The following is a 71,623-nucleotide window of genomic DNA, read 5'->3' on the forward strand; positions in this document are numbered from 1 at the left end:
GGGGCAGAGAAAAAAATGCAGAACTCAGCTTCATGTGGGGTGCTTCTCTTCCCTCCTCCCAGCACTGCACTACTGGAGGAGAATTCTTCCCAGAGGCCAATCCCTTGCAGTGTGGGGATTTTGGCTATAACAATTGTGCTGCTATGAACATAGGTATAGACAGATCTTCTTGGATGGGTGTGTTGGGTTCCTTAGGATATATCCCCAGGAGACGAATTGCAGCTTCATAGGACAGGTCCATTTCTAGCCTTCTGAGAGTTCTCCAGACTTTGTATCTGTATTTTTTCTTTTTCTTTGTTTTTTAAATATTTATTTATTATCTATCTACCTATTTATTTATTTATTTATTTATTTACTCATTCCCTTTTGTTGCCCTTGTTGTTTTATTGTTGTAGTTATTGTTGTTATTGATGTCATCGTTGTTGGATAGGACAGAGAGAAATGGAGAGAGGAGGGGAAGACAGAGGGGGGAGAGAAAGATAGATACCTGCAGACCTGCTTTACCACTTGCGAAGTGACTCCCCTGCAGGTGGGGAGCCAGGGGCTCGAACAGGGATCCTTATGCTGGTCTTTGCGCTTGGCACCATGTGCGCTTAACCCACTGCACTACCGCCCAACTCCCAACACCTGTATTTCTTACTGTGAATCACATCATGAAACTCCTTCAACTTGGAAGTGTTTAGCTTCTTCACTTCACTTGTGCAAAAGAAAATGTTTACAGTGAGTCTCTGTGTCTCATTTGTGAATTTGTTCTAGAATTATCTACAAGTAAGTTTATGTCTGGTTGGCTATGTGTCTGCCTACATGCCTGTCTTGTTTGTTTGACTAAACTTGGTCTTTTTGTGGTAATGTGTCCTTTGGGACAAAATATATGGAACTAGAGGTGGTTAAACTTTGAGGAAGAAATAAGAAAGTGAAAGACAATTACCAGACAGCTTTGCTCATTTGTGGAATATGGGGGACTGAAACACACAGTTTCACAAAAGGAGTGATCAAACTGTCTCTAAGATTTTGTGAGAACTGTGTTGATTACCACGAAGTGGGGAGGGGCCTGGTACAGGAGTCACAGAACTTGGGTAGATGGCAGGTGTGTGGAACTGTGGAACAATCACCCTGTAATCTTATAATGTTGTAAACTCTCATTAAATCATTAATAAAATATTACTGATACAAAATATTCATTTTGGTCATTTGGTTTTATAACTTGATGAAAATATTTTGAGGAATATAATATTTGACCTAAATGTGATTAAGACACCCACCCCCCTTCTCCCATCCCTGCTTCCTTGATCGTCTAAACAAAGGATGATCTAATCAGGGTTGGGCTTATTGATAGATAGATATTTGTGAATAGTATATGTTAATGAAAGAGAGATACAGGAGCACCATTTTTTCATTTCTGTGGTGTGAGGGATAGATCTAAGGTCTTACACATTCCCAAACACTAAGCCCCTTAGCCAACCTCTCCATCAGTTTTTAAAAATTTCTTTATTGGGGAATTAATGGTTTACAGTCAACAGTAAAATACAATAGTTTGCACATGCATAACATTTCCATATAATAATACAACCCCCACTAGGTCCTCCTCTGCCATCATGTCTCAGGACCTAAACCCTCCCCTCCACCTTAGAGGCTTTTACTTTGGTGCAATACACCACCTCCAGTCCAAGCTCTGCTTTGTGTTTTCCCTTCTGTTCTTGTTTTTCAACTTCTGTCTGAGTGAAATCATCCCATATTCATCTTTTTGTTTCTGACTTATCTCGCTTAACATGATATCTTCGAGCTCCATCCAAGATGGGGTAAAGAAGGTGAGTTCACCATGAACCTGAGACTTCGGAGTCCCAGTAATAACAGTCTCTTTGCATAACTATTATGCCATTTACCCCTGTTCACATTTCTCAGTTTTCCACATAGCAATTCAGCCACCCTCTAGATCCTCCTCTGTCATCATGTTCTAGGACCTGAATCTCCCCCCCACCCCAGAGTCCTTCACTTGGGTGCAATACACCAGATCCAGTCCAAGTTATGCTTTGTGTTTATTGTTCAACTTTTTTTTGGTAACTGGATTCATTTCATTGAAGATGCCTTTAAAATTTAGAAGGAAGGGGGTCTGGTGGTAGTGCAGTGGTTTAAGCGCACTTGGCACAAAGGGCAAGGACCTGTGTAGGGATCCTGGTTTGAGGCTCCGGCTCCTCAACTGCAGGGGAGTTGCTTCACAGGTGGTGAAGCAGGTCTGCAGGTGTCTGTCTTTCTCTCCCTCACTGACTGCTCCTCAACTGCATACTTTATGATAGACCATGAATCTGGTAAGCAAAGTGCTCCCTTGAAATCAATGAGCCACTCTAGTAAGTTAATTGAAAACATGCAGGTGAGAATCAGGGCTCTCTGTCATCCTTTCTGTCTCTATATGGGAAAAAAGGGGGGCTGAGTGGTGACATACCTGGTTAAGTGTACATATTATAGTGCACAAGGACCCAGGTTCAACCCCCTGGCCATCACCTGCTGGAGGAAAGCTTCATAGTGGTGAAGCAATGCTACAGTGCTACAGATGTCTGTATTTACCCCTTCTCTCTATCCAAAATAAATAAAGATGGACTTAAATGACAACACACTCACTGGGTATCAAGGAACCAAATGGAGGAGTGTGCAGACTCAACTTTACTTGTACCAGACTCATTTTGTGGAGAATATCTTACTGTCACAGCCAAAGAAAGGGACAATATATATATAGGCTTCCAGTAGTCAATAACAGAAAGAGTTGTCATGAAATCCTATCCTATCCCCCATATCTAAATCAAGCATCTTCTAGAAAAGTGCATAATTATATTCTAGGATACCTAGAGTTGATACCAGGGATGACTAGGTAGAAATGACTACAACAATCATGGGTATTATAAAAATCTATTCTACCAGGTTCCAGCCAGTTTGTACAAGGAATTCAGAGAAATATAAGATCATGCACAGCTGTTGAGATTACTGTAATTCTTTCTTGTTGATATTCTGTGTGTCCATCTATCTCTGAAGATGGGGGTGAGGAGAGAGATCAATGCCCGGCTCAGAGCTCTCAGCGGTAGAACAGGAGCACAGCAGCCTCTGTGATTTCTTTACTGTTGCTGTATCCACTGTGTGTTCCGTATCCACTCCAATCAAAAGAAGCGAAATCCCCGCACTGCAAGGGACTACCCTCAGGGAAGAATCCTCCTCCACCGATGCAGTGCTGGGAGCAGGGAGGAGAAACACAGGGAAGATCAGCTGCCCACACAGGTAAGACCCTCCCTGATCCTGGCTCCTTTTCCTCATGAGACTGACCACTCCACCCATCTCCCCTCTCCCCCAGTGGGCTCTAGGGTCCTCTCTGTCCTCTCTCCCTTGCTTCCCACATCCCTCTCAGCCCTTTCTACCCCTCTTCCTCAGCCATCCCTTCAGTGCTGCCCCTCTGGGCTCAGTCAGCACCCTTTCTCTTCTGGGGCTCCTCTCCACAACGACTGTTGTTTTCTTTTTAAAGAAAAAAATGCTTATTTATCTATATTATTATTATCACTAATATTGTTATTATTGCCACCAGGGTTATTGCTGGGAGCTTAATGCCTGCACAAAGAACCTACCTCTCCTGTTGGCCTTTGCTTTTTCCTTTCTTTTATTTTTGATATGACAGAAATTTAGAGGAGAGACAGTAATAGAGAAGGAAAGAGAAAGATTGACACCTGCAACACTGCTTCACCACTCATGAAGCTTCCTTCCTACAGGTGGGGGCCAAAGGTTGGACTAGGGTCCTTGCAACTGGTAAAATGTGAGCTCTACTGGCCCCTCCTCCAGGATTTTAACATGCAGCCCAGCCTCCAGAATAATAAAAAGCTCCATGCCTGTCCATACACCCTGTGCTCACAGAAATGATGCTGAAGGTGTATGCCCTATGTTGAATGCACACTATTAGGCCCTGACATTGACTGCTATTGTCTGTTGGGAGCAGCGTTCAAGGTAAACCTCTCAGGCCCCCCAAGAAGGGGGATAGCCGGGAGGGGCGACAGGGGTACACCATGACCTTTGGCTGCGCTCTGCAAATTCCCCTATTATTGTTTATGCCTGGCTAGCTGATGTGGACTTGGTGGTATGTAGCTGCTCCCCCTTTCATGCTCTGCTGATTCTGGCAGGACTTATTAATCTTAAGAAACAATAGCCGGCTGCTTAATAATCACAGTATAGTATGTGAAAGTAAGCAAATCCAGTAACCACTCCCCTGTTTTACTGTTACGCTCAGTTGATCATATTCCTGGAACTAGGTACATACAGAACAATAGTAATGGGAACATAGCAACTATAGAAAAATAAGTTTGTAAGTAAATCATTAGAGGAGGAGAGCAAAACCCGGTAATCACTTGATCTTTACCATAACGGATTGATCTTTACTGTAATCGATTGATTTTTAACTAACTGTCAGTAAACCATGATACTTTGTGTAATCTTGTATTGTGTAGAACTATCTTGTGTGAAATTGTATTGTGTAGAACTGCTTGCTTTCTGTATAAATTTTGGAGACTCAGAAATAAAGTTGCTGTATCTTTGGCATGGCCCTCCCTACCTCATTAATCTCTCATTCCTTCTCTCAGGCTTATCATTGAACTTCACTCCATGCTGGACGCGGAGACAGCAATTGTCTGTGCATCCTGACTCAGCACTAGTATCACCCACTGTGCAGAATCTTCTCTGTTATCAGTACAGTTAGAAGACAACTATATGCCACAAAACTAGAGAACATGTAAGAAATGGGCAAGTTTCTAGATACATACAAAATTCCAAAATTAAATAAAGAGGAACTAGAGAATATGAACAGGCCAACCACAGCAAAGAAATTTAAACAGTTATCAAGGACCTTCCCAACAATAAAAGTACTGGGTCAAATTTTTTTACAAATGACTTCTACAAAACCTTTAAGGAAGAGTTAATGCCTCTACTTTTAAAGCTCTTCCAAATGATTGAAGACTCAGGAATACTCTGTTCCCTTCTATGATACCAAAAGCAGACAGGGAGCTAACAACAACAACAACAACAAAGAGAAAACTATAGACCTATATCTCTGATTAACATAGATGCTAAAATACTGAACAAAACTCTAGCCATCTGGATACAGTAATGTGTTTACGCTAATACAGTAATGAGTTTACGCTAGAGATGCAAGGCTGGTTCAGTTTGTGTAGATCAACCAATTTGATCGACCATATCAATAAAAGAAAACTAAAAAACTACATGGTTATATCAATAGATGCAGAGAAAGCCATTGATAAAATTCAACATCCTTTCATCATCAAAACATTACAAAAATGAGAATAGGTGAAAAATTCTTTAGTATAGTGGATTCCATATATAGCAAACCTACAATCAACATCATATTCAATGGTGAGAAGCATGAAGCATTCCCTCTCAGATCAGATACTAGACAGAGCTGCCCACTATCACCAATACTATTTAAGATAGTGTTGGAAGTCCTTGCCATAGAAATCAGGCAGGAACAAGGACTTAAAGGGATACAGATTGGAAGAGAAGAAGTCAAACAATGACATGCAGATAATATGGTAGTATATATAGAAAAACCTAAAGAACCCAGTAGGAAGCTCCTGGAAATTACCACACAATATGGTAAGGTGTCAGGTTACAAAATTAATGTACAAAAGTCAGTGGCATTCCTATATGCAAACACTAAGTAAGAAGAAGAAGAAATTCAGAAATCAGTCCCTTTTATTGTAGCAACAAAACCTATAAAACATTCAGGAATAATCCTAACAAAAGAAGTGAAAGACTTGTATTCAGAAAATTATGAGTCACTATTCAAGGCAATAGAAAAAGACACAAAGAAGGGGAAATAAATTCTATATTTATGCATTAGGATAATTAATACCATTAAAATGAATATACTATATAGAGCCATATACAAATTTAATGCAATCCCCAACAAGGTCCCACCCAATTTTTTTTTTAGGAGTATAGAACAAAAGCTACAAATATTTATTTGGAACCAGAAAATACCTAGAATTGCCAAAACAATCTTGAGAAAAAAAAAAAAAAAGAACAGAACTGGAGGCATCAGACTCCCAGATCTCAAATTGTATTATAGGGCCATTGTAATCAAAAGTGCCTGGTACTAGAACATAACTAGACACACTGACCAGTGGAATAGAATTGAGAGCCTAGAAATGAGCCCCCACACCCATGGACATCTAATCTTTGACAAAAGTGCCCAGAATATTAAATGGGGAGAGTCTCTTCAATAAATGGTGTTGGAAAAATGGTGTTGAGACCCGCAGAAGAATGAAATTGAACCATTACATTTCAACAGACCCCAAAAAAATTCCCAACGGATCAAGGACTTAGATGCTAGACCAGAAACTATCAACTACTTAGAGGAAAATATTGGCAGAACTCTTTTCATCTACATTTTATAGGCATCTTCAGTGTTACAAATCCAGTTGTAAGGAAGACTAAAACAAAAATAAAACAATGAGACTACATCAAAATAAAAAGCTTATTCATAGCAAAAGAACACTCGATCCCCCCCTCAAACAAATAGATTCCTTACAGTATGGGAGGTCTTTACATGCCATACAGCAGACAAGAGACTAATAATGAAAATATATAAAGAGCTCACCAAACTCAGAAAAAAAAATCCAAAAATGGGGAGAGGATAGGGACATATTATTCACCATAGAAGAGATCCAAAAGGCCAACAAACATGAAAAAAAAATGCTCCAAGTCATTGATTGTCAGAGAAATGCAAATAAAGACAACAATGAAATACCTGTGAGAATGAGATACCTGTGAGAATCAACAAAGCAGAGAACCAACAAAGATACAAGAGAATTGAATGAAGAGATTGACAGACTAGACCTCTTGGACATTTTCAGAGTCCTTCACCCCAAAAAACTGGAATACACCTTCTTTTCAAATCCACATAACACATACTCAAGGATAGACCACATGTTAGGCCACAAAGACAGCATCAATAAATTCAAGAACATTGAAATCATCCCAAGTATCTTCTCAGATCACAGTGGAGTAAAACTAACATTTAACAACAGACAATTATTAAGTCACAGAATTTGGAAACTAAACAACATACTCCTTAAGAACCACTGGGTCAGAGATTCACTCAAGCAGGAAATTCAGATGTTCCTGGAAACAAATGAAAATGAAGACACAACCTATCAAAATATTTGGGACACAGCTAAAGCAGTACTGAGAGGGAAACTTATAGCCATACAATCACATATTAAACAGCAAGAAGAAGCTCAAATGAACGACCTTACTGCACACCTCAAGGACTTAGAGGAAGAGGAACAAAGGAACCCTAAAGCATCCAGAAGGACAGAAATCACTAAAGTTAGAGCAGAAACAAACAACATAGAAAACAAAAGAACCATACAAAAGATCAATGAAGCCAAATGTTGGTTCTTTGAAAGATTAAACAAAATTGACAAGCCCCTAGCCAGACTCACCAAACAAAAAAGAGAGAAGACTCAAATCAACAGAATTGTAAACGATGGAGGAGATATCACAACTGACACCACAGAAATCCAGAGAATCCTGTGAAACTTCTATAAAGAACTATATGCCACCAAGCTAGAGAATCTGGAAGAAATGGAACAATTCCTAGAAGCATATGCCCTTCCAAAACTGAACCAAGAAGAACTACAAAATCTAAATGCACCAATCACAGACAAAGAAATTGAAACCGTTATTAAGAACCTCCCAACAACAAAAGTCCTGAACCAGATGGCTTCACAAACGAATTCTACAAAACTTTCAGGAAACAGTTAGTACCCATACTTTTTAAGCTTTTCCATAAGATTGAAGAAACAGGAATACTCCCTTCCACCTTTTATGAAGCCAACATCACCCTGATACCAAAAGCTGATAGGGACAGAACAAAAAAGAAAAACTACAGACCAATATCTCTGATGAATATAGATGCCAAAATATTAAACAAGATCTTGGCCAACCGGATACAGCAACATATCAAAAAGACTGTTCATCAAGACCAAGTGGGATTCATCCCAGGAATGCAAGGCTGGTTCAACATCCATAAGTCAATCAATGTCATTCACCACATCAATAAAAGCAAAGCCAAAAATCACATGATTATCTCAATAGATGCAGAGACAGCCTTTGACAAAATCCAACACCCATTCATGCTCAAAACTCTACAAAAAATGGGAATAGATGGGAAATTCCTCAAGATAATGGAGTCTATATATAGCAAACCTACAGCCAACATCATACTCAATGGACAGAAGCTGAAAGCATTCCCCCTCAGATCGGGGACTAGACAGGGCTGTCCATTGTCACCGTTACTCTTCAACATAGTATTGGAAGTTCTTGCCATAGCAATCAGGCAAGAGAAAGGAATCAAAGGAATACAGATTGGAAGGGAAGAAGTCAAGCTCTCACTATTTGCAGATGATATGATAGTATACATAGAAAAACCTAAAGAATCCAGCAGAAAAATACTGGAAGTTATTAGGCAATATAGCAAGGTATCAGGGTACAAAATCAATGTACAAAAATCAGTGGCATCTCTTTATGCAAACACTAAATCTGAAGAAGAAGACATCCAGAAATCACTCCCATTTACTGTTTCAGCAAAATAAATCAAATACCTAGGAATAAAGTTGACCAAAGAAGTGGAAGACTTAAATACTGAAAACTATGAGTCGCTACTCAAGGAAATAGAAACTAATACCAAGAAATGGAAAGATATCCCATGCTCATGGATTGGAAGAATAAATATCATCAAAATGAATATTCTCCCCAGAGCCATATACAAATTTAATGCAATACCCATCAAAGTTCCACCAAGAAGAATAGAACAAACACTACAATCATTTATCTGGAACCTGAAAACACCTAGAATTGCCAAAACCATCTTAAGGAAAAGAAACAGAAATGGAGGCATCACACTCCCAGACCTTAAACTATATTATAAAGCCATCATCATCAAAACAGCATGGTACTGGAACAAAAATAGGCACACAGACCAGTGGAACAGAATTGAAAGCCCAGAAATAAATCCCCACACCTATGGACATCTAATCTTTGATAAGGGGGCCCAAAGGATTAAATGGAAGAAGGAGGCTCTCTTCAATATATGGTGCTGGGAAAACTGGGTTGTAACATGCAGAAGAATGAAATTGAACCACTTTATCTCACCAGAAACAAAAATCAACTCCAAATGGATCAAAGACCTAGATGTCAGACCAGAAACAATCAAATACTTAAGAGGAAAACATTGGTAAAACAGTTTCCCACCTACACCTCAAGGACATCTTTGATGAATCAAACCCAATTGCAAGGAAGACTAAAGCAGAAACAAACCAATGGGACTACATCAAATTGAAAAGCTTCTGCACATCCAAAGAAACTATTAAACAAACAGAGAGACCCCTCACAGAATGGGAGAAGATCTTCACATGCCATACATCAGACAAGAAACTAATCACCAAAATATATAAAGAGCTCAGCAAACTTAGCACCAAAAAAGCAAATGACCCCATTCAAAAATGGGCAGAGGAAATGAACAAAACATTCACCACAGAGGAGATCCAAAAGGCTAACAAACATATGAAAAACTGCTCTAGGTCACTGATTGTCAGAGAAATGCAAATTAAGACAATACTAAGATATCACCTCACTCCTGTAAGAATGGCATACCTCAAAAAGGACAGCAGCAACAAATGCTGGAGAGGTTGTGGGGACAGAGGAACCCTTTTACATTGCTGGTGGGAATGTAAATTGGTACAGCCTCTGTGGAGAGCAGTCTGGAAAACTCTCAGAAGGCTAGACATGGACCTTCCATATGATCCAGTAATTCCTCTCCTGGGGTTATACCCCAAGGACTCCATAACACCCAACCAAAAAGAGGTGTGTACTCCTATGTTCATAGCAGCACAATTCATAATAGCTAAAACCTGGAAGCAACCCAGGTGCCCAACACCAGATGAGTGGCTGAGAAAGCTGTGGTATATATACACAATGGAATACTATGCAGCTATCAAGAACAATGAACCCACCTTCTCTGACCCATCTTGGACAGAGCTAGAAGGAATTATGTTAAGTGAACTAAGTCAGAAAGATAAAGATGAGTATGGGATGATCCCACTCATCAACAGAAGTTGAGTAAGAAGATCTGAAAGGGAAACTAAAAGCAGGACCAGACCAAATTGTAAGTAGGGCACCAAAGTAAAAACCCTGTGGTGAGGGGTAGACATGCAGCTTTCTGGGCCAGTTGGGGGTGGGAGTGGGTGGGAGGGATGGGTCACAGTCTTTTGGTGGTGGGAATGGTGTTTATGTACACTCCTAGTAAAATGTAGTCATATAAATCACTAGTTAATTAATACGAGAGGGGGAAAATTAATTGTATGTCTCGAAGTTTTTCAAAAAACAAACTGAATCTTTTCAATATATAGGCTGCGTATTTGATATGCAGACTCTCTCAAAAGCCTAGACCAAGTAGATCAGAAGCAACCAACAGCACAGCTATATACAAGATACTGGGTACTGTACAACAAACCCTAGCAAAAGGACTTTTCAAAGTTAACCCAATTACCAAATAATGTGATGATAACATTAACTATAGATCGTCTTTTTGAACCCTAAGACAGCAGGAACCTCACATCTCCACTATAGAGCCTGTACTTCCCCCATTCCTGGAACCCTTGGATAGGGCCCACTTACCCGTATGCGTCTCCCAATCCATATCAAATAATATTGCATCTGCCAATCACAACCTAACCAACACAACGATTGCCACCTCAGCATGCTTCACTTCAGACTGTGTCCAGAGACTTCACGTGTGGAATGACAACCCTTCAACTTTATTACTCGGGTGAGACCTTTCCTTTCATAGTATACTCTAATTCCATCTCAGGTGGTTCACTTTCTAACAAAGTCCCAAAACCTAGATATACACCAGTTTCTGTGAGAGAGAGCATATATTCACATGTATCCGTAAACTACTGCAAAATATATACCTGAAAGCAGAAGTACACTAGAGTTTGCCGTGAGTACCCTCCTAACACTTCCTCTCCACTATTCCAAGCTTTTGGTCCATGTTTGCTCAACAACTTGTTTGGCTTCGTATGTTAACTCTCTTTTCAGTCACCAGGTTCCAGATGCCATCAGGATGCCAGCCAGGCTTCCCTGGATTGAAGACCCCACCAATGTGTCCTGGAGCTCAGCTTCCCCAGAGACCCACCCTACTAGGGAAAGAGAGAGGCAGACTGGGAGTATGGACCGACCAGTCAACGCCCATGTTCAGCGGGGAAGCAATTACAGAAGCCAGACCTTCTACCTTCTGCAACCCACAATGACCCTGGGTCCATGCTCCCAGAGGGATAGAGAATGGGAAAGCTATCAGGGGAGGGGGTGGGATATGGAGATTGGGTGGTGGGAATTGTGTGGAATTGTACCCCTCCTACCCTATGATTTTGTTAATTATTCCTTTCTTAAAAAAAAAGAAAAGGTAGCAACAAAAAATGCTGAAGAGGTTGTGGGGACAAAGGAACTCTCTTGCACCTATGGTCAGAATGTAAATTGGTCCAATCCCTGTGGAGAGCAGTCTGGAGAACTCTTAGAAGGCTAAAAGTGGACCTACCCTATGACCCTGCAATTCCTCTCCTGGGATATACCCATTCAAAAAGATTTGTGTATACCTATGCTCATAGCAGCATAATTTGTAATAGTCAAAACCTTGTAGCAAACCAAGTGCCCAACAACAGATGAGTGGATGATTAAGATATGGTATAAGTGATTGACAAGCAACTGAGTACCACTCAGCTATTTAAAATGGTGCATTCATCTTCTTTCCTCATCTTGGATGAAGCTTGAACAAATCATGTTAAATGAGATCATCCAGGTAGAGAAGAGTGTATGTGGGACAGTCAGAGGTTGAAAACAAGAATAGAAGGGAAAAGACAAAGCAGAACTTGGACTGGGGTTGATGTATTGTACCAAAGTAAAGGACTCAGGCAGGGCTAGAGGGAGTGTTTAGGTTTTGGATCATGATGACAGAGGAAGACTTAGGTGGAGGGGGTTAGACTGTTATGTGGGAAACTGAGAAATGCCACATATGTGCCATCTACTGTATTTTACTGCAAGTATTAATTCTCCTAATAAAGGAAAAATAATAATGTATTTGGAAGTTACTGTGCTTTGTCCCAGAGCCATTGTCTGTGTTGCTGTTATTGTTCACTCCACAGGAGGGACAGCTCTGCATTTCATCTCTGTACCCCCTGAGTCTGGGTTCTGGGATGACTCTGTGGGGACAGGTGTGACCCTTGCAGGGGAAGGTGCTGTGTGAGTTGTGATTATGAAAATCTTGTGGTGCAGGGGGTGGGTTGGAAAAAGCTATGTACAGACCTATGCTTGTGACACTGAGGAGATACAGGCACAAGAGGCTACCATCATAGGCACACACATACAACCACACACATACAACCACACACATACAACCACACACACACACACACACACACACACACACACACACACACACACACACACACACACACTTTATTTCCTAAAAAACTCACGTGCTCTGTGTTGCAGCCAGTAACCTTCATCCCCGCACACAAGGAATTGGCAGTTTGTTCATTATTGAACACCCGGAATTGAACAAATCCAGCAACAAATTCCTCTACAGAGAAGAGATGAGAAGAGGATTTTGGGTTAAAAGAGAAAATAGAATCAGCTCCCTGTGCCCAGCAGAGATTCTGTGCCCAGCTGCACCCCAAATACACAGCTGTGGGGAAGCCAGCTCCTCTGTGGCCAGTGGCTGATCACCCTCTCCATTTGACAAAGGCAAGCCTGGGCTCACAGAGCACCCTGGTCTGCACAAGGTCCCAGGAAGAGCCAGACTCCCAGAAAGCCCATCAGGAATCCTGCAAAAGTCCAATAAGGAGAGCCATGTTCAGAGGTGACATCTGATTGTTTGACATCCCCTTCTCCTTCACCATAAGGTCCTTTCTACCTGACACCACCTACTTTCATGGATGAACCAAATGACATGTAAAAACTCTAATTTCATAGCACAAACTTCACTTAAAAAATGCTACCAGGGTTATCTCTGGGACTCAGTGCCAGCACTATGAATCCACTGCTCTTGGTAGTCATTTTGCCTTCATAAAATTTTTATTATTTTTAATTTTTATTCATATTTAGACAAAGAGAAATTGAAAGGGGAGGGGAAGATAGAGGAGAGAGAAAGAAAGAGACACCTGCATCCTGCTCCATGCTCATGAAGCTTCCACAGTGCAGGTGGAGAGTGAAGGCTCAAAACCAGGTCCTTGTGCATGGCAATTTGTGCACTCAACATGGTGTGCCATCACCTGCCACCCTGAACTTTTAAACTTTTTTTTTAAAAGATTCATTTATTTGTTAAAGAGAGAGAGGGAGAGAACAAGGACCAAAGTTTGCACATCCTGTCACATGGAATGCCAGGAATCAAACACTGGGTTTTGCTGCTGAGAGTTCAACCCCTTATCCACTAGACCTCCTCCTCCTGGGCTGCATGAACGTCACCACTATGGCTTTGTTAGGAGGGAAAATGTGTATTTTGAAGACAGACATATGGCTCACAGACATAAGAACAGATATTCAATCTCTCTTAGCAGGAAGAGGATAATCACAAACACAACAGAGGGGTAGGGAGGTAGCTTTCTAGGTGGAGCACCTGTCAGTGTCACCCAGGTTTGGGTCTCCAGCACAACACAGGCAAGTCCCTATGGCTTGGGGGGGGGAAGGTTTGGTGCTGTGATGTCTCTATCTCTTCTTGCCTATTTCTGTATCTCTCACATACTTTCTGAAAAAAGTCTGTCTTGAGCACTTTTATTGTGTATGCAGGAGGCCCTAGCAAAGTAAAAAAATAGAATATCAGCTTATGTCAGTGAGATTAGTATACATAAAAAAATTAGGGAACTGGTAGTGCAGTGGGTTAAGCACACATGGTGCAAAGCACCAAGACCAGCATAAAGACCAGCACAAGGATCCCGGTTCGAGCCCTTGGCTCCCCACCTGCAGGGGAGTCACTTCACAAGCGGTGAAGCAGGTCTGCAGGTGTCTATCTTTCTCTCCCCCTCTGCCTTCCCCTCTTTTCTTCATTTCTCTCTGTCCTATTCAACAATGATGACATCATCAACAACAACAATAATAACTACAACAATAAAACAAGAAGGGCAACAAAAAGGGAATAAATAAATATTAAATTTTTTTTAAAAAATAAGGGGATGAGGAGATAGCATAATAGTTATCAAGAAGCTTTCATGGCTGAGGCTCCAAGGTCCCATGGGGGCCAATCTCCTGCACCATCTGTCTCTCTGCTATTAAACTAAATGAATTAATATGTAATTAATAAAAACTAGAAATAGCAAGTGCTGGAGAGGTATGGAGAAAAAAGTCTTCTACCTGCTGGTGAGAATGAAAATTGGTGCCTCCTCTATGAAAAAATATAATGGGAAATACACTATGATCCTGCAATACTATTCCAACGTTATTTATCTGAAGGATACAGAGACACTGATTCAAGAGGATATATAGGGCCTGTCACAAGAGTGCCACTATTACACACACACACACACACACACACACACACACACACACACACACACACACACCTGAATTCATAGCTACGTCATTCATAACACACAAAATAGGGACCAAAATAAAAATCTCTGCAGATGACTGGATAAATATTTGTGACATACCTGCATATACTACACGGGCTCCTACTCTGCAGTTATAAAAATAAAAAACCCTGGGGGCTGGGTGGTAGCACAGCTGGTTAAGTTCACATGGCATGAAGTGCAAGGAATGGCATAAGAATCCTGGTTCAAGCCCCCAGCTCCCCACTTGCGGTGGGGGGGGGGTCGCTTCACAAGCGGTAAAGCTGGTCTGCAGATATCTATCCTCTCCCTATCTCTGTCTTCCCCTCCCATCTTGATTTCTTTCTGTCCTATCCAACAATGACAGTGACAACAAAGGGGAAAAGGTGGCCTCCAGGAACTGTGGATTCATAGTGCAGGCACTGAGCCCCAGCAATAACCCAGCAAGCAAAAATTAAAATAAAGTAAAAAGATTTGGGTGCTTATGTATAGAGAAAAAACTTGGGAAGTGGCCTTTAAGCCACTAGTAACCAGATGGTTTCACAGCATGTGAAGGACAAGTAACTAAAGCAAATGAACCTGCTAGAAAGGGAAAACAAACAAAAACTCAGCTAACACTAGTGCTGGAGAGACAGCATAATGGTTATGCAGGACTCTCATGCCTACGATATGACGGCTCAGGTTCAATTTCTGGCACTACCATAAGCCAAAATTGAGCAGTGCTCTGGCTAAAAAACAGGAAGGAAAAAAAGAAGCCCATAAACAAAAACAAACAACCCCCCCCCAACCATCTTGCTTTCTTTAGTTTTTTTAGAGATCACAACACTGAAGCTTCCCTCAGTGTAGTAGGGACTGGGCTTGAACCTGGGCCATACACATGGCAAAGCATCACACTAGCACCCAAATTATTTTGTTGAACCAAAAACCCAATTCTTTTAAAAAAATATTTATTTATTTCCTTTTGTTGCCCTTGTTGTTTTATTGTTGTAGATATTATTTTTGTTGTTATTGATGTCATCGTTGGATAAGACAGAGAGAAAAGGAGAGAGGAGGGGAAGACAGAGAGGGGGAGAGAAAGATAGACACCTGCAGACCTGCTTCACCACTTGTGAAGTGACTCCCCTGCAGGTGGGGAGCCAGGGGCTTGAACCGGGATCCTTACCGGTCCTTGCGCACCCCGCCACTTGCGCTTAACCCGCTGTGCTAACACCAGACTCCCCCCCTCAAAAAAAATTCTTAAATTCTGTGAAATGACAGTGGGTATCAGAGGAAGTGGAGGAGGAAGGGGAAGGTTTAGTGGGTCTTTTTGCTGTTATGGTACTGCACCTTTGGTGGCAGATGTGGTGAGGTTTATATAAAAATATAACATTTTTATAAATCAATGTCAAATCAACCAGTCATCTCTTTTAAATTTAAAGATTATTATTGGAGTGGAAAATAGCTCACTCAGACAGTGTATAGATTTTCCATGTGTATGACACAGGTTAGAACCTAGGCCACTACCATACTGGAGGAAGCTTTGGTGCTCTATTTTTCACTCTGTCTCTATTAAAAAGAAAAAGAAAAATCCATAGGGTGATGCTGAGGAAGCCTATGTTTGGTTTGGATCCTGTACAATGAAGGTAATAGGAATCTTAACTTCCTGTCTTTCCAATAACTAAACAACATGAAGCCTATAAACTTGCTAGAAAAAACTTGGCATATTCGAAATGTTCAGAAAAGATAGAGATGAAACAGGTATTCACACCACCTTCCTCAAATAAAAGCAACACTCACTCTGACCATGTGGTGAGTAGTAAGAGGCAGCTTTCTGGGCATCCCCGAGGTCATAGATGACAGGAATGGCTGGGCCATTGTCAGCTGAACACCTGCCTATTCCGTACTTGACTGGGTATTTCTGCAGGACCCAAGGAGAGGTGGTGAGGTCACAGTGGTTACAGGCTGTGTTGGGTGATGGGGGTTTACCCTCAGAGCTACCATTCAGAAATCAGTGTCCATGCAGGGATTCCTTCCCTGGATGAACTCCCACTCCTGAGCCCCTAGTCTCTTCCCACACTATTCTCCCCTGGTGCTTCAGGGCATTCTCCTCTTCCCCTTATCCCTGCCCTCTCCTTCTACCCTTTTACCTGTCTCTCCTTTGCCCCCTCCTTATCCTCCTCCTCTCCCAGTCCTTGTTTTCCCTTCACCCTTAAACTCCCCAGGCTACAGCCTGGGTACCTGGTAGACCCCAAAGATTGTGTCCCAGGTCCTGGAAGAAGCCATTGTCAGTGCGGTATCTCAGCAGGGAGCTGTTCCTCCAGGAAGGCAGGGGAGTCTTGTTGGGGACATGCCAGATGCCCAGGTCCTGGGCCTGGATGTCAAAGTAGCCGGGATTCTACGAATGACAGATATGAAGCCTGAAGTCAGTCTACCACATCAGATGCTCCTGCAGCCTTAGTGATTCCCTGTCTTCAGAGCAGGGGTCCAGAGAGCACCCCCACTTCCAGAGAGGAGGACCTCATAGACTCTAGGCCCCAAATGCTGGTTTGATGGTGCTGGGACCAGAGCAAGGAGATATCTCTTCCCTTCCCCACCTGTTCTATGCCCCATTGCCATCCTTCCATTCATTGGATTGCTTAGCCTCATGCTTCCTCATTCTCCCCAAGGGGCTGGGGAGTGGTGGCCCCCACCTTGTAGTCGTCACTGGTGGCCCCCTCTGCAGACCCGAACGTGTTGTAGTTGGCCCAGTTGCCATCCCCCTCGGGGTTGTCAGCCCGGTTGCCCTGCTGGCTGCTCCAGTGGTCGCCCACCGTGCACTTCCCGGCCAAGAAGTTCTCGTGCACACTGGCCACAAGGGTCCAGCCACCACCATCTGTGGTCATGTCACAGAAGGTCTGGTAGACAGCCCCATTCTTGGTGAGGAGGTGATATATGCCATCTGCAGAAGGGAGAGTCCAGGGTCCCCTGTCTGATTGCTGTTCACCCAGGCCCAAAGCAGGAGGTACAGCACCTCCTGTGTCTCACACATGGCCTCCCTGTATGGAAGAAGATTCTTGAGTGTTAAGTAGGAGAAGAGCCATGAATGCCTTTCTCTAAGCTGTGCTTTAAAGACTTTTTGCATAAATCAGAGGGGAAAAAAAGCAAAAACTGGGTAAGTGTACTTACACATAGAATCTGAAAAAAAAAAAGAACAGCAGCAATGACAAAGAACAAAAATAATCTCATAGATATAGAGAATAATGGTGGCTACCCCAGGGGAGGGCGATTAAGGAATGGAGAAAAGGGAGAAGGAAATCAAGAGGTGATTGTTTCTAATAAATAATAAATCCCATGAATAGGATGGGGGGATAACTTAGAAGTTAAGCAAAAATACTTCAGTGATCAAGACTCTGAGGTCTCAGGTTCATTTCCCAACACCACCATGAGGACAAAGCTGGACCTCCTCACCTGTTGCTGCAGGACAGCGTTCTCTCACTTCCTTACAGCTTCGAGGCAGGATGGGAAGGGGAGAAGCACAGGGGTTCTTCTCTGGGACAATATCTGGACACTGAACTGCAGCTAGAGAACAAGGAACATCATATCATGTCAGCAGAGGCGATAACTCATTCCACCACAGGTTCCCCAGCCCTGCCAGTGACACTTGCTCAACCAAGTACTCTGAGGACCATGTACAGAGTCTCTGCTGCACCTCCAGCGCAGATCATTCTGAGCTGTGTCCTTCACAGATGACAAGGATCATGGGGGTGGGGGTGGGGGTCTGGTAACATGGGGCCAAGAGTGAGGTCTCAGACACAGCTTGACCACAAGCTCTCCAGGTTCCTAGGACAATCATAGAAACATCGGTGCTGAGGTGACAAGTTTCCCAGGCTCTCTTGACCTGTCAGCACAGTGCGCAGAGCTGGGTGCTGAGCCTTCAAACCATAGGTCACACTGCCTGCCAGTGAACTCTTGTCCCCATAAAGACTTGCTCCTCCAGAACTTTCACTCTCCATTCTCCCTACCCCTCACTCCTGTCCCCCACAATGTACTGGGGATGGGGAGGGAGGAGCTTTCCCTGTGTGTTGCTGTCCAGGGACTCACCTGCGTTCTGCCCCCTGGTGGCCACAGAGAGGAACAGCAGGAAACAGCACCTGGCCAGGGTCCTCTAAAGGGAACAGGAGGCACAGGGTCACTCTCTCCCCTGTCTCCCCTCCACCCTCAAGCCCCAGCTTCTTGTCAGGAATGCCCAGTGATGGGCTTGTGGGCCTTCTGGAACCTCCTGGGACAGCCCAGCCTGAGGCAGCATGCTAAGCCCAGTGGATGGGCCCCTTCTCTAAATCCACCCTCAGACCAGCCCCCACCTGAGCCGCCATCTCTGCTCCCCACACAGGTCTGGTCTGGGTCAGAGTCAGCCTCCTCCCAGCAGAGTCTCTCCCTCCTGCCTGCCCACAGGAGCCAGGCACTAAGAGTCCCTGCCAGGTGCAGCTTCAGAGCTCCTGCCTGTGCAGAGGTGCTGCTGTGGGGACTGTGCTGGGCCCTTTATGGGGACAACCACACCCACTCCCTGCCCCTCCCTGTCCTTCAGCCTGTAAATCCTTCCCCCTTCCCTTTGATGCACCTCATTAGGTGGTGTCAGTGGTCATGAGAAGGGCCTTGTGTTATCTGGGGAAGGAGCTGAGAGCCTGGTCATCACACAGGAGGAGGGCATGGTGCTTTGTCAGAGCCACACAGTGTGACAGTGGCATCAGATCAGGAAGGGGGGACCTTAACCTCTTCCCTGCACCCTCCCTGTCTCCCTTCACCAGGGGCTTCAGCACTTCTTTTTTTTTATGCTTTTTTTAAAAAATATTTATTTTATTTATTCCCTTTTTGTTGCCCTTGTTGTAGTTGTAGTTATTATTGTTGTTGTCGTTGTTGGATAGGACAGACAGAAATGGAGAGAGGGAGGGGAAGACAGAGAGGGGGAGAGAAAGATAGACACCTGCAGACCTGCTTCACCGCCTGTGAAGCGACTCCCCTGCAGGTGGGGAGCCGGGGTTTGAACCGGGATCCTTATGCCGGTCCTTGTGCTTTGCGCCACCTGCGCTTAACCCGCTGCGCTACAGCCCGACTCCCCTGGCTTCAGCACTTCTGACACATGTTTGTGCAGACCTCACCCCTCTGTCTGTCTGTCTGTCTGTCTGTCTGTCTGTCCTCAATGAGCCACCCTCAACCCTCACAGACCTGCTTCTTCTCCTGTACTCTGTGCTAACACAGATCAACACATCTGGTTTACTGTTGCTTGGGTTTTATTTCCTGTTCTGTAGTATTATTTTACGAAATGTTACAGTTGTCAAGCATTCAAAGCCCTTAGAACCTCTTTATAGATTCGATTACAGGAATTTTTTATCACATTTGTTTTAATTTTTATGCTCTTTATGAGCACATTCTCATTTTCTGAGAAGAGCTGACAACATTATATTATTTTTTAACTTCCTTTCTTCTACTTTATTTATTTATTTATTTTTACTTCCCTCCATGGTTACTGCTAGGGCTCAGAATATATTCCCTGAAAGCTCATGAGTGAGGATTTCTCAAGCATATTAGTGATAAAGCAAATGTTTGTGGCTGTTTGGTGTTTTCCCTAGTTGACTGCACATGCTACATTGTGCAAATACCTGGGTTCAAGCTCTCAGTCCCCAAATGCAGGGGGAAAGCTTTGTAAGTGGTAAAGTGGGCTGCAGGTGTCTCTCTGTCGCTCTTCCTCTCTATCTCTCCCTCCCCTCTCCATTTCTGTCTGTCTCTACCCAATAAATAAAGATACATAAAAAAAAGCAAATGACCTCAGCTCTATGAGAGGACTGTGATTTGAAACAACACCTGGTCTGCTGAAACACGGAAGTGCTTATTTTGAGCATCAGAAAATGCAATCTGGGGACACAGTCCAGTGTCCTTTTGTTATTCTCCAGAGTTTGGGGCAAAGCATAGGCTCTTAAAATCCACAGCTGCCAAAGTTGCTGGCGGAAATAAAGTTTGTGCTTGTCCAATGAAACCCACATCTGGCCACACAGGATAAGTTATTCAGCTGATTTTCGAGAAGAAAACCTCTCACCACCCACCTGCAGGTATGTTTCTAGGACAGTGTGCCTTTTCTAGGTCAGAGTACTTTCAAAAGCTATTTCTGGGGTGGGGGTATGGTGAATGTGAAGTTTCAGGCAGGAAGCAGATCTGGGGTCTCAGAAAAGCAAGAACCACTGGTGGCAGGGACAGAGGACGGGAGCTCAAGTATTAGAGTAGAGGAGCCTCAGCAGAGAGGGGGTGAAGACTGAGACCCCAGAAGTAGCACTCTGAGAATGACCTGTGACATGACACTCGCTCTAGTGAGAAAATAGTTAACAGTTATGCCTGTCATAGATTGTTAAACATGCTACTAATCTCTCATGTAGGTGAGTATTTCGTGACAAAACCCTTCTTTTCTTTTTTTTTTAATTTTTTTATTTAAGAAAGGATTAGTGAACAAAAGCATAAGGTAGGAGGGGTACAACTCCACGCAATTCCCAACACTCAATCCCCATAACCCACCCCCTCCCATGGTAGCTTTCCCATTCTCTATCCCTCTGGGAGCATGGACCCAGGGTCGTTGAGGGTTGCAGAAGGTAGAAGGTCTGGCTTCTGTAATTGCTTCCCCGCTGAACATGGGCGTTGACTGGTCGGTCCATACCCCCAGTCTGCCTCTCTCTTTCCCTAGTAGGGTGTGTCTCTGGGGAAGCTGAGCTCCAGGACACATTGGTGGGGTCTTCAATCCAGGGAAGCCTAGCCAGCATCCTGGTGGCATCTGGAACCTGGTGATTGAAAAGAGAGTTAACATATGAAACCAAACAATTTGTTGAGCAATCATGGATCCCAAGCTTGGAATAGTGGAGAGGAAGTGTTAGGGAGGTACTCACTGCAAACTCTAGTGTAATCCTACTTTCAGGTATATATTTTGCAGTAGTTTATGGATACGTGTGCACATAAGCTCTCTCTCACAGAAACTGGTGTATATCTAGGTTATGGGACTTTGTTAGAAAGTGAACTACCTGAGATGAAATTAGAGTGTACTATTAAAGGAAAGGTCTCACCCGAGTAATGAAGCTGAAGGGTTGTCATTCCACACATGAAGTCTCTGGATACATTCTGAGGTGAAGCATGTTGAGGTAGCAATCGTTGCTTTGGTTAGGTTGTGATCGGCGGATGCAATGTTATTTGGTTTGGATTGGGAGATGCATACGGGAAAGTGGGCCCTATCCAAGGGTTCCAGGACTGGGGGAAGTAGGGGCTCTATAGTGAAGATGTGAGGTTCCTGCTGTCTTAGGGTTCAAAAAGACAATCAATAGTTAATATCATCATCACATTATTTGTTAATTGGGTTAACTTTGAAAAGTCCCTTTGTTATGGTTTGCTGGACAGTACCCAGTATCTTGTATATAGCTGTGCTATTGGAAGCTTCTAATCTATTTGGTCTAGGCTTTTGAGAGAGTCCGCATATCAAATACATAGCCTATATATTAAAAAGATTCAGTTTGTCTTTTGAGAAACTTTGAGACATACAATTGATTTCCCCCTCTCATATTAATTAACTACTGATTTATATGTCTACATTTTGCTAGGAGTGTACATAAACACCATTCCCACCACCAAAGGACTGTGACCCATCCCTCCCGCCCACTCCCACCCCCCACTGGCCCAGGAAGCTACATGTCTACCCCTCACCACTGGGTTTTTACTTTGGTGCCCTACTTACAATTTGATCAGGTCCTGCTTTTAGTTTCCCTTTCAGATCTTCTTAGTCAGCTTCTGTTGATGAGTAGGATCATCCCATACTCATCTTTATCTTTCTGACTTAGTTCACTTAACATAATTCCTTCTAGCTATGTCCAAGATGGGTCAGAGAAGGTGGGTTCATTGTTCTTGATAGCTGCATAATATTCCATTGTGTATATATACCACAGCTTTCTCAGCCACTCATCTGGTGTTGGGCACCTGGGTTGCTTCCAGGTTTTAGCTATTATGAATTGTGCTGCTATGAACATAGGAGTACACACCTCTTTTTAGTTGGGTGTTATGGAGTCCTTGGGGTATAACCCCAGGAGAGGAATTATTGGGTCATATGGAAGGTCCATGTCTAGCCTTCTGAGAGTTTTCCAGACTGCTCTCCACAGAGGCTGTACCAATTTACATTCCCACCAGCAATGTAAATGGGTTCCTCTGTCCCCACTTCCTCTCCAGCATTTGTTGCTGCTGTCCTTTTTGATGTATGCCATTCTTACAGGAGTGAGGTGGTATCTTAGTGTTGTCTTAATTTGCATTTCTCTGACAATCAGTGACCTAGAGCAGTTTTTCATATGTTTGTTAGCCTTTTGGATCTCCTCTGTGGTGAATGTTTTGTTCATTTCCTCTGCCCATTTTTGGATGGGGTCATTTGCTTTTTTGGTGCTAAGTTTGCTGAGCTCTTTATATATTTTGGTGATTAGTTTCTTGTCTGATGTCTGGCATGTGAAGATCTTCTCCCATTCTGTGAGGGGTCCCTCTGTTTGTTTAATAGTTTCTTTGGATGTGCAGAAGCTTTTCAATTTGATGTAGTCCCATTGGTTTGTTTCTGCTTTAGTCTTCCTTGCAATTGGGTTTGATTCATCAAAGATGTCCTTGAGATGTATGTGGGAAAGTGTTTTACCAATGTTTTCCTCTAAGTATTTGATTGTTTCTGGTCTGACATCTAGGTCTTTGATCCATTTGGAGTTGATTTTTGTTTCTGGTGAGATAAAGTGGTTCAATTTCATTCTTCTGCATGTTTCAACCCAGTTTTCCCAGCACCATTTATTGAAGAGAGCCTCCTTTTTCCATTTAATCCTTTGGGCCCCCTTATCAAAGATTAGATGCCCATAGGTGTTGGGATTTACTTCTGGGCTTTCAATTCTGTTCCACTGGTCTGTATGCCTATTTTTGTTCCAGTACCATGCTGTTTTGATGATGATGGCTTTATAATATAATTTAAGGTCTGGGAGTGTGATGCCTCCATTTCTGTTTCTTTTCCTTAAGATGGTTTTGGCAATTCTAGGTGTTTTCAGGTTCCAGATAAATGATTGTAGTGTTTGTTCTATTCTCTTAGAGAAGCCTGGTGGAACTTTGATGGGTATTGCATTAAATTTGTATATGGCTCTGGGGAGAATATTCATTTTGATGATATTTATTCTTCCAATCCATGAGCATGGGATATCTTTCCATTTCTTGGTATCAGTTTCTATCTCCTTGAGTAGCGACTCATAGTTTTCAGTATACAAGTCTTTCACTTCTTTGGTCAACTTTATTCCTAGGTATTTGATTTATTTTGCTGAAACAGTAAATGGGAGTGATTTCTGGATGTCTTCTTCTTCAGATTTAGTGTTTGCATAAAGAAATGCCACTGATTTTTGTACATTGATTTTGTAGCCTGATACCTTGCTATATTGCCTAACAACTTCCAGTAATTTACTACTGGATTCTTTAGGTCTTTCTATGTATACTATCATATCATCTGCAAATAGTGAGAGCTTGACTTCTTCCCTTCCAATATGTATCCCTTTGATTTCTTTCTCTTGCCTGATTGCTATGGCAAGAACTTCCAATACTATGTTGAAGAGTAACGGTGACAGTGGACAGCCCTGTCTAGTCCCCGATCTGAGGGGGAATGCTTTCAGCTTCTGTCCATTGAGTATGATGTTGGCTGCAGGTTTGCTATATATAGACTCCACTATCTTGAGGAATTTCCCATCTATTCCCATTTTTTGTAGAGTTTTGAGCATGAATGGGTGTTGGATTTTGTCAAAGGCTTTCTCTGCATCTATTGAGATAATCATGTGGTTTTTGGCTTTGCTATTATTGATGTGATGAATGACATTGATTGATTTACGGATGTTGAACCAGCCTTGCATTCCTGGGATGAATCCCACTTGGTCATGATGAACAATCTTTTTGATGTGTTGCTGTATCCGGTTGGCCAAGATCTTGTTTAATATTTTGGCATCTATGTTCATCAGAGATATTGGTCTGTAGTTTTTCTTTTTTGTTCTGTCCCTATCAGCTTTTGGTATCAGGGTGATGTTGGCTTCATAAAAGGTGGAAGGGAGTATTCCTGTTTCTTCAATCTTATGGAATAGCTTAAGAAGTATGGGTATTTACTGTTTCCTGAAAGTTTTGTAGAATTCATTTGTGAAGCCATCTGGTCCAGGACTTTTGTTGTTGGGGAGATTCTTAATAACGGTTTCAATTTCTTTGTCTGTGATTGGTGCATTTAGATTTTGTAGTTCTTCTTGGTTCAGTTTTGGAAGTGCATAGGTTTCTAGGAATTGTTCCATTTCTTCCAGATTCTCTAGCTTGGTGGCATATAGTTCTTTATAGAAGTTTCGCAGAATTCTCTGGATTTCTGTGGTGTCAGTTGTGATATATCCTGCATCGTTTACAATTCTATTAATTTGAGTCTTCTCTCTTTTTTGTTTGGTGAGTCTGGCTAGGGGTTTGTCAATTTTGTTTAATCTTTCAAAGAACCAACATTTGGCTTCATTGATCTTTTATATGGTTCTTTTATTTTCGATGTTGTTTATTTCTGCTCTAACTTTAGTGATTTCTGTCCTTCTGGTTGCTTTAGGGTTCCTTTGTTCCTCTTCCTCTAAGTCCTTGAGGTGTGTAGTAAGGTCGTTCATTTGGGCTTCTTCTTGGTGTTTAATATGTGATTGTATGGCTATAAGTTTCCCTCTCAGTACTGCTTTCGCTGTGTCCCAAATATTTTGATAGGTTGTGTCTTCATTTTCATTAGTTTCCAGGAACATTTGAATTTCCTGTTTGAGTGAGTCTCTGACCCAGTGGTTCTTAAAGAGCATGTTGTTTAGTTTCCAAATTCTATGTCTTTTAATAATTTTCCGTTTGTTGTTAAAAGTTAGTTTTACTCCACTGTGGTCTGAGAAGATACTTGGGATGATTTCAATGCTCTTGAATTTATTGATGCTGTCTTTGTGGCCTAACATGTGGTCTATCCTTGAGTATGTGTTGTGTGGATTTGAAAAGAAGGTGTATTCCAGTTTTTTGGGGTGGAGGAGTCTGAAAATATCCAAGAGGTCTAGTCTGTCAATCTCTTCATTCAATTCTCTTGTATCTTTATTGGTTCTCTGCTTTGTTGATCTGTCTAAGTGTGAGAGTGGGGTATTGAAGTCTCCCACTATTATTGTATTACTATTGATGTATTTTTGAAATTCTTTTAGTAGGTGCTTAATGTATTTAGATGGTCCCTCGTTGGGTGCATAGATGTTAATAATTGTTAAGTCTTCTTGGATGATTGATCCTCTAATCATTATGTAATGTCCTTGCCTATCTTTTCTTACTTTATTTAATTTAAAATCTATCGTGTCTGAGATGAGAATGGTTGTTCCTGCCCTTTTTTGTGGACCGTTAGCCTGTATGATAGTTTTCCATCCTTTCACTTTAAGTATGTGTTTATCTTGTCTGACAGATGGGATTCTTGCAAGCAGCATATGGTTGGGTTATGTTTTCTGATCCATCCCCCCACCCTGTGCCTTTTGATGGGTGAGTTTAAGCCATTGACATTTATTGATATTATGGATTTAATGTATTGTAGTGCCATTGTTCTAAAAAACAATTTGTTTACTCTGATATATTACAAGTATTATAGTGATGTTCTTGTTTATAAGAGGTCTTTTAGTACCTCTTTCAGGGCCGGCTTGGTGATAGTTGCCTCCTTTAACTGTTGTTTGTCTAAGAAGGTTTTGATCCCTCCATCTAGTTTGAATGAAAGTCTAGCAGGATATATTATCCTTGGTTGAAACCCTTTTTCATTCAGGGCTCAATAGATATCTTGCCACTCCCTTCTGGATTTTAGAGTTTGAGTTGAGAAATCTGTAGAAAGTCTTATGGGTTTTCCCCTGTATGTGACTTTTTGTTTCTCTCTTGCAGCCTTTAGGATCCTTTCTTTATCCTTACTTCTTCTCATTGTGACTATGATGTGTCTTGGTGTTTTCAGGTCTGGGTTGATTCTGTTTGGTACTCTCTGGGCCTCTTGCACCTTGATATCCTTTCTGTTATTCAGGTCTGAGAAGTTTTCTTCTATTATTTCCTCTAGAATGTTTGCTTCCCCTTCCTCTCTTTCTTCCTCTGGCAGGCCAATTATATGAATGTTACTTCTTTTGAGATCATCCCATATGTCTCTGTTGTTGTTTTCAGTGTCTCTCAATCTCTTTTTAAGCTCTTTCACCTCTTTCTTAGTTTTCTCTAACTCATCCTCTGTCTGACTAATTCTGTTTTCTGCTTCTGTTAGTCTGCTTTCCCTTGCCTCAGATTCTTTCTTCATTACAGCTATTTCAGCTTTCAGTTCTCTAATTATCTCAAGATAATCAGTATTTTCCTTGGGGGTCTCAACTGTTGTTTCCCTAATACTGCCATTCCTTTCCTCCAATGTTGTTTTCATTTCTTTTTATTTTATTTTTTATTTTTTTATTTAAGATAGGATTAATTAACAAAACCATAGGGTAGGAGGGGTACAACTCCACACAATTCCCACCGCCCAATCTCCATATCCCACCCCCTCCCCTGATAGCTTTCCTATTCTCTATCCCTCTGGGAGCATGGACCCAGGGTCATTGAGGGTTGCAGAAGGTGGAAGGTCTGGCTTCTGTAATTGCTTCCTCGCTGAACATGGACGTTGACTGGTCGGTCCATACTCCCAGTCTGCCTCTCTCTTTCCCTAGTAGGGTGGGTCTCTGGGGAATCTGAGCTCCAGGACACATTGGTGGGGTCTTCAATCCAGGGAAGTCTGGCCGGCATCCAGATGGCATCTGGAACCTGGTGACTGAAAAGAGAGTTAACATACAAAGCCAAAGAAATTGTTGAGCAATCCTGGACCCAAAGCTTGGAAAAGTGGAGAGGAAGTATTAGGGAGGTACTCACTGCAAACTCTAGTGTACTTCTGCTTTCTTACTTTGGTGCCATACTCCAAACTCAGTCAATTTCTGCTTTGCGTTTCTACTTCTTTTTTTTTTTTTTTTTACATGCATAACATTCCCCAGATTCCCATTTAACAATACAACCCCCACTATTTCATTCATCATTTTTCATGGACCTGTATTCTCCCCACCCACCCACCCACCCCAGAGTCTTTTACTTTGGTGTAATACTCCAATTCCATTTCAGGTTCGACTTCTGTTTTCTTTTCTAATCTTGTTTTTCAACTTCGGCCTGAGAGTGAGATCATCCCGTATTCATCCTTCTGTTTCTGACTTATTTCACTCAACATGATTTTTTCAAGGTCCATCCAAGATCGGCTGAAAACGGTGAAGTCACCATTTTTTACAGCTGAGTAGTATTCCATTGTGTATATATACCACAACTTGCTCAGCCACTCATCTGTTGTTGGACACCTGGGTTGCTTCCAGGTTTTGGCTATTACAAATTGTGCTGCCAAGAACATATGTGTACACAGATCTTTTTGGATGGATGTGTTGGGTTCCTTAGGATATATCCCCAGGAGGGGAATTGCAGGGTCATAGGGTAGGTCCATTTCTAGCCTTCTGAGAGTTCTCCAGACTGTTCTCCACAGAGGTTGGACCAATTGACATTCCCACCAGCAGTGCAGGAGGGTTCCTTTGACCCCACACCCTCTCCAGCATTTGCTGCTGTTACCTTTTCTGATGTATGACATTCTCAGAGGAGTGAAGTGATATCTCATTGTTGTCTTGATTTGCATTTCTCTGTCAATCAGAGACTTGGAGCATTTTTTCATGTTTTTCTCGGCCTTTTGGATCTCTTCTGTGGTGAATATTCTGTCCAAGTCCTCCCCCCATTTTTGGATGGGGTTATTTGTTGTCTTGTTGTTGAGTCTGGCAAGCTCTTTATATATGTTGGTTATTAAACTCTTATCTGATGTATGGCATGTAAAGATCTTCTCCCATTCTGTGAGGGGTCTCTTGATTTGGGTAGTGGTTTCTTTTGCTGTGAAGAAGCTTTTTAATTTGATGTAGTCCCATAGGTTTATACTTGCCTTAGTCTTCCTTGTAATTGGATTCGTTTCATTGAAAATGTCTTTAAAATGTATGCGGAAAAAAGTTCTGCCAATATTTTCCTCTAAGTATCTGATAGTTTCTGGTCTAACATCCAAGATCTTGATCCACTTGGAATTTACTTTTGTATTTGGTAAAATACAGTGATTCAGTTTCATTCTTCTGCATGTTTCAACCCATTGTTTCCAACACCATTTGTTGAAGAGACTCTGCTTTCCCCATGTAATAGTCTGAGCCCCTTTGTCAAAGATTAGATGTCCATACGTGTGGGGCCTCATTTCTGGGCTCTCAATTCTATTCCACTGGTCAGTGTGTCTATTCATGTTCCAGTACCAAGCAGTTTTGATGACAATGGCCCTATAATACAGTTTGAGATCTGGCAGTGTGATGCCTCCGGTTCTGTTCTTTTTTCTCAAGATTGTTTTGGCAATTCTAGGTCTTTTCTTGTTCCAGATAACATTTGTAGCATTTTTTCTATTCTCCTAAAAAATGTGCTTGGGATCTTGATGGGGATAGCATTAACTTTGTAGATGGCTCCGGGTAATATATTCATTTTGATGATGTTAATTCTTCCAACCCATGAACATGGAATATCTTTCCACTTCTTTGTGTCTTTTTCAATTTCTTTGAGTAGTGACTCATAATTTTCAGTATACAAGTCTTTCACTTCTTTGGTTAGGTTTACTCCTAGATATTTTATAGTTTTTGTTGCTATAGAAAAAGGAACTGATTTCTGGATTTCAATTTCTTCTAACTTAGTGTTTGCATAGAGGAATGCCACTGACTTTTGAATGTTAATTTTATAGCCTGACACATTACTGTATTGCCTGATGATTTTCAAAAGCTTCTTGCTGGATTCCTTAGGTTTTTTCATGTATACTATCATGTCATCTGCAAATAAGGAGAGTTTGACTTCTTCTCTTCCAATCTGTATGCCTTTAATTCCTTGCTCCTGCCTGATTGCTATGGCAAGAACTTCCAACACTATGTTGAATAGTAATGGTGATAGTGGGCAGCCCTGTCTAGTACCTGATCTGAGGGGAAATGCTTCCAGTTGTTCACCACTGAGTATGATGTTGGCTATAGGTTTGCTATATATAGACTCCACTATCTTCAGGAATTTTCCATCTATTCCCATTTTTTGTAGTGTTTTGATCCTAAAGGGATGTTGTATTTTGTCAAAGGCTTTCTCTGCATCTATTGATATGACCATGTGGTTTTTGGTCTTGCTTTTGTTGATGTGGTGGATCACATTGATTGATTTACGTATATTAAACCAACTTTGCATGCCTGGGATAAACCCCACTTGGTCATGATAAACAATTTTTTTGATATACTGCTGTATCCGGTTGGCTAGAATTTTGTTCAATATTTTCGCATCTATGTTCATCAGAGATATTGGTCTGTAGTTTTCTTTTTTGGTTGTGCCCCTGTCTGCTTTTGATATCAGGGTGATGTTGGCTTCATAGAAGCTGGCAGGGAGTATTCCAGTGTCTTCAATCTTCTGGAAGACTTTTAATAGTAGAGGTATTAGTTCTTCTTTGAAAGTTTTGTAGAATTCATTTGTAAAACCATCTGGTCCAGGACTTTTATTTTTGGGAAGATTTTTGATAACTGTTTCAATTTCATTAGCTGTGATGGGCCTGTTCATGTTATCCACTTCCTCTTTACTTAGTTTTGGAAGTTGGTAGGTATCTAGGAAATCATTCATTTCTTCCAGGTTCTCTAGCTTGGTGGCATATAGTTGTTCATAGAAGCCTCGCATGATATGTTGAATTTCTGCAGTGTCTGTTTTGATTTCTCCTCTTTCATTTACTATCCGATTTATTTGGGTCTTCTCCCTTTTTTGTTTTGTGAGTCTGGCTAAAGGTTTGTTGATTTTGTTTACTCTTTCGAAGAACCAACATTTACTTTCATTGATCTTTTGTATGGTTTTCCTATTCTCAATGTTATTTATTTCTGCCCTAACTTTAGTGATTTCTGTCCTTCTGGTTGCTTTAGGATTCCTTTGTTGTTCTTCTTCTAGGTCTTTGAGATGTGCAATCAGGCTGTTTATTTGTGCCTTTTCTTGTTTCCTAATGTGTGCTTGTATAGCTATGAACTTCCCTCTTAGGACTGCTTTAGCTGTGTCCCAAATATTTTGATAGCTTGTGTCTTCATTTTCATTGAACTCTCGAAACATTTTGATTTCTTTCTTGATTTCCTCTTTGACCCAGAAGTTGTTAAGAAGTGTACTGTTGAGCTTCCACATTTTGGGACTGTTACTAATCTTTTGTTGATTGTTAAGTGTTAGTTTAATTCCACTGTGGTCTGAGAAGATGCTTGGGATGATTTCAGTGCTCTTGAATAGGCTGATGCTGTCTTTGTGGCCTAACATATGGTCTATCCTTGAGAATGATCCATGTGGATTTGAGTAAAATGTGTATTCCTGTTTCTTGGGATGAATGACTCTGAAAATGTCCAATAGTTCTAGTTTATCTATCTCTTCATTTAGCTCCCTTATGTCTTTACTGATTTTCTTCCTGGATGATCTGTCAAGTTGAGATAGTGGGGTGTTGAAGTCCCCTTCTATGATTGTGTTACTGTTAATATATTGCTGTAGCTCTTTCAGTAGAAGTTTGATGTATTTAGATGGCTTCTCATTGGGTGCATAGATATTAATAATTGTTAAGTCCTCTTGATTGACTGATCCTCTGAGCATTAAGTAGTGTCCATTCCTATCTTTTTTAATCTTATCTATTTTAAAGTCTATCATGTCAGATATGAGAATAGCTGTTCCTGCCCTTTTTTGTGGGCCATTGGCTTGAATGATAGTTTTCCATCCTTTCACTTTAAGTCTGTGTTTGTCTTGTTACGTTAGGTGAGTTTCCTGTAGACAACATATTGTTGGGTTGTGTTTTCTGATCCATCTTCCTACTCTGTGTCTTTTAATAGGTGAATTCAGGCCATTGACATTTATTGATAGCAAAGATTGAAGATATTTTAACGCCATTCTTGTAGAGTTTTAGAGTGTTTTGATATATGTCCTATTTGTGGTGGTCTGACTATTTATAGGAGACCTTTCAGAACTTCTTTCAGGGCAGGCTTGGTGATGGTTGCTTCCTTCAACTGTTGCTTGTCTGAGAAGGTTTTGATGCTTCCATCTAGTCTGAATGACAATCTAGCAGGATATAGTATTCTTGGCTGAAAGCCTTTCTCATTGAGCACTCGATAGATATCTTGCCATTCTCTTCTGGCCTGTAGTGTTTGTATGGAGAAGTCTGCTGCTAATCTTATGGGTTTTCCTTTGTAGTTGACTCTTTGTTTTTCTCTTGCAGCCTTGAGGATCCTTTCTTTATCCTTATTCCTTTCCAATCTAAGTATGACATGTCTTGGTGTCTTTAGGTCTGGGTTAATTCTGTTTGGGACCCTCTGGGCTTCTTGAATCTTTATGTCTTTGGTGTTGTCTAGACTAGAGAAATTTTCAGCTATTATGGCCTGGAGAATGCTTTCTTCCTCCCCTTCTCTTTCTTCCTCTGGTAAGCCAATAATGCGTATACTGTTTCTTTCGAAGTCATCCCATAGGACTCTGTTGTTTTCAGCATCTCTTAATCTCTTTTTGAGATCTCTTACTTCTTTTTTAGTTGTCTCTAATTCATCCTCAATCTTGCTAATTCTGTCTTCAGCCTCATTGATTCTATTCTCTCTGCCCTCTACTGCTTTCTGGAGTTCATCTATTTTGTTGCCCTGCTCTGATACTGTTTTAGCTTGTTCAGCTAGTTGCATTCTTAGCTCAGCGATTTCAGCTTTCAGCTCTCTAATAACCATGAGATTATTAGAATTTTCTTCCATATTCTCATTTGTTGTTCCTGCATTTCTGATTACAATTTTTTCAAATTCTTTACTCACTCCTGTTATTATTTCCTTGGCTAATGTTTGGATGTTGAACTCGTTGTTTTGTGCTTCACCCTCTGGAGGACTTTTAGCTGGTTCGAGTCTCCAATATTTTTTCTTGTTGTTTTAACCATTTTATATAAATTAACAGTTTTTTCAATCCCTGAGTTGGAGTTCAGTGGTGTAAAAGCCTTTTTTTTCCCCCCTGTAGGCTATGGGAGCCTGAGGGCTTTTAAACTATCAATAGGCTTCTTAGCTTAATCACTGACTCCTGACCAAGAGATAAAGCAGGGTGTGGCAGAGATAATCCAGTGGTTATGCAAAGAGACTTTCACAGCCCCTCAGCTATGCCACCGAGGTATAGGTCTTCTCCTGAGTTTCCCGGTTAGATCTCTGGACCCTGGTGTCCCTCCCTGTTGCTGCTCCAGATTCTGAGGTTAGTAGCAATGGAGACTCAGAGTTGCACTTGGTGAGTCTCTGGGGAGTCCTTTCCTCCCTTCAGCTGTCCCCTTGTTGGTGGAGCAGACTGGAGGTGGTGTCTCCACTGACAAACTTAAACTGTTAGCAGTCACTTAATCTCTCCTTAGGCCCCTCTCTCCTCTCTGTCACCAGCCACGCGTGTTTGTACTCACGGGTGATTTACTGAGTTTCTGTGGTCATTCTAGTCCTGTCTTGTTTCGGTCCGGGTGGTCTCCTTTGGTATTCCTAGTTGATCCGGGAGAGGAGAGGAGAGGAGAGGAGAGGAGAGAAAGCGATCTGCTGCTCGTAGCTCCGCCTCCGGAAGTCGGCCTACTTTCTGTTTTCATTTCTGTGATTAATAAGTTTATTATTGCTTGCATACTTTTCTTATCTATGGTTACTTCTGACTGATTTGTGGTTTCTTCTGGGCTCTTGTCTTCATTCATTGGGGTAGCAGTTTTATTTGTTTTTAATCTACCCATTTTTTAAATTTATGTGTTTCTCTCTTTTTTTTTATGCTGTGTTGTTCCTCAGTTGTTGTGTTTTGAGCACAAGTAACACTGTACTAAATACCTTTATGACAATTGCACTCACCAACCTCCGGAATTACAGTAGCAACTGAAGTAAGTATTGAAGGAGTTTAATCGTTACCAGTTAGCCAAACAATTTCTCCAGTCCGTGAAAAAATAGTAACCAAATCCCAGTGAAGAAAGAGAAAAGAAAGAGAGGATAGCAAGAATAGACAGTTATGCAAATCTACTATCCAGTGTATATTCTAGGGGTAACAAGAGTGTAAAGGGAACTAGAGCAGAGATACACACATAGAGAGTCCACTCTGGGTCAGATTTCTTCCCCAAAGTAATTCACAAATTCAGAAAGGCAAAGAAGAAAGAAGTGTATGACAAGATAAAAAAAAGAGATAGAGAGAGATAAGAGAGAGAAAAGGGAGAAGATAAGAAGAAGGGTTGTAATTAAAGAGCAGTGCGAGGAACTTCCCAAATGTGTATCAGTGAATTAAAAAAAGAAAAAAACCCTGTTTGGTGGTATGGGGTATCCTGCTAGTAGCTGGTCCCAGGCACTGCTTATGTGGGGGTGGGTGGCGGGAAGGATGTATGCTTGAAAATTAAAAGGAAGAAAAAAGAATTTTTTTCCCCTATTCTAATTCTTAACCCAAATTAAGTTATAGACACCTCCTTGGTGTCACCGCTATGGCCCCTTATTGGCTGGCCTGCTAAAGGCAGAGAATCCTATTGTTTACACGAGATGTGTCCGGAGCTCAAAGGCTAGCCGCTTCTCAGTCCGCCATCTTCCGGGAACCCCCCCCCCCCCTCCAGACTTTTTTAAAGGATTTCTCAAAAATGAAAACTAGCTCCAAGTCCTTTGATCCAATGAGAGCTATACTCAAGAAGTCTTTGGATCCGCTCTCAGGGTTGCGGTGGACCCTGGAGACTCCCAAGAGGAAACCCCCGAGCTAAAGTGCTCTCTCCAGGTCCTCTGCAACCTGCGGAGGAGCCGCCTTCCTGGGCGGGCGGAGGACAATGCCCGGCGCACTCGCCTTGCCTGGCGCCCTGGGAATTCTGGAGCCCCGCTAGTCCGTGTCACCTTTACTCTAATTCTTAACCCAAATTAAATTGTAATCACTTTTTGGTGTCACCCCTTATTGACTGGCCTGCTAAAGGCAGAAAATCCTACCGTTGCCGACGATGCGATCAGAGCGCTCGCTTAGCGACTTCTCAGTCCGCCATCTTCCTCTCCGCCCCCAAAACCCTTATTTTCAAGGGAAATGTAGTAAGAGTTTGGGGAGACAACAAAATGGTGATGCAAAAAAGACTTTCATATCTAAGGCTCTGCAGTCCCAGGTTCAGTCCCCCACAATAAGCAAGAGCAGTGTTCTTGTAACACACACACACACACACACATGCACACACACACACACACATGCACACACACACACAGACACACGCACACACACATATGTGTATGACTTGGTGTGATTGAGACAGGGGCTGTTTCACCTCCACCTTCTTGGTCCCCAGCTTTGTGGGTTTAAGCTATGGGACATAGTGACATAGGTGTTTACTATGACAGCTACTAGAATCCCAAGGTCAAGGAACTAAGAGTTGGGCAGGGCCAGTTCTGGGAATCTCATGTGGCTTATAGGCATCTTCTTCTTGGGTCTTCAGTTATTTCCTTACTCTATGAGTATATCTTCAGTGATTTACTCACTCTATATCTTCTCAGGGTGGCACTGATTCAGTCTGAATGGAGGCCATGACATATTGTCACCATATATACTCTGTGTAGTAGGATGACATTCTCATCTGGGAAAGATGAAGCTGACCTGTTAGCAGTTTGTTTCATTATTAGCAGTTTGTTTCATTATTTCATCTAAGCCCCTTCTCAACAACAAGGCTGGAGGTAAACTAGTGAGTTCTACATGATGCCCTGTTGGAGGCTGTTTTTTTAGGGGCTGCTATAGTGACAGACATTTACACCATAGCTGTGGGGTAAATGTGTAAAAATGGGTTTTTCCAGATTGATGAAATAAAGCAATACAAAAGCTGAGCCAGAGAAAAGTTTCAGCTTTCCCAGACTGGGTTAAGATATTAACAGGTGAAAGGGCAGGAATTCTAGCTGTCAGTCACCTTGATTAGGAATGTTAGTAGAAAAGGCTGCACATTACATAGCACCCAAGACCCTTCATCGTCTGTCATCATACGTGTACTGAAGGGCCATATGTGTACTCCCCAGTCACTCATTTTTTAGTGTGTGTTGGGGGAGGGAGGGTCAGAACTCTCACTAAAGAGCCCCTATAAACCACAATAAATCCCACATTGTCATGGTATGTGATCCTTATATTTGTTTATTTAACCACAGCATTATTCAGCTCTGGCTTAGGTGGTGTTAGAAACTGAACCTGGGACTTTGGAGCCTCAAGCATGGGAGTCATTTTGCAGAACCATTATGCTGTTTTCCCCAGTCTTGTGTCCATGAACTTGGTTTGTAGTTGTTATGTTGAGAGCTTTTGAGTAGATGTTTATCAGAGTTGTATATCTGCTAGCTCTTCTTGAAGATGTTTATGCTGAAGCCAACAGCATCATGTTCTTAAATATAATTCTTGGGTCTCTCAGAACTGGATGGTTTTGTGTTCTGGGTCTTGGGGTGGGGTTCTGAAACTTCAAACTCAGTATATTGGCAACAGAAATCACCAAAATAGTGAAAATTTAGAGAGATATCCCTCAAGGATTCAGCCTATTTGTCAAAATAATCCATGGAGATAGAAGCTTAAAGCAGGTGTAATTTATTGTCCTTGTTAACATTTGGAATGTGCATCCTTGATGATGGGGGTGAGGAGAGGGTCTAGGGCTCCAGCTCAGAGCTGTCATCAGTAGAACAGTAGCACGGCCGCCTCTGTGATCTCCTTGCTGCTACTCCAGCCTCTGTGAGCCCCATATCCATTCCAGTCACGGGCAGAGAAGTCCCCACATTGCGAGGGATCCCACTCTGGGAAGTAGCTCCTCCACCGATGCAGTGCTAGGAGAAAGGAAGTGAGACACAGGGAGGATCAGCTGCCCACAGAGGTGAGACCTGCAAGGTCAAGCTCCCTTGTCCTGGCTCCTCCTCCTCCTCCTCCTCCTCCTCATGGGACTGGCCACTGCTCCCATCCTTTCTTTCCCCCAGTGAGCTCTGAGGTCCCTTTAGTCCATACTGTTTTGTTCTCTCAACCATCCCTTTCAGCCTTCCCTACCCTTCTTCCTTAGCCATACCCTCAGTGCTTCCCCTCAGGGCTCAGTCTTCACCCCTTCTCTGCTAGGACTTCTCTCCTCCAGGAGTTGAGCTCCTGTCCCCTGTCCCTGTCACTAGTGACTCCTGCTTGTCTGAGACCCCAGTTCTGCGTCCTTCCTGAGACCTACCTGCACCTGCCCCCTGGGTGCCTCCACCTGGATACCCCAACTTTCTAGACCTCCCAGGAGCTTACAGAAGGGATCATTTCTATCACTGCACACAAATTACTCCTCTTCTTACCACCTGCTATAACTGAGTGACAGCACTCAGAAGTAATTTTGAAGGTCCTTTCAGCCATCCCCTAGATCTATCAGCTGTCAAAAGCTGTGGATCCACCACACTACTGACCCTTCTAGTCTCCTTTAACCTTGCCAGAAATATGTGACCTGCTATCCAGGAGGTGACTCAGTGAATAAAATGTTGGACTATCAGGAATGAGGTCCCAATTTAATCTTTGGCATTGGAGGCAGTAGAGTGATTCTCTCTCTTTCTCCCTCTTTCTTTCTCTCCCACCTCCCTCATAAAAAAACTTTAAATATGCATAATCTTATTTCTGTAGGTATTGTAGCCTCAGATTTTGCTCCTACCCATTATGCAGTACTCATTCCAAATTTAGGGGACAGAGATGTCCAGACTCTCAAACCCCAAGGATTATGAACACATCTGTCATTTGTTGTTAACATTGTTTCACTTACCATGACAGTCTTTGTGGTGATACAACTTTTAATTTAGAACTGGCATGGCCTTCTATGGAGAATAAAGTCTGTCCCTTTAGTAGAATTAGAATCCCCCCTCCCACTACATCCCATTGTGTCCCTGAGCCCTCTTGTCTGTGTTACTGGTACTGCTTACACCTGCGGAATTATCTGCATGTCATCTTTGCCCCCCTGAGTCTGGGTTGTAGAGTGACTCTGAGTGTGTGTGTGTGGGGGGGCAGGTACTGTGTGTAGTGTGATTATGAAAGTCTTGCAGGAGGGTGCAGACCTGTTCTCATGACAGCAAGGAGCTACAGCCAGAGGAGGGGCTGTCAGCAAACATACACATGGTAGCTTAGGAGTTGGGACAGTGGCTAAAGTGCTGGACTTTCAAACACAAGGCCCCAAGTTCCAGTTCTGGCAGTGTATGTGCCAGGGTGATGCTCTGGTTGTCTCTCTTTCTGCCCCCTCTCAAAACAAACAAACAAACAAACAAATTAACACACACACACACGATGTTTGTTTCTCCAAAACTCACAGCCTCAGGGTTGGAGCCAGTAACTTTCATGCCTGGGCACAGGGCACTGGCAGCTCTTTCATAATTAATCACCTGAAACTGGACAAATCCAGTAACAAATTCCCCTAGAAAAGAAGAGGAGACAGTGTCAAGTGTCAGAAGAGGAGCTGGAGTCTGCTTCCCTGGGGCCAGCTCAGATTCCTTGCCCAGAGTTCCAGCTGCACCACAGCTGTGGGGAGCCAGCTCCTTCATTGCCAGAGGCTGGTCACCCTGGCCCTGGCCCTGACCTTGGCCAGAAGAGGCCTTCTCTCCATCTGGCAGAGGACAAGGCTGGGCTCAAAGAACACCCTGGTCTGCCCAAACACCCAGGAGAAACCAGACTACCAGAAAGGCAAGCAAAGGTCTACCTGGAAGAACTAATGTTTTTTGTCCCTGTTAACCATGTCTGTTGCAACTTTACCTCCCAACTGTTACCTGTTTTCATGAAAGTAGCTAGTGGAAAGAATGAGACTTATCCTTTTTCTAAATAGGCTTCCCTTCTCTAGATGGATGTGCTTTGCCAACAGTGTACATTAAGAACACCAACAATGCTTCTGAAAATGAGAATTTTTTACCCTTTTGCTAGTGGTTCTTCCCTGTGACCACAAGCTTATTATGAGAGCTCCCTTCAGGTGGTGGGTAAGGGAGAATTTTTATTTCCCATAAAATGACAAATGACAGTAGTGGTGACTTTAGTTTCATAGTCTTTTGTGGATGAGTAAGTGATACAATCACATCACACTCCTAGAAGAGGATTTGGTATATGGGAAGTGTTCAGAACTGGTAGCAATTTCTAGTTCTCCCCTCTATCTCTCTCTTTCTTCATTGCCACCAGGATTATTGCTTGGACTTGGTCCTGGAATGTTGAGCATGTTGAGTCCACCACTCCCAATGGCCTTTTTCTTTTCTTATTTTTTGATAGGAAGAGAGAAATTGAGAGGGGGCGAGAGAGGGAGAGAGAGAGAGAGAGAGAGAGAGAGAGAGACTTGTATCATTGCTTCACTGCTTATGAAGCTCCCGTCCACCACGTGCAGGTAGGGACCAAGTGCTGGGACCTTGATCATGGTGACATGTGCATTCAACCAGAGGCGCCACCACCTGGCCCCTCAATTTCTAGTCCAAGAGTTCAGAGATGAATGATGTTGAGGCTTAGGGAGCACTCACCCTGACCATTGGGTGACTAATAAGATGCAGTTTTCTGAGTATCACCATAATCATAGACGACAGGAAAGGCTGGGCCATTGTCAGTCAAATATGTTCCTATTCCATACTTGACTGGGTATTTCTGCAAAACCCCAAGAGAGATTGTGAGAGGACAGTGGTGACTATTCCTCATAAAGATGATAGAGGATGTTAATTCCTCAATGACATCATTCAAAAGAGTCTTTTTTTTTTCTTTATGCCACCAGGTTTGTTGCTGGAGCTTAGTGCCAATGCCATGAATCCATCATTCCTGTTGGCTATTTTCCCCTTTTCCTCCTTTTATTCCATAGGACAGAGAGAAACTGCAAGAGGAGGGGGAAGTAGGGAGAGAGAGAGAGAGACACTTGATGTACTATTTCAACTTTTGTGAAGCTTCCCCCCTGCAGGTGGGGGAAGGAACCTCGAACCCAGGCCTTTGCACATGATCATGTGAGTGCTAAACCAGGAGCACCACAGCCAACCCACTGAAATGAGTCTTATTATAGTGACTTCTTCCCCATGTTGGCTCTATCATAACCCAAACTCTTCTCCTCTCTCCCATCCATTCCCAATTTTTTTCCTTGCCTAAGAGAACTACATATGGATTCATATTGAAACCAAGGAAAACTAAACAAGAGCTGTCTCCTTATAGTGATCATAAGCAGAGTCCCTTAAGTCCTCATTCCAAAACACTTTGCTCTACTCATGAGGAACACACCTGCTAGCCAGAACCCCAGGTACCTGGTAGACGCCAAACAGATTGTGTCCCAGGTCCTGGAAGAAGCCATTGTCAGTGCGGTATCTGAGTAGGGAGCTGTTCCTCCAGGAAAACAGGGGAGTTTTGTTGGGGACATGCCAGATGCCCAGGTTCTTGGCCTGGATGTCATAGTAGCCAGGGTTCTGCAAAGCAACAGACACAAAGCCCAAGGATGGTCTAGAGACCAGAGCATCAATCCAGTGGGGCAGATGGCCCTTCTCATGAAAAGGACCCCTTGCTCTCAAGGTCTCCTAACACCCTGTATGATGAAGCTGTGATCCACCAACATGGAGGGATATCTTCCTCTCCCCACCAGTCCTCCACCCCCATCTTCATCTCTCTCTGTGCCTGGGGTACTCAGTTTCATCCTCTCTCACTCTCCCCAAAGTGGCCCCACCTTGTAGTCGTCACTGGTGGCTCCTTCTGCAGACCCGAATATGTTGTAGTTGGCCCAGTTGTCATCACCTGCTGGGTAGTTGGGTCGACTTTTGCCCTGCTGGCTGCTTCAGTGGTCGCCCACTGTGCACTTCCCAGCCAAGAAGTTCTCATGCACACTGGCTACCAGGGTCCAGCCACCACCATCCATGGTCATGTCACAGAAGGTCTGGTAAGTGATCCCAATCTCAGTGCGAAGGGTATACAGGCCATCTGTAGACAGGAGAGTCTAGAGTCCTCTGTCTGAGTGCTGTGGTCACCCAGGCCCAGGACAAGAGGGCTGGGAGGGGACAGCACCTCCTTTATTTCCACACATGGTGTCCCTGTGTGGAAGAAGGTTCTCTGGGGGTCATGTATGGGCAGATGCAGGAGAGCATTTGATCAAGGAAACTCACAAGAGATTGTACAACAGACATGCTTAAAAATATAGGATGTTGGAGTCTGGGAAGACAGCACAGTGGCTATATAAAGTCTCTCCTGCCTGAAGCTCTGAATCTCTGAGGTCTGAGGTTCTATCTCCAGCATCACCATCAGTGAGAACTGAAAAGTTCTCTGGTCTTCCTCTGTATCATTCTCTATGTTCATATTGAAATAAATAATTAAAAGTATATTTTAAAAAGATGGGATGGTGTCCCATCTTTTTAAATAGTGAATGAGTCCCCAAGATGAAGTACTACCACTGTGACTGGGCTCCACACTGAGCCTCACTGTCCCTGTGGAGTCTCCCAAGTGGAGCTGAGCTGGGTAAAGTGACCTGCAGGTGCTTTTTTCTCCTCCAGCTTAGCTGTGTCTGGCTAAGCCAGGCCTCAGGGAGAGGCCCCATGGGTCTCTACTCACCGCCTGCTCCAGGGCAGTGCTCTTTGATTTCCTTGCAACTGCGGTGCAGGGAGGACAGCAGAGTGACTCTGTCTTTGTTCTCTGGATTCCAGTCACCATGGAGGAAGAAGCCGGAGGAATGAGAGCACATGACATGTTATCTCCTGAGGGGGCACCAGCTCTTCTAGCCACCGGCTCCAGCACTGCCTATGTTACATCCTCAGCATTTTTTGGTGAGCCCTCAAGCCTGTGTTCTTTCCTCAGACCCTCTGGCTCCCTGTCCAGACAGTGCTAAGTTGTTCCTTCACTAAGTAATGACAAGTCTCATCATGGTGGCAGTTGATGGTGGGGGGGCTGTGTGGATGTACATCTGACCACTGGCTCTCCCAGGACATCAAGTTCAAAGCCACAAAGCAGCAGGAGCAGGGAGGGGACCCAATCTTCCCCAGGTTGTGCCTTGTCCTTGCACAGAGGTACAGATGAGGCCAGAAGACAAATTGAAGTCACGCCAGACCACACGTGACTGACCCAGGGGAACCAACATCACACCTAGGATACCATTAAACCAACTATCAGTGTGAATCTGTCATCTTTTACAACCCCCTGGGTCAGAATTTAGGCATCTCTTACCCTCCTACTTGTGGCCCCAAAGACTCACCTGAGCTCTGGCCCCTGGTGGCCACAGAGAGGAATAGCAGGAAGCAGCATCTGGCCAGGGTCCTCTAAGGAGTGCAAGAGGCACTGGGTCACTGGCTGATCTTCCTGTTCCCCCGCCACCCTCACCCCTGACCAATCAGGAGAAACTCAGTGCTATGTAATGGGCCTGTGGGCCTTCTGGAACCTCCTGGGACAGCCCAGCTTGAGACAGCCTGTAAACCCCAGTGTATGGGCCACATCTCTAAGCCCACCCTCAGGCCAGCCCCCACCTGAGCTTCCATCTCAGCTCCCCACACAGGTCTGGTCTAGGTCAGAATCACCCTCCTCCCAGCAGAGTCTCTCCCTCCTGCCTGCCCCCAGGAGCCAGATGCTGAGAGTCCCTGCCAGGTGCAGTCTCACTCAGAGCTCTTCACTCCTGTGCCGAGGTTCTGCTGTGGGGACTGTGCTGGACCATTTATGGGGACAACCACACCCATTCCTTGCCCCTCCCTGTTCCTCAGCCTGCAGGCCCCTCCCCCCATGTCCTTTCTTTTTAATTTTCCTGGATAAAAGCTCCTAAGAATAAGATAGGACCCATGTCAGCTGGGGAAGGAGTTGAGAGCCTGGCCACACAGGTGACATCACACAGGAGGAAGGCATGGTGATTTGTCAGAGTCACACAGTGTGACAGGTGGCATCAGACCAGGATGGTGGGACCCTCAGCTCTTCCCTGTATCCTTTCCTCTTCCCTTCCTCAGGGGCTCCAGAGCTTCTGACACATGTCTGTGCAAAATTCACATTTCCATCTAACAGTTCTCTATGAACTTCTCTGACTCCCAGCCCTCACAGCTTTGCTCCCTCCTGAACCTTCCCTAGATTTTGCCATGTAGCTCACTACTGCTTCATTGGCACATTCACTGCCATGCTCATATGTTTGATAAAACACTGAAAATATAAAACAAGCTCAACCCCTGCCACACACACCCTTTACTTAGATTTACCTGTGACACTCTCACTCTATTCACTCCACCTTTGATATTCTTTATACACACACACACACATACACACACACGCACACATTTGTAGTTTATTCTAATGATTTTAAGAGCTAATGACATAAAAGTTGAAGTGTTTGCTGCTATATGGTGTGGACTGTCATTGAGAGGGGGTGTTCTCACTACAGCCAGAGCAGAGTGACAGCACCACATCACCCCCTCCCCCCCGAATGTGACTGTCCTTCCCAGGGACACCAGCCATGGGTCACACAGATTATTTGGACATTGTGCTTCTCTGCTTCAGCCCTCTCTGTGTTTGGAGACTTGTGTTCCCTTTAAAGTCTTTAATCAGGGGCTGGATAGTAGCACACCCAGTAGAACACACATATTACCATGTGAGAAGACATGGTTCAAGACCCTAATCCTCATCTATAGGGAGAAAGCTTCACGAGTGTTATAGAAGTGTTACAGATGACTCTCCTACACTCTGTCTTTCTCCCTCTATATTTCTCTCTGTTCCTCAGTCTATATAAAAAAGAAACAGAGGGGGCTCAGGTGGTGGTGCCCTGGTTCAGTGCACAAGGACTGTTACAGTGCTCAAGGACCTGAGTTCAAGCCCCTGGTCCTCACCTACAGGAGGAAAGCTTCATGAGTGGGAAAGCTGTGGTATAGTGTCTCTCTGTCTCTCTCTTTCTCTATCTTCTCATTGCCTCTTCGTTTCTCTCTGTCTAGACACACACATATATATGTTTAGCATATATATGTGTATATATATACACTCATATACACACGTGTGTCTCTCTCTGTGTGTGTTTAAGAAAAAGAAAAGTAGAATTGCTATCAGGATAGTGGGCCCATGCTGGCACTGGGCCCAGTGATAACCCTGGAGGCAAAATAAATAAATTAAAACCTTAATGGCAGGGACAGTTTTGTCCAGCCCACCAACCCCACGAGCCCCACCAACACCCCTGCCTCCAGCCCTGCGTGAAACCTACCACATGTGTCAATGACAAAGCAAATACTCTCAGCTCCTTGAAGGGATCATCATCTGGAACAACACCTGGTCTGCTGAAACACAGAAGTGCTTACTTGGGGCACAGAATGCAGCCTGGGGGACACATTTAATAGACCCTAAGAAACATCTCAAGCATTGGGGAAAAGGGCAAGTTCATAAAGGAAAAGCTGAAAAGACACCAATGCTGTTGGTATGAGACAATGACTGGACATGGCCCTTGAAACCACCCTGTGACAGGCAGGTGTGAGCCCTGAACAAGTTCCTCAGCAGAAAGGCTCTCACAGCCACCTCCAGCTGTGTGTCCAAAAGGCACTGCTTAGTCAAGGCTAGAGCACCTTCAGAAACTCTGGTTCTGGGGTGGGAGTGAGATGAAAATGTGAGTCCTTAAGTACTCTGCCTCCTCTGTTTGAAATCATAGTTAGGTGTTGGGGAGATAGTATAATAGTTAAACAAAAAAGTTTTCATGCCTCAGGCTTAGAGGTCCCAGGTTTAATCCCTAGCACCACCATGAGACAAGAGCTGAGTTGTATTCTGGAAAAAACAAAGCCATCATTAGCAGTGAGCAGTTGGAACCTTCTAAAATTTCCCTGCACAGTACCTGAGCAGGACCTGCCTTGGAGTTATATGTTCTCAGTGACACACACACACACGTACTTTTTTTTAGAAATTACTATGGCTGCATATGAACTTCTTTTTAATTATTTATTATAGTTCAAATCTTAGAAATGGAATGGCAGGGTCATAAAGTTTGTAGGTTTTTGTCTTTGATATTATTGCCAAATGGATTTCAAGGAGTTACTCCATTTGTTACATGCTTTCATTGACACCATATATTTAAAAAATTTTATTTATAAAATGGAAATATTAATAAGACCATAGGATAAGAAGGGTACAATTCCACACAGTTCCCACCACCAGAACTCTGTATCCCATCCCCTCCCTTGAAAGCTTTCCTATTTTTTATCCCCCTGGGAGTATGGACCCAGGATCATTATGGGGTGCAGAAGGTGGGAGGTCTGGCTTCTGTAATTGCTTCCCCACTGAACATGGGCTTTGGCAGGTCAATCATGCTACCAGCCTGTCTCTCTCTTTCCCTAGTGGGGCAGGGATCTGGGGAGGTGGGGCTCCAGGACACATTGTTGGTGTCATCTGCTCAGAAGAGTCAGATTGACATCATGGTAGCCTCTGGAACCTGGTGGCTGAAAAAGAGATAAGATATAAAGCAGAACAAATTGTTGACTAATCATGAGCCTAAAGGCAAGGATATTGCAGATGAAGATTGGGATCTTCGTTTTGGAAAAAGCTAATAGGTCTGTTTCAGGTATATTCCAAGGGGCCCATCACTTTAAGAGTTTTTGCCTGAGTCTGACTACTCATATGCAAGTGGTCCCAAGTTACTGTCTGGGGAGATGGTGTAATAGTTGGACAAAGGACCAGAAAGCTGTATCAGGGAAGAGAGTAGCTCCCAAATATGGGAAAAGTTTATAAATATTGTTAACTGTAAACACCATCAATTTGATTTGGGGGCCATAGTCAGCACAGGAGACAACGTGACCTCTATATCCCTGTAGGTCACAGCTAGGAACATTCCAGGCTGCATCAGTTTCAGGACCCATCTTCCTCAGGTGGTAGGCAGAGTAAACTATCCAACCTCCCTTTGGAGAATGGAATAGTCCCTACCATTGTTGATCCACATGGAGGGCAAGGTTCTATAGGAACCCACAAAGAGGTCATTATGTTGTTTCTGATGGAGATGGCCAGTGACACCATATTTTAATGCCACCTGCAACTACTGTCCCTCTGAGCTAATGGGAGACTAGGTTGAGGAGGACAGAGGGTGACACTGAGGGACCCACCTATCCTCTGATGACCTTATCCTGGATGCTGGCTCTGCTGTGGCTTTGGTGTGTGAGGTCCTTCCTTCTCAGGAGTCTCTGCTCTTTTCCTCTGGAATTTCCTGATGTTTGTTGACTCCCTGTGTCACAGGACACAGGGACTGTTTCAGACTGCAAACAGTGGGTTAAGAGCATTGCCTCTGGGTGGCTCTAACATACACACTTGAGTGTCCCCTGACCCCAGCACTTTAGGAAGGCCCAGTGCTAAGGGACACTCACTGTTGGGCTGTTACCATGATTATACCAGGGCAGGCTTCACCATCAAACAAACAGAAAGCACTAATCCTCATCCTGCCTGGCATCACAGTGACAATGGGACCAAGTGATCAGAGGAAACATGGCTCTGCCATCAAAGACTGCCCAGGGGGAAAGGAAGAAAAGTTCCACTGGCCACTCCTGAGTGGGGACTTCTGTGATAGTCCCCTAATCTCACAGTGACATAGATTTCTGACTGCTGTGACCTGCTCAAGCAAAAGGGTTGAAAGCAACAAGGGGGTTGCTAGAATCTTCTCTGTACAATAGATAGTTGGAAGCACAGGTCATGCCAGGATTTGGTGGTGGCTTCTGAACTGGTGGACTGGGACAGCTCTCAGGGCTGAACCCTCTCTCTGAGGATTGCTGCTCCCTCCTGGTGGATGATGTTAGGACTGCTCCCAACTGTAGGACATCCTACAGTGGAGGTGTTCCTGATTGATTTGGGGTAACACCAACACCCATGACGGAAGTGGTAGCCAATAATTTTTAGGTGATTCTCCTGACTGTCCAGGCTGGAAAAATACACAAAAAATGGAAGTAGTTACACTGATTTTTTTTCTTGTCTACCTATCTGTTTATTTTTGCCCAGAGAACTGACCAGCTCTGCCTTATGCCTGATGGGAATTGAGCCTGGGACTTCAGGGTCTCACGCATGAAAGTTGGGTGCTTTACCACTGGTGCAAAATCCCGTTTATTGCTTCTCCTTCTTTCCTTTTTTCAAATTCTATATAATAGTCATCTTTAAGTTGTTTGCTATTATTAATTAACTGACTGACTGATTTACTTTAACCAGAGCACTACTCAGCTCTGGTTCATGGTGGTTCTGGGGATTGAACCTGGAACCTTGTGGACTCAGGCACAAGAGTCTGTTTGCATAACCATCATGCTATGCCCCAGGCCCACTTTAAGTTGCTTATTTTGAAATGATAGTATGGTAGGCATTATTAGCATGACATCTTTTCATGTCCTCAAATTCCATTCTAGCCTTGTAGAGAGAGAACATACTTGTGTTCTGAGGTCCTTGAGACAGACATTCCATATACAGAACCATGAAGTTGACATCTGCCAAAATGATAGGTCTGCTTCTCCATATTAACCCCATGGTTGTAAGCAAGTTGAAGAGAGAATGCAAAGAAACACATAGCCATGAATTAAAAAATCATACAACTGGTGAACTTATTCTTTGCTGTTGCTTGTTGGCATTTATTTATTTATTTATTTTTTCATCCCTGATAATGGAGGTGAGGAGATGGTTCAGGTCTCCAGCTCAGGGCTCTCAGCGGTAGAACAGGAGCACAGCAGCCTCTGTGATGTTGCGGCTATTGCTCCAGCCAGTGTGAGTCCCATATCCATGCCAGTCAAAGCCTGAGAAGTCCCCACACTGCCAGGGATCCCACTCTGGGAAGTAGCCTCCTCCACCAATGCAGTGCTGGGAGCAGGAAGGAGAGACACAGGGAGGATCAGCTGCCCACACAGGTGGGACCCTCAAGGTCTGGCTTCTTGATCCTGTCTCCTCCTTCTCTTTCTCCTCCTCCTCCTTATAGGACTGGGCATTCCTCCCAACTTCCCTCTCCCCAGTGGGTTCTGTGGACCCCCTGTCCTCACTGCCTTGATCCCCCACATTCTTCTCAGCCCTACACACCCCTTTTCCTCATCCGTCCCCTCAGTGCTGCCCCTCAGGGCTCAGTCCTCACCCCTTCTCTGCTGGGGCTCCTCTCTTCTTGGAATTGAGCTCCTGTCCCCTGTCCCTGTTACCAGTGACTCCTGCTTGTCTGAGACTCCAGTTCTGCATCCCGCCTGAGACCCATCTCTACCTGTCCCCTGAGTGCCTCCACCTGGACTCTCCCAGCTTTCTAGACCTCCCATAGGCCCACAGAAGGGGTCATTTCTGCCAGTTCCTCACCTTGTCTAAACTGATAGCACCCAATCACCCTCACACATTCAAAGATATTTTTTACTCTCATTTCTGTAACTTTATTTTCTTATGTCAAAAACTATTGATCACTATATCCATGTATATTCCTTTAGCCTGGTCAAAAATTCATGACTAGGGCTGAAAAAGTACCCCAGCTGGCAAAACAATTCAAAATAGCTCCCTTTACACTTGGGGAAAGTGGTTTAAAAGAATTGGTTGATGGGCTGGCAAAATAGCTCACCTGGATAGTGCACTGCTTTGCCATGTGTATGATACAACTTTGACCTGACCTCTGTCACACTGAAGGAAGTTTCAGTGCTCTCTCTCTCTCTCTCTCTGCCTCTGTCTCTCCTCTCCCTCCCTCCCTGACTGCCTGCCTTTCTGTGGGCATGTGCAGACCTGTGCTTGTGACAGTGAGGAGCTTATAGACTGAGTATGAAAAGACTCTCTCTCTCTCTCTCTCCCTCCCTCCCTCTCCTGCCCCCCCTCTCTTGAGGTGTTTGTCTCTTCCCCAAACTCACAAACTCCGTGTTGCAGCCAGTGACTTTCATGCCTGCACACAGGGCATTGGAAGCTTTCTCATTGTTAAACACGCGGAACTGAATGAATCCAGCCACAAACTCCCCTGGGAAAGAAGAGAAGGTTGAAGGGTCAGGAGAAGGAACTGAAATCTGCTTTCCTGTGATTAGCAGAGAGTCCCTGCCCAGCTGTTCCTGTTGTACCCTGACTGCAAAGCCTTGAGGGGTGGTGGTGAGAGGAGCTAGTTCCTCTGTAAGCAGTCACTGGCCATCAGGGTTCTGACTTTGGAAGGGAGAGGAGGTGGTGGAGTGAGAAAAAGAAAAATTGGTGGTAGGTTAAGGGCCAGACAGTGGCACACTTGGTAGAGTTCTTACATTACTACACATGAAGACCCAGGTTCAAACCCTTGGTCTCCACCTGCAGGGGAAAAGATTCATAAGCAGTGCAGGTCTCTCCATCTTTCTTCCTCTCTCAGTCTCTCTCTCCCTCTTCCTTTATATTTCTGTCTCTATCATAAGACAAGAGTGAAAAAATGGCTGCAGTGAACAGTGGAGTCATCATGTAGGCATCCAGCTCCAGTAATAACCTTGGACAGTGTCCTGGCACAGTGGCTTAAGCGCACATGACACGAAGTACAAAGACCAGCGTAAGGACCCTGGTTCGAGCCCCCAGCTCCCCACCTGCAGGGGAGTTGCTTCACAGGCAGTGAAACAGGTCTGCAGGTGTTCATCTTTCTCTCTCCTTCTGTCTTTCTCTCCTTTTTCCATTTCTCTCTGTTCTATCCAACAACAATTATAACTACAACAACAATAAAAATACCAACAAAGGCAACAAAAGGGAGGACAAAGCAAAATTAAAAAAAATTCATTTTATCACAGCACTGAAGTTTTCTTCAATGTGGTGAGGGCCAGGCTTGAACCTGAGTCATGTGCAAGGCAAAGCAGTGTTCTATCCTGGTGAACTATTTTGCCAGTCCATCAACTGATTCTTTTAAACCACTTTCAAACCATTTTCCCCAAGTGTAGAGAGAACATTGAAGTTGGGATTTTGAACCAAACACTCACCCTGACCGTAGGGCGAATAATAAGAGGCAGTTTTCTTAGCATCACCATAGTCGTAGACCACAGGAACAGCTGGGCCATTGTCAGTTGGACATGATCCTATTCCATACTTCACTGGGTATTTCTGCAGGAAACACAGAGAGATGGTGAGGAAAATAGTAGACACTGTTGTAGTGGGATCAATACTCTGAAATTGGTCTCATGACCTGTAGGTGGCACAGTGGGTAAAGCATTGAATTCTCAGGCAGGGGGTCCTGAGTTGGATCCCTAGCATCACAGGTGCTGGAGTGAACCTCTGATTCTCTCTCTTTCTCTCCTCTGACAGAAAACAGTCTTGATATATATATATCCCCCATGGTCATGTCTCCCACACTCCAAGCCTCTTCTTCTCTCCCTGTCCTTCCTGGCTTAGTTGCTGAGAGAAGCATACTTAGTTAAGGTGTGTGTGAGAGAAACAGACACTAATGGAGGCCTCTAGATCCACCTCACTCCCCACCCCAACACCTGGTTTCCTCTTCCCCAAATATGTCCCCAGCTGTACTCAGGTACCTGGTAGATCCCAAAGAGATTGTGTCCCTGGTCCTGGAAGAACCTGTTGTCAGTTCGGTATCTCAGCAGGGAGCTGTTCCTCCAAGAAGACAAAGGGGACTCGTTGGGGACATGCCAGATGCTCAGGTCCAGGGCCTGGATGTCAAAGTAGCCAGGATTCTGCAAGTGATAAACACCAGTCTGGGAATTACATTCCAACCGCAACCATACATACAGTGTCAAGGGAGCCTGGGACGCTCCTCTAATAGGGCATAGAGCCACAGTGCAAAGGCACTCCCCTTCTGGTGATAAGAACCTCACACCCTCAGATCCTGGACACCTGGCTGAAAGAATCTGTGATCAGCACATGGAGAGATGTCTTCCTCTCTCCCCTGTTCTCCACCCCATCTCCATTCCTCCATCTACCTGGAGTGCTCAGCCTCATCCTCCCTCACTCTCCCCAAGGGTCTGGAGAATGATTCTCACCTTGTAGTCATCACTGGTGGCCCCGTCTGCAGATCTGAACGTGTTGTAGTTGGCCCAGTTGCCATCACCAGCTGGATTGTCCACCCGGCTGCCCTGTTGACTGGACCAGCGGTCACCCACAGTGCACTTGCCTGCTAAGTGGTTCTCATGCACACTGGCCACCAGGGTCCAGCCACCACCATCCGTGGTCATGTCACAGAAGGTCTGGTAGATGGCCCCATTCTCAGTGTGAAGGGTATATAGGCCATCTGCAGAGGGAGAGCCCAAGGCGCCCTGTCTGAGTGTGTGGTCACCCAGGCCCAGAACACAGCATCTCCTGTGTCCCCACACATGGCCTCCCCATGAGAAGGAGGTTTTTTGGGCAGAGGCAGGAGAGCCTTTGTCCTTGGAAACTCACAAGGTGTTATTCATCAGACATGCTGGGAAGGATGATGGTGTCTCCCTGTGGTTAGTGCTTCCCTCAGTGCCACCATGCTAAGTAGCACCAGAACTACTGAGTCAGATGGGAATGCCACTGTTACTGGTGACATTCAGATTCCTCAGTTATTCCTGGATTTCCCAAATGCAGTACAAGGGCCTCTCATGGTAGGGCTAGATGTGCTTGGCCATGGGGATGGGGGACACTCATGGGTCCCTACTCACCATCTGTTTTTTTTAATTTTTTTTAATTTTATTTATTCCCTTTTGTTGCCCTTGTTGTTTTTTTTTATTGTTGTAGTTATTATTGTTGTTGTCATTGTTGGATAGGACAGAGAGAAATGGAGAGAGGGAGGGGAGACAGAGAGGAGGAGAGAAAGATAGACACCTGCAGACCTGCTTCACCGCCTGTGAAGCGACTCCCCTGCAGGTGGGGAGCCGGGGTTCGAACCGGGATCCTTATGCCGGTCCTTGTGCTTTGCGCCACCTGCGCTTAGCCCGCTGCACTACAGCCCGACTCCCTCACCATCTGTTTTAGGACAGCGCTGTTTGATCTCTTTGCAGCTGCGATACTGTGGCGTGGTTCTGCCTTTGTCCTTTGGGTTCCAGCCACTAGTCAGGGTTTCAGCTAGAAGAGCAAGGACTCCTCTCATGAGATCCAGTCAGGTGACGCCATTCCTCCAGGCACCAACTCAGCCTGTCCAGGTCCCTGCTCAGCAGGTGCACTGATCCCCAGGTTACAGATTCTCTCTGTTAATCTCTCTGACTCTGTCCAGTCTAACATGGAATTTTCCCCTCACCCAACTGGTGACAACTCTCATCACTGTGGGCCTATTAAAGGTAAAGTGAGAGGAGGTGGTCCCTGGATACAGCTATGCCCACCAGCTGTCCCTGTGTCTTTTTTTCTTCTTTTTTTTTCCCTCGGGATCCTTGCGCCAGTCCTTGCACCTTGCGCCACATGCGCTTAACCCACTGCGCCACCGCCCGACCTCCTGTCCCTGTGTCTTGAGATGACACCACAAGAACCACAGGACTTGAGAGGGGACTGGTCCTCTGCAACACACTTGTGAATGCTCTTAGCCTCATAGAGCCACAGAGATGAGTCCTAGGGCACCCAAAACTCACAAACTGATAATTTCTGCGCAGGCCCAGAAAGAAAAGTGTCAAACACAGGACTCAGCTCATGACTGTGGTCAGTGGGGCTTCAGGATATCCCATTACTCCTCCCCTCATACCTGAATGACGGCATACAGTTCCCCTCCTGGCTCCACACCCCCACCTCCTATCCTGAGCTCACAGAGGGGCTATTGGCTTATGCACAGGGACTCACCTGTGCCCTCACCCCTGGTGGTCACAGTGAGGAACAGCAGGAAGCAGCATCTTACCAGGACCCTCTAAACAGAGCAAGAAACACAGGGTCACTGGCTGACCTTTCTGTGACCCCTCCAAGTCATCCCTGACATTATAACCAGCAACTCACAGTACTATGTGAGGAGCCTGTGGGCCTTCTGGAACCTCCTAGGACAGCCCAGCCTGAGATAGCCTGCAAAGCCCAGTAGATGGTCCCCACCCTCAGGCCAGCCCCCACCTGAGCTTCCATCTCTGATCCACACACAGGTTTGGTCTGGGTCAGAATATCCTCCCATCAGAGTCTCTCCCTCCTGCCTGCCCCCAGGAGCCAGATGCTGAGAGTCCCTGCCAGGTGAAGTCTCACTCAGAGCTCTGCACTCCTGTGCAGAGGTGCTGCTCTGGGGACTGTGCTGGGCTATTTATGGGGACAACCACACCCACTCCCTGCCTCTCCCTGTTCCTCAGCCTGCAGGCCCCTCCCTCATGTCCTTTTTTTTTGAAGTACCTGGATAAAAACTCCTGAGAATAAGATAGGACCCATGACAGCTGGGGAGGAGCTGAGAGCCTGGCCACACAGGTGACATCACACAGTAGGAGGACATGGTGATTTGTCAGAGTCACACAGTGTGACAGGTGGCATCAGACCAGAATGGTGGGACCTTTATCTCTTCCTTGTACCTTCCCTTCCCTCTATCAAGGGATCCAGCACCTCTGAGACATGTCTGTGAAAAATTCACATATCTGTCTGTCTGGCCTTCTTCATGAGCCACCCTGACTCCCAACCATGACATTCCTGCTCCCTGCAGAACCTCCGCTGGGCTCTGTGCCAACAGGAACCAGTACTTGAAGTTCACTGTAGCTTCCTTGTTTTAATCGCTACATGTCTGGAGTAATCTAGAGTCTACAAAATTTTGCCAGAACAAATACACACACACACACACACACACACACACATTTTAACACAGCGCTGTTCAACTGTTGAACTGGTGGGACTGAACCTGGGACTATGGAGCCTTAGGCAGGAGAACCTGTTTGCATAAGCATTATATTATCTACCACTACCCAGAACAACATATTAAACACAGCTCTATACTTCTTTCATTTTTAAATTTTTATTTATAAAATGGAAATCCTGACAAGATAAGAGGGGCACTACTCCACACAGTTCCCACTACCAGAACTATGTATCCCAGTCCTTTCTCTTTAAAGCTTTCCCATTCTTTATTCCTTTGGTAGTAAGGACCCAGAGAGAGCCATTATGGGGTGCAGAAGGTGGGAGGTCTGGCCTTTGAATTACTTCCCCACTGACAGGTCAATCCATACTCCCAGCCTGTCTCTCTCTTTCCCTAGTGGGGTCAGAAACTGGGGAGGTGGGGCTCCAAGACACATTAGTGGGGTCCTCTGCTCAATAAAGTCAGGTTGGCATCATGGAACCTGGTGACTGAAAAAGAGTTAAGATATAAAGCAGAGCAAATTGTTGACTGATCATGAACCTAAAGGTTGAATATTGCAGATGAAGATTTGGGGGGAAAATTCCCATTTTGGAAAAAGCCAGTAGGTCTATTTTAGGTATATTCCAAGGGGTCCATGACTTCACTAGTTTTGGAAAAAGCCAGTAAATCTATTTTAGGTATATTCCAAGGGGTCCATGACTTTACTAGTTTTTGCTTGCTCCTTACATCTAATGTGCAGGTGACCTAAGTTATTGTTTGGGGGAATGGTGTCATAGTTGGACAAAGGACCAGAAAGCTGTATCAGGGAAGAGAGTAGCTCCTAAATATGGGAAAAATATATAAATATTGTTAACTATAAACCCCATCAATTTGATCTGGGGCCCATAGTCAGCACAGGAGATAATGTAACCTCTGCATTCCTGTAGGCATGAGCTCACATTCTGTGGTCATGGCTAGGAACATTTGAGGCTGCACCAGTGTCAGGACCCATCTTCCCCAGGTGGTAGGTAGAGTATGCTATCCAATCTCCCTTTAGAGAATGGAACACGTACCTTGTTGATCCACACTGAGAGCCATGTCCTATAGAAACCCACAGAGGGGTCCATTATGTTGTTCCTGATGGAGTTGACCAGTGACAGTGGTGAGAGAGATCTGTTAGAGGTCTAGTCCCATCATGTCTGTGTGGGAATCCCAGGACTCTCTGACAAGGGCCCCAGGTGATCAGGTGGCCTGGAAGAGTCATCATTAAAGTATGCTAGTCTCAGGGAGTTGGGTGGTAGAGCGGCAGGTTAAGCACAGGTGGCGCAAAGTGCAAGGACTGGCTTAAGGATCCCGGTTTAAACCCCTGGCTCCCCACCTGCAGGGGAGTTGCTTCACAGGCAATGAAGCAGGTCTGCAGGTGTCTATCTTTCTCTCTCCCTCTCTGTCTTCCCCTCCTCTCTCCATTTATCTCTGTCCAATCTAACAATGATGACAACAATAATAATTACAACAATAAAAAACAACAAGGGCAAAAAAGGGGAATAAATAAATAAACAAATAATTTTTTAAAAGTATGCCAGTCTCTTGCCCTTATACAGCTTTTGTAGTTCTCAGTTTTGTCTGCCAAGGTTAGCTTTGTAGTGATTGAGGGAATTAACTTCATTCTTGTCAAGACATTCCCAATTCCCTTATCCTTTATGCTTTGTGTATAACTGTTGGAATATGAATCTAATTAACATATGGCTGACATGAGCCTGAGGAACACAAGTTATTTAAATGAGCGTCTGCTGGGAATCTGCTCTCAGATTCTGCACACTCTTTCTCTGCTGCCTGCTCTCCTTCTTCCTGGACCTGCCATGCTGGTTCTCCTGGGACCTGAACACGTGTAGCCCAGTGCTAGTGACTCATCTTAAACACTTAGGATTCCACCCATCATGACTAGTTGACATTTGCCCTTTTGCCTATTTTGCTGTACCTGAATAACTGTAATGTAATAAAACTTCCGTTTGTTAAACCCTAGACAAAGCCCAAACCAAGATTTAATTTTATATTACTGTATATAACCACATCTCCCCCCCAAAAAGTGGTATCTCACTTTAACCCTAGTTAAGTGCTTATTTCCAAAATTACCCTTCTGACTTTTCCCTGGACAAAAGGTCATCTCTCCTCTGTGTAATTTTCCTTTTCTGAAGACACCAACCAGACTTTCATGACACTGAAATTTCTCTGATTCATGAGACTCCCTTTGTTAGAAGTCTCCTACCTTACCTCCCCTACACACTTTTTATAAGCCAGAGAACTGCTCAGATCTGACTTACGAGGGTGATAGGGGTTGAACCTGGGATCTTGGAAGCAAGAAGGGAAGCCAGAAGCTGGGGCCTACTTTTTACTTAACCACCCCAATTCTGCCCTAACACCATATATGTTAGAGACTGTCCACTGGAGACATTTGTGTTTCCTAGTGGGTATAGCAGGGATAACTGAAGACAAAAATTCCTTACCTCAACTTCTAAGCATCTGATGAGTATTAGCATAAGATTTAAGACATATCAAAAGAAATAGAACATTCCTAAGCTGCTCAGTCCAACTTGGATAGCAAAATCTTGAGAAACCTCCTAGTCAAACAGAGCTCCTCTTTTTAAAAAATATTTAGTTTATGGATGATGATTTCAGACATATAATAATACTATAGGACTCTGGAAAATTCAGTTAGATATTGCATGGCCATAGATCTATAACAATAAAACACAAAATATTGGCTAATATAAAATTCTTTATTACTGAGGGCCAGCCACTTGTCCATACTGCCACTCTCCAGAGAATGTGGCATTTGAAGAAGTCAAACTAAATTTCCTGAGCATGGCTGTGTTAGGAGGTGAGGGGTGTGGATGAGAGGAGAGGCCCATGTGGACTACAGGCTCTGGGGAAGCTCTGCCTTGTGCATGACATGAGTTCGAGCCTGGTCCCCAGTACATTGAAGGGAGCTTCAGAGCCTGGATTATTTTTTTCCAATTTCTCTCTCTGCTTTTCTGCCCACCTCTATCTTAAAAAACGAAACAAAATGGGCTGGGCTGTGGCACAACTGGTTGAGCACACTTGTTACAGTGTGTAAGGACCCAGGTTGCAGAGGAAAAGATTCATGAGTAGTGAAGCAGGGCTGCAGATATCTTTCCGTCTCTTTCTCTCTCCCTCTCTATAACTCCCTTACCTTTTGATTTCTGATTGTATCTATCCAATAAAGATAAAGATAATTAAAAAAGTTAACAAACAAAAGACCAACCTAAAGTAGTAAGAATGAATGTAACAGGTATATTTAAATATATCTATTAATGACTATATTTTCTTTATAGTTCCAGTTATTTACTTGTGACTGAAATAGGGATTTTTTTTCACTTTTAAAAAAAATTTCTTTATTGGGGAATTAATACTTTACATTCAATAATAAATGCAATAGTTTGTACATGTATAACATTTCTCAGTTTTCCACATAACAATACAACCCCCACTAGGTCCTCTGCCATCCTTTCTGAACCTGCATTCTCACTCCCACTCACCCCAGAGTCTTTTACTTCGGTGCAATACTCAAACTCCAGTTCTGGTTCTACTTGTGTTTTCTGATCTTGTTTTTCAACTTCTGCCTGAGAGTGAGATCATCCCATATTCATCCTTCTGTTTCTGACTTATTTCACTCAACATGAATTTTTCAAGGTCCATCCAAGATTGGCTGAAAATGGTGAGGTCACCATTTTTAATAGCTCAGTAGTATTCCATTGTGTATATATACCACAGCTTGCTCAGCCACTCATCTGTTGTTGGACACTTGGGATGCTTCCAGGTTTTGAATATTAAAAATTGAGCTGCTAAGAACATATGTGGACACAGATCTTTTTGGATGGGTGTGTTGGGTTCCTTAGGATATATCCCCAGGAGAGGAATTGCAGGATCATAGGGTAGGTCCATTTCTAGCTTTCTGAAAGTTCTCTAGATTGTACTCCACAGAGGATGGACCAATTTATATTCTTACCAGCAGTGCAGGAGGGTTCCTTTGACCCCACACCCTCTCCAGCATTTATTGCTGTTACCTTTTCTGATGTATGGCATTCTCACAGGAGTGAAGTGGCATCTCATTGTCATCCTTATTTGCATTTCTCTGACAATCAAAGACTCAGAGCATTTTTTCATTTGTTTCTCAGCCTTTTGCATCTCTTTTGTGGTGAATATTCTGTCCATGTCCTCCCCCCATTTTTGGATGGGGTTATTTGTTTTCTTGTTGTTGAGTTGGGCAAGCTCCTTATATATTCTGGTTATTATCCTCTTGTCCTATGTATGGGATGTAAAGATCTCCCATTCTGTGAGGGTTCTCTTGATTTGGGTATTGGTTTCTTTTGCTGTGCAGAAGCTTTTCAATTTGATGTAGTCCCATAGGTTTATGCTTGCCTTAGTCTTTTTTGTAATTGAATTCATTTCATTGAATATGTCTTTAAAATTTATGCAGAAAAGAGTTCTGCCAATATTTTCCTCTAAGTATCTGATAATTTCTGGTGTAACATTCAAGTCCTTGATCCACTTGGAATTTATTTTTGTATTTGGTGAATTATAGTGGTTCAGTTTCATTCTTCTGCATGTTTCAATCCATTTTTTCCAACACCATTTGTTGAAGAGACTCTGCTTTCCCCATTTAATAGTCTGGGCCCCTTTGTCAAAGATTAGATGTCCATAGGTGTGGGTGCTTACTTCTGGGGTCTCAATTCTCTTCCACTGGTCAGTGTGTTTATTCATGTTCCAGTATCAAGCAGTTTTGATGACAATGGCCCTATAATACAATTTGAGATCGGGGAGTGTGATGCCTCCAGTTGTGTTCTTTCTTCTCAAGACTGTTTTGGCAATTTTAGGTCTTAGTTCCAAATAAACATTTGTAGCATTTGTTCTATACTCCTAAAAATGTGGTTGGGATCTTTATGGGGATAGCACTAAATTTGTAGATGGCTCTGGTTAATATATTCATTTTGATGATGTTAATTCTTCCAACCCATGAACATGGAATATCTTTCCACTTCTTTGTGTCTTTTTCAATTTCCTTGAGTAGTGACTCATAATTTTCAGCATACAAATCTTTCACTTCCTTGATCAGGTTTATTCTTAGATATTTTATTGTTTTTGTTGCTATAGTAAAAGAAATTGATTTCTGGATTTTATCTTCTTTACCTTAGTGTTTGCATAGAGGAATGCCACTGACTTTTGAATGTTAATTTTGTAGCCTGACGCCTTACTGTACTGCCTGATGATTTCCAAAATCTTCTTGCTGGATTCTTTAGATTTTTCTGTGTATACTATCATGTCATCTGCAAATAGGGAGAGTTTGACTCCTTCTCTTCCAATCTGTATGCCTTTAATTCCTTGCTCCTGCCTGATTGCTATGGCAAGAACTTCCAACACTATGTTGAATAGTAATGGTGATAGTGGGCATCCCTGTCTAGTACCTGATCTGAGGGGAAATGTTTCTAGTTTTTCACCATTGAGTATGATGTTGGCTGTAGGTTTGCTATATAGAGACTCTACTATCTTCAGGAATTTTCCATCTATTCCCATTTTTTGTAGTGTTTTGATCATAAAGAGATGTTGTGTTTTGTCAAAGGATTTCTCTGCATCTATTGATATGACCATGTGTTTTTTGATTTTTCTTTTATTGATGTGATGGATCATGTTGATTGATTTACATATATTAAACCAACCTTTAAATGCTTGGGATAAACCCCACTTGTTCATGATGAACGATCTTTTTAATATACTGCTGTATGTGATTGGCTAGAGTTTTGTTCAATATTTAACATCTATGTTCATCAGAGATATTGGTCTGTAGTTTTATTTTTTGGTTGTGTCCCTATCTGCTTTTGGTATCAAGGTGATGTTGGCTTCATAGAAGCTGGCAGGAAGTATTCTAGTGTCTTCAATCTTCTGGAAGACTTTTAAAAGTAGAGGTATTCACCCTACTAGGGAAAGAGAAAGGCAGACTGGGAGTATGGACCGACCAGTCAACGCCCATGTTCAGCGGGGAAGCAATTACAGAAGCCAGACCTTCCACCTTCTGCAACCCATAAGGACCCTGGGTCCATGCTCCCAGAGGGATGGAGAGTGGGAAAGCTATCAGGGGAGGGGGTGGGATATGGAGATTGGGTGGTGGGAATTGTGTGGAGTTGTACCCGTCCTACCCTATGGTTTTGTTAATTAATCCTTTCTTAAATAAAAAAAGTAGAGGTATTAGTTCTTCTTTGAAGGTTTTGTAGAATTCATTTGTAAAATCATCAGGTCCAGGACTTTTACTTTTGGAGAGATTTTTGATAACTGTTTCAATTTCATTAGCTGTGATGGGACTGTTCATGTTATTTAGTCCTTCTTTACTTAATTTTGGAAGTTGGTAGGTATAGGAAATCATCCATTTCTTCCAGGTTCTCTAGCTTGGTGGCATATAGTTGTTCATAGAAGCCTCGCATGGTATGTTGAATTTCTGCAGTGTCTGTTGTGATATCTCCTCTTCCATTTACTATCCGATTTATTTGGGTCTTCTCCCTTTTTTTGTTTTATGAGTCTGGCTAAAGGTTTGTCGATTTTGTTCACTCTTTCGAAGAACCAACATTTACTTTCGTTGATCTTTTGTATGGTTTTCTTATTCTCAATGTTATTTATTTCTGCCCTAAATTTAATGATTTCTGTCCTTCTGGTTGCTTTAGTGTTTCTTTGTTCTTCTTTTCTAGGTCTTTAAGATGTACAGTCAGGCTGTTTATTTGTGCTTTTTCTTGTTTCCTAATGTGTGCTTGTATAGCTATGAACTTACTGCCTTAAATGTGTCCCAAATATTTTGATAGCTTGTGTCTTCATTTTCATTGAAGTCTAGAAACATTTTGATTTCTTACTTAATTTCCTCTTTGACCCAGTAGTTGTTAAGTCGTGTACTGTTGAGCTTCCACTTTTTGGGACTATTACTAATCTTTTATTGATCATGAAGAGTTAGTTTAATTCCACTGTGGTCTGAGAAGATGCTTGGGATGATTTCAATGCTCTTGAATTTGCTGATGCTGTCCTTGTGGCCTAGCATGTGGTCTGTCCTTAAGAATGACCCATGTAGACTTGAGTAGAATGTGTATTCCAGTTTCTTGGGGTGAATGAATCTGAAAATGTCCAATAGTTCTAGTTTATCTATCTCCTCATTTAGAATCCTCATGTCTTTATTGATTTTCTTCCTGGATGATCTGTCAGGTTGAGAGAGTGGGGTGTTGAAGTCCCCTACTATGATTGTGTTGCTGTTAATATATTGCTGTAGCTCTTTCATTAGATATTTGATGTATTTAAATGGCTTCTCATTGGGTGCATAGATGTTAATAATTGTTCAGTCCTCTTGATTGACTGATCCTCTGAGCATTATGTAGTGTCCATCCATATCTTTTAAAATTTTATTTATTTTAAAGTCTAATATGTCAGATATGAGAATAACTGTCCCTGCTCTTTTTTTTGTGGGCCATTGTCTTGTATGATAGTTTTCCATCGTTTCACTTTGAGTCTGTGTTTGTCTTGTTGAGTTTGGTGGGTTTCCTGTAGACTGCATATTGTTGGGTTGTGTTTTATGATCCATCTTCCTACTCTGTGCCTTTTTATAGGTGAATTAAAGCCATTGACATTTATTGATATCAAGGACTTAAGATATTTTAACTCCATTTTTGTAGATTTTTAGAGTGTTCTGATAAATGGCATATTTATGGTGGTCTGACTCTTTATAGGAGACCATTCAGAACTTCTTTCAGGGCAGGCTTGGTGATAGTTGATTATTTCAACTATTGCTTGTCTGAGAAGGTTTTAATGCCTCCATCTAGTCTGAATGACAATCTAGCAGGATACAGTAGTCTTGGTTGAAAGCCTTTCTCATTGAGCACTCAATAAATATCTTGCCATTCTCTTCTGACCTGTAGTGTTTGTGTGGAGAAGTCTGCTGCTAATCATACAGGTTTTCCTTTGTAGGTGACTCTTTGTTTTTCTCTTGCAGCCTTCAGGATCCTTTCTTTATTCTTATTCCTTTTCACTCTAAATATGATGTGTCTTTGTGTCTTTAAGCCTGGGTTTATTCTGTTTGGGACCCTCTTTGCTTCTTGAATATTTATGTCTTTTATGTTCTCTAGACTAGAGAAGTTTTCAGCTATTGTGGCTTGAAGAATCCTTTCTTCCCCTCCCTCTTTTTCTTCCTCTGGCAAGCCAGTAATGTGTAAATTGTTTCTTTTGAAGTCATCCCATAGGTCTCTGTTATTTTCAGTATAGCTTAATATCTTTTTGAGATCTCTTGCTTCTTTTTTAGTTGTCTCTAATTCATCCTCCCTCTTGCTTATTCCGTCTTCTGTATCATTTATTCTATTCTCTCTGCTCCCTACTGCTTTCTGGAGTTTGTATATTTTGTTTCCCTGTTCTAATACTGTTTTAGCTTGTTCTGCTAGTTATGTTCTTAGCTCAGCTATTTCAGCTTTCAGCTCTCTAATAACCTTGGGATAATTAGTGTTTCTTCCAGAGTCTCATTGGTTGTTTCTGCATTTCTGATGACAATTCTTTCAAACTCTTTACTCACTTATTTCCTTAACTAGTGTTTTGATGTTCACCTCATTATATTGTGCTTCAATCTTTGCGGGGCTTTTAGTTGGACTCTTGTCCTAGTTCATTTCTCCATTATTTGTTCTTGTTGGTTTAACCATTTTATATAGTATGTTATGAGGTCCCTCTCTCAGTACTTTTCAAATTACTGATCACTCTTGCCTGGATTAACTTGTGTCTAAATAAGGTAATTAAAGAGTTCACCATTGTGTAAATTGACAGTTGTTTCAATAGTTTTTTAATCTCTGAGTTGGAGCTCAGTGGTTTAAAAGCCTCTTTTGTGCTTTTTCCTCCCTGTAGGCTATGGCAGCTTGAGGGCTTTTAAACTATAATTAGGCTTCTTAGCTTAATCACTGACTCCTGACCAAGACATAAAGCAGGGTGGGGCAGAGATAATCCAGTGGTTATGCAAAGAGACTCTCACAGCCACACCACTAGGCCATCGAGATAGAGATTTCCTAAGTTTCCTTGTTAGTTCTCTGTCCCTTGGTGTCAGTACAGGGCCTCCCTGCTGCTGCTCCAAATTCTGAGGGCAGTAGCAATGGAGAGTCACAGTTGCATTAGGTGAGTCTTAGGAGAGTCCTCTCCTCCCTTTAGCTGTCTTTTTGTCTGTGGAAGAGACTGGAGGTGGTGTCTCAACTGGTAAACTGCTGGCCTGTTACCAGCCACTTAATCTCTCCCTGGGCTCCTCTCTGTCTACAAGCAGCATGTGTTTGCACTCATTGGTGATTTGGTGGGTTCCAGAAGTCCTTTTAGTCCTGTCTTGTTGCGGTCCCAGGTATTCCTAGTTGCTTTGATATTCTTAGTTAATCTGGGAGAGGATAGGAACACAGCTGCTGCTGGTCTGTAGCGCTCCCTTGGAAGTCTGTTGTGGCTATTATTATCATTGTTATTGATGTCATCATTGTTGGATAGGACAGAGAGAAATGGACAGAGGAGGGGAAGACAGAGGTGGGGGAGAGAAAGACAGACACCTGCAGACCTGCTTCACTGCCTGTGAAGTGACTCTCCTGCAGGTGGGGAGACTGTGGCTTGAACCAGGATCTTTCCACCAGTCCTTGCTCTTTGTGCCACGTGTGCGTAACCCACTAAGCTACCAACCAACCCCTGATCTTGGTCTTTTCACTTGGTTCTTCTTGTAGCGTTTGCCCTTCTTCCGTAGCCAGTCAACAGCATCAGGTTGAGCCTGATGTAAAGTTTCGAGACCTCCTTTGAATCTGGAGAGGTGGCAGTCATTGACTATGTGGGTTATAGTCTGTCTGTGGCCGCAGGGGCAGTTCGGGTTGTCTCTGGCTCCCCAGCGATGGAACATAGCGGCGCACTGGCCATGGCCTGTTCGATAGCGATTGAGGAGGGCCCAATCATGACGTGCTAGGTCAAAGCCGGGTTGACGCTTGCAGGGGTCTGTGATGAGGTGTTTGTTCTTTACCTCAGCTGACTGCCAGCTCTGTTTCCAAGAATCTGGAACAGAGAAGTTCAGTGTAGGCGTAGGGGACCAGATTGGGTGACGAGAAGTCAAGTGTTGAACAGGGTGGGCGAAGATATCCGCGTATATTGGCAGGTCCGGTCGAGCGTAGATGTGGGAAATGAACTTAGATGATGCCGCATCCCGATGAATATCTGGCAGGGTGATGTTGCTAAGAACTGGCAGCCATGGAACTGGTGATCTTGGTGATCTTGGTGATCTTGGGTAACTTAGTTTGCAGACTTTGAACTTTTGCCTGTTTTCTTAGCTAGATTTCTCCCCTCACATTCTCAGTGATTTTATTCAATAAACCCCTCTTTTGCTTAACCCTAAATGGAGTCACTTATTTTGTTGCACCTACATATTTATCTTTTACTCGTTTCACCCAATTAAAGCTTCTAATTGTTTAAACCCATTCTCAGCACCCCACAGTCAATGCTTTAAGTGCCACAGCCCAAAGCCCCTTTAAAGTATCTAGTTACAACAAAAAAGGAGAGACAGGGTGAGGGAAAGGGAGAGATAGAGGTAAAGAGAGAGGGAGAGGGACAGGGAGAGAGATTGCTTCACCTTTTGTAGAGCTTCCCCCTTGAATGTGTGCACTCAACCAGCTATGCCACCACCTGGTCAAGATTCCATTTTCTTATGAAATTGAACAGAACAATTAACCTGTATCAAGGCTGGGTCAAGTGGGACAGTTGTGCAGACCCTGAAGTGTTATACAAATACCGGGTAATACCATTTTTATAGTGTGTGCACATACCACTTGCTTCACAAATGTTTTGGTATCAAATGAATCCACAGTCTATCCAGCTCACTGAATAATTCACTGTGTCAGTAGTGGCAGCTTTGGAAGGGAGAGAAGAAGAGTGAGTCCAGGTGAGAGCTGGACCTGCAGAGTCACTGACCTCTCAGCACATGTTCTGCAGTTCTTCCAAGTCCTTTCCTTTTGTTTGAAATTGTTTCCATCTCTCACCAGAATTAGGAGTACAAAAAAATATTCCAATATCTTTTTAATAATAGGAAAAACAGAGTGTAATTTTCCACTTTGCTTTTATATTAGATACAGCAGAAATTGAAAAGGGAGGGGGAGAGTGAAGGGGGCGGGACACCTGCAGGGAGGGGGGAATTTCTTGAGCAGTGAAGCAAGTCTGGAATGTGGTGCTTCTTCTTCTTCTAGCGTTTGCCCTTCTTCCGTAGCCAGTCAACAGCATCAGGTTGAGCCTGATGTAAAGTTTCGAGACCTCCTTTGAATCTGGAGAGGTGACAGTCGTTGACTATGTGGGTCATAGTCTGCACAGTAACATGTGGATGTGCCACTGTCTGGCCATTGGCTGGATTTTATAAATCATTTAAAAATGTTTTTTTAAAAACTTTCAAAGAGTTTTCTCAAAGTTCTACATTTTCTCCTACTTCCCTGGCCCCAGGCAATCTCTGTTATATTGTCAATGTTCACTGCTTATTGATTTTGTGCTTTCGTCTGTTTTACATAATTTGATTGAACATTTTAGAAGTAATGGGCCCTGGGAGATAAGCACAGAGAAGCCTATCAAAATCTGTTCTCCCAGTAAATAAACCTGAAACTTTTCATTTAAGAACCTCAGTGCTGTCACCTCAGTCAGACACGTGTGACTTTAAATTCTCGGTCTCATCCACATTTGCTCAAACACAGGGTGACACTGGGCATTGAACATGGAACCTTTTGTACCTCAAGCATGAAATGGTTTTTTTTTTTCTTTACAACTACCATTCTATCTCCCCAGTCCTCTTATAAAGTGATTTTTGTAACAAGCCATTATGCTGCATTCACTTGTTTTAGTGGAACCTTTAGTATTTCCCTGCATATCACCATACCACCCACAGATACTGATAGTTTCACCTTTTTCTCAATCTAGATACCTCATGTCTCTCATTGCATGATTGGTCTGGATAAGAACCTTAATGCTGTTGGTCAACTAGGAATATCAAAGGAGCCCACCTATGACCAACAAGACAGGACTAGTGTGGGGGAGCAGAATTTATTAGCTGATTCATTTTAAAATTCCCCTATACAAAAACTAAAGTAGCCTCTAGAGAACAACATAGCTGTGGAATTTCCCCTTTCCCTACCCTCCAAGGATATGAGGATTTTATGGTTAACATACAAGAATGATATTGCAAAATAAATGTTTTGTGACAGTTTAAATTTTTGAAATACCCACTCAACTTTACCATCTTATTTTGCTTATGTATACCTGCTCTGCTGAATAAAAGACTGATGCCATATATAGAGATTAGAATGTACTGTTTAAATAAAGATATAATGTGTAATTTGTGCCCTTTGCTTTGCTCAAGATGTAATACCACCCCCATCCCTGAACATTACAAATACCCTTAGTTAAGAAAACTCTTTGTCTCTCTCACCTAAGCAATGGGGCCACTTTTGGCACTCCAGCTTGGGGGGACCCCTCAACTCTCCTGAGGTCCCTGTGCGTGTCTGTCAGTTTCTGTGTCTTTACATGTGTCAGTTTCTAAAAATTGTTATTCTTTGTGCTTGTGTGAATAAATCTTTTTGAACATCATTACTCTGTCCATGTCTGTCTTGGCTTTCAGTCAGGCTTGGTCAGTGGCTTCCTAACACTAGAACTACTTTGGGAACCTACCAAATTACCAGAGCATCCAGAGACCACAACTCTGCCCAGACTTCCAGCTCTACCAGTTTGTCTCTTTAGAATAACTTCTCTAAAGAACAAGGAATATCAAAGATCACCTGAGACTACAAGATGAGACTGGGACTACTTTGGGAACCCACCAAGTCACCGGTGAGTGAAAACACATGTGGCTTGTGTACAGAGAGGAGCCTAAGGAGAGATTCCTGGGGCTAAAATCCATATCTACTCCTGAGTGGCTTGTAACAGTCTGGCAGTTTTCCAGTTGATGAGTGACCTTCATTGTTTTACCAACAAAAAGACTGCGGAAGGGAGGAGAGGACCCCCCTAAGACTCACCAAATGCAACTGTGAGTCTCCATTTGCTACTGCTCTCAGAGGCTGGAGCATCAGGGGAAAGGCCCTGCGCTGACATGGGGAGGGGGGCTACAGAGAACTGACCAGGAAACTCAGGAGAAGATCTACACCTTGGTGGCCTAGCCATGGGGCTGTATAGTGGGAACCTTTCCACATTGTTTTCCTGATGAGAACATGGTGAATAATTGCTTCAGAATCTACAGACTATAAACAGACTTATTTAGAAACTCACAGGGCCCAGCAGTGCTGCCCAGCTTGGCAGAGAAGCTAAATTGATCCCAGAGCTCTGGATCCTTGGAGTGTGGGAGTCTTTTTGCATAACCACTCTGCTATTTCTCCCCCACCCTGATTTACTTTTTGGTCATTGAATACTGTATCCTGCTAGACTGTCATTTAGACTAGATGGAGATATCACAACCTTCTTAGACAAGCAACAGTTGAAGGAAAACTATCACCAAGCCTGCCCTGAAAGAAGTTCTGAAATGTCTCCTATAATCAGATTACCATAAACATGCCATATATCAGAACACTCTAAAAACTATTAGAATGGCATTAAAATATCTTCAATCAATAATATCAATAAACATCAGTGGCCTGAATTCACCCAATAAAAAGCACAGAGTAGAAAGATGGATTAGAAAACACAACAAAACTATGTTGTCTGCATGAATCCCACCTAACAACAAGAAAAACACAGACTCATAGTGAAAGGATGGAAAACTATCATGCAAGACAATCACCCACAAAAAGGGCAGGGACAGCTATTCTCATATCTGACATGATAGACCTTAAAATAAATAAAATATAAAAGATATGGATGGGTGCTGGGAAATTGTGCAGATGCAGTCACATCTGCCATGTTGTCCCCTCAGGCTACTGCTAGTTCCTGCAGAGTTGGGATATTCTCCGAGTGCCTGTTTCGCCATGTTGTTGCTACTTGTTGATTTTTTGTTTGTTTTTTTGTTCGTTTTTTTAATTGCCTCTAAGGTTATTGTTGGGGCTCTGTACAGGCACTATGAAATTCACTGCTCTAGATGGCAAGTTTTCCCATTTTATTTTTCTAATTTTTATTAGAATATAGAGAAATTGAGAAGGGATGAGGAGACAGAGAGAGGGAGAGAAAGACAACTGAAGACATGCTTCACCACTGGTGAAGTTGACTGCCTGTAGGGTGGGAGTAGGAGCTTGAACCCTGGTCCTATTTGTTGATGTTGATCCCCTTTAGGACTTGGACTAAATGTCACCTTCATTAGCAAACCAACTCTTGGGTTACCAGAGGCTCCCTCCCTGTGTCCCAGAGCCCTTGTCTATGCTGCTATTACTGCTCACCCCACATGAAGGTCAACTCTGTGTTTTATATCTGCCCCCTGAGTCTGGGTTCTGGGTTGACTGTGAGGGGCAGGTCTGACCCTGCAGGGGCAGCCACAGTAGCATGTTTGTAAGGAAACACACCCCATCCATCATAACCACTCCCCCAGAGGGTAGCATGTTTGTCTCCCCAAAATTCACAAACTCTGTGTTGCAGCCTGTGACCTTCACCCCTGCACAGAGGGCGTTGGCTGCTTGCTCATTATTAAATACCCGGAACTGGACGAATCCAGGCACAAATTCCGCTAGAAGGGAAGAGGAGAGAAGGGCTGAGGGTCAGAGGAAGATTTGGAAGCAGCTTCCCTGTGACAAGCTGGAGTCCCTGCTCCACAGGTATAGCTGCACTCCAGTAGTACAGCTGTGGGGGAGCCAGCTCCTCCATGGCCAGTGGCTGACCTTGGGCAGGAGAGGCCCTCTCTCTATCTGGCAGAGCACGTGGTGGGCCCAAAGTCCCAGGAGGAGCCAGGCTCCTAGAAAGATCAGCAGGAATCCAGCAAAGGTCCAGCAGGGGGCGCTATGGTCACAGGTGACATCTGATTCTGTGCCATCCCCTCTTCTTCATGGGGCCTTTTCTACCTGCCACCACCTGCTTTCATGGGGACAGCAAATGTATATTGTGATAGCTGTTGTTTTCCTAAATAGACTTCACTTTATGGATTTATGTCACTAAAAACTGTATTTTAATATAAAGACAGTGTTCTTAATAAAAGAAGTTACAAACATGCCTTATTGGGCTGTTTATCATGGACACTGAGGCTGTGCAATGCTGCTGAGTGACCTCCCTGGTTGCTTGCTGAATTCTGTGTATTCACAGAGATGACAGAAGGAGAGACAAAAGGAGACATCTAGGCATTGTTCCAGTACCCATGCACCTCCCTTTGGTGCTGTTCTTGGTACTGTGATGTGGTGCTAGACAGCAGACACTTACCTTGACTGTTTGGTGAGTAGTAAGAGGCAGTGATCTGATCATCACCGTGGTCATACTCCACAGGAATGGCTGGGCCATTGTCAACCCAGCACTTGCCCATTCCATACTGCACTGGGTATTTCTGCAGGGCCCAAAAGAGGTGGGGAGAGGAGAATGTGATGCCTCTGGACTGGGGTCATCACTCAGAAATGGGTCTTATTGTAGTGATTCCTTCCCCATGACTGTGTCTCCTTTACCCCACATCTCTTGGCCTGTCCCCCCACTTCCACCCCTCAAAATTACTCATCACTTTCTGGTTAGGGTTTTTGAAAGAACTGTTCACTAAGTCACAGTGGACCAGAGAAAGAGACATAGACAAAAACTGGTGTCTGTTTGTGATGAGAAACTCAATAATCTCTCCAATGAAAATGCTACCTTCTTCCAAGCTGGCACCCTGCATACCTGGTAGAGACCAAACAGATTATGTCCTGCTCTCCGGAAAAATCCTGTGAAGGTGTAATATCTCAGCAGGGAGCTGCTCCTCCAGGAAGGCAGGGGGGTCATGTTGGGGACGTGCCAGATGCCCAGGTCCAGGGCTTTGATGTCAAAGTAGCCATGATTCTGTGGGGTGACCAACACAGAACTCCATGATGGGGTTCCCACACAGAAAACAGCCTTAGTGGTGCTCACATCATAACATAGAGGGGAAAAAGAAATCCTGCTCAGGTACAAACTTCCTGAGATGAAGAGCTCACAACCCCCAGGTGACTAATGCTTTGTTGAAGAAATGTATGAAGAGGCTTGGTGGTGGTACACCTGGTTAAGCACACATAGTACTAAGCACAATGATTCATACAAGTATTTAGGTTCCTGCAGAGTAGATGCTTCACAAGCTTCAAAGCAGGTCTGCCGGTGTCTAGATTTTTCTCTCCCTCTCTATCTCCCCTTCCTCTCTCTATTTCTCTCTGTTATACAATAAAGCAGAAAAAAAATCACCATAGAAGCACTGGATTCATAGTGTAAACACCAAGCCCCAGTGATAACCCTAGAGGAAAAAAAAGTGTGATCCTTTCCTCTCCCCACCAGCTCCCTTCCCTCATCTTCATCTTCCATCTACCTGGGGTGCTCAACTTCATTCTCCCCTCTGTCCCCAAGGGGCCAGGGAGTATCCCCCACCTTGTAGTCATCACTGGTGGCTGCATCTACTGTCCCAAACGTGTTGTAGTTGGCCCAGTTGCCATCACCAGCTGGGTTGTCAGACCGGTTACCCTGCTCACTGCTCCAGCAATCACCCTTGTACACTTCCCAGCCAGGAAGTTCTCGTGCACACTGGCCACCAGGGTCCAGCTGCCACCATCTGTGGTCATGTCACAGAAGGTCTGGTAGATGATCTCATTCTCAGTGTAGAGGTAATACAGGCCATCTGCAGGGGGAAGAGTGCAGGGTTCCTTGTCTGAGTGTTGTGGTCACTTAGGCCCAGGACAAGAGGGCTGGGAGGGGACAGCACCTCATGTGTCCCCACACACTATTCATTGTGGGAAAGTTTCATGAGAGGCACGAGCACCATTGTTCACAGGATCTCTCAGAAACTCTGTAGACAGATGTGCTAGAAGACATGGTGGTGTCTCCCTGTGATTGACAGTGACTCCCTCAGTGCCACCACCCTGAGTAGCACCAGGGTCATCGAGTTCCCATGTCCGAAGGGCACGTCACTGGGACTGGGGACATACACACAACCCTGAATGTCCCCCAAGGATCTCCCAGGTGGAGCCCAGCTGGGCAGACAGGGTCAGGCTCCTCCTCCTCATGCCCATCTGCCTATGTTCAGCTGAAAGACCCTCAAGCAGAGGATCTGCTGTTTCCTTACTCACCACCTGCACTAGGGCAGAGCTGTTTGATTTCCTTGCAGCTTCGAGGCTGAGCAGTGTTCAGGGCACTACAGATCTTGTTCCCCAGAGGAGGAAGAGCAGCTAGACCATGGAGAAGACATTCATGAATTCCTGTTGACAGGGTACCATCTTTCCTGCCTCCAGCTTAAGTCCTGTTCATATCACCTGCTCACAAGCCAGCTGGATGCCCCAAGCTCCACATTTTGTCTGCTCCAACATCCAGTTCAGACCAATGCTGATTTATCCCCTCTAATACACGACAGCACCTATGATTGTGGTTCTTGTGGGACTTAGATAAGAGACAGCTGTCCACTGGACACAGATGTGTCCACTTGCTCTCCCTAGTGGATTCTTCCAAAGGACACAGGATTGGGACACTGGATCCTCTCAGCCACAAGGAGGCACAGCGATGGGTCCAGGGCCCCTTGAGCTCAAGGCCTGCGTGACCCCAGGTGAATCAGCATCACACCTTGGACAGAGCTCATGATAAAGTTCACTGGGACTTTCACCATCTCATTACTCCCCTTTCCATTTACAAATGTGGGCATCCATTTTCTCCCAGCCCCCTACTCTATACTCACAACTTTGTTTGGCTGGCTGTCCTCTGGTGGCCACTGCAAGGAACAGCAGGAAGCAGCATCTGGCCAGTATCTTCTAAGAGAAGCGAGAGGCACAGGGCACTGGCTGACCTGTTGTTAAAATTCGGCGGCTCTAGCTGGGCGGGCTAGCTTCACGGGCGGGTAACAGAGACGCGGAGACAACGGCTGGGCAGGGAAGCTGTATTTCTTTATTCAAGAACAACGATTCATAAACTAAACCAAACTAATCACCAAACAGAACTCTGCTGTCTCTTTGCAGCGGCGTAAGCACTCTCTCTTACTCTCGAACTCTCCAACTCTCCAACTCTGGAACTCTGACCCTCCAAACTCTGGAACTCTGCAACCCTCTCTCGGGGTTCTCAGGGGCGGGGCCAAGCAGCCCGCAAAAACTAACTGGACTGATCCAATTTTCTTGGCAGGGGAGATCTAGAACAACCCAATGTAAAGCATACAACAATTCCCCCTTTTCTTTTTAACTAAATGACTACAGTATCAAGGGTGTGGGGTGAACAGAAACCTATATTGTACAGGCATTTA

General features: G+C 43.7%; 2 protein-coding genes and 1 pseudogene across 3 annotated transcripts; all 3 read right to left on the reverse strand.

Moving 5' to 3' along the window:
* Nucleotides 1-2,885: 2,885 nt before the first annotated feature.
* On the reverse strand, nt 2,886-19,124 carry LOC103127905 (intelectin-2-like). 2 transcript variants are annotated; one of them, XM_016195105.2, is made up of 8 exons: nt 18,965-19,123; nt 18,705-18,768; nt 18,072-18,182; nt 17,315-17,562; nt 16,855-17,019; nt 16,422-16,542; nt 12,579-12,682; nt 2,886-3,217 (listed from the first exon to the last, which is right to left on the reverse strand). In XM_016195105.2, exons 1-8 carry the CDS (start codon nt 18,974-18,976, stop codon nt 3,065-3,067), a joined length of 978 nt encoding a protein of 325 aa, XP_016050591.1. In that variant the 5' UTR covers nt 18,977-19,123; the 3' UTR covers nt 2,886-3,064. The 2 variants fall into 2 exon arrangements, with proteins under 2 accessions (XP_016050591.1, XP_060054134.1); XM_060198151.1 differs by lacking the exon at nt 16,422-16,542 and having other exon boundaries at nt 16,863-17,019; nt 18,965-19,124.
* Nucleotides 19,125-36,280: 17,156 nt separating this feature from the next.
* On the reverse strand, nt 36,281-42,288 carry LOC103128079 (intelectin-1-like; annotated as a pseudogene).
* A 4,932-nt stretch (nt 42,289-47,220) lies between these two features.
* On the reverse strand, nt 47,221-52,663 carry LOC103128077 (intelectin-1-like). The gene is made up of 8 exons (XM_060198149.1): nt 52,533-52,663; nt 52,275-52,338; nt 51,471-51,572; nt 50,528-50,775; nt 50,063-50,221; nt 49,517-49,637; nt 48,455-48,558; nt 47,221-47,447 (listed from the first exon to the last, which is right to left on the reverse strand). Exons 1-8 carry the CDS (start codon nt 52,542-52,544, stop codon nt 47,295-47,297), a joined length of 963 nt encoding a protein of 320 aa, XP_060054132.1. The 5' UTR covers nt 52,545-52,663; the 3' UTR covers nt 47,221-47,294.
* Nucleotides 52,664-71,623: the final 18,960 nt, after the last annotated feature.

The sequence above is a fragment of the Erinaceus europaeus genome, chromosome 9 (genome assembly GCF_950295315.1).
Source record: "Erinaceus europaeus chromosome 9, mEriEur2.1, whole genome shotgun sequence".
Classification (NCBI taxonomy): Eukaryota; Metazoa; Chordata; class Mammalia; order Eulipotyphla; family Erinaceidae; genus Erinaceus; species Erinaceus europaeus.

Bases quoted from the DNA above. Each gene is read 5' to 3' on its own strand.
- LOC103127905 (XM_016195105.2), bottom strand. The intron at 16,543-16,854 runs GCTGTAGCCTGG...TGGGTCCTGCAG, and splicing joins GGGGTCTACCAGGTACCCAG to AAATACCCAGTCAAGTACGG. The intron at 12,683-16,421 runs GTGAGTGTTGCT...TCTTCTCTGTAG, and splicing joins CTACTCACCACATGGTCAGA to AGGAATTTGTTGCTGGATTT.
- LOC103128077 (XM_060198149.1), bottom strand. The intron at 49,638-50,062 runs GTACCTGAGTAC...TGTTTCCTGCAG, and splicing joins ATCTCTTTGGGATCTACCAG to AAATACCCAGTGAAGTATGG. The intron at 48,559-49,516 runs GTGAGTGTTTGG...CTTCTTTCCCAG, and splicing joins TTATTCGCCCTACGGTCAGG to GGGAGTTTGTGGCTGGATTC.